Source organism: Petaurus breviceps, unplaced genomic scaffold (assembly GCF_028583685.1).
Source record: "Petaurus breviceps papuanus isolate PSGF00001 unplaced genomic scaffold, PetGlider_PUasm1.0 91041, whole genome shotgun sequence".
NCBI lineage: Eukaryota > Metazoa > Chordata > Mammalia > Diprotodontia > Petauridae > Petaurus > Petaurus breviceps.
This window is the reverse complement of record NW_027187400.1, coordinates 7,610,505-7,682,293: the sequence shown is the minus strand read 5'-3', so window position 1 is coordinate 7,682,293 and position 71,789 is coordinate 7,610,505. Positions and strand designations below refer to the sequence as shown.

Sequence of the window (71,789 nt, the reverse complement as noted above, 5' to 3'; positions counted from 1 at the left end):
GGTGTTACAAATGAGATAAAATTTATAAAGCACTTAATAACAGTGCCTGGCACATAGTAATAATAAATGTTTATCTCTTTATAGGATGCTGACTCTTCTCGTCCCTATTCCATCCCTTAAGACAGTGCTCTGGCCTCAAAGTCAGGCTACCTGACTTTGAATCCTGGCCATGGCTGTGACACTGTGGGAAAATCACTTACCTTCAGGGGCGGCCAGGTAGCACAGCGAGTAAGAGCACCGGCTCCAGTGTTGAGAAGACCTGGAGATCGAATCCCGGGCTCAGACACTTAGCACCCACCCAGAAACACCTGGCCGTGTAACCTTGAGCAAGTTACTTAACCAAATTGCTTAGGGCGGCCGGGTGGCTCAGCGAGTAAGAGCACCGGCTCCAGTGTCGGGATGACCTGGATCAAATCCGGGCTCAGATACTCAGCACCACACCCAGGAATAACTGGCCGTGTAACCTTGAGCAAGTTACTTAACCCCGATTGCTTTAAAAAAAAAATCATTTCTCTGGGACTCAGTTTCCCCTACTATAATATTAGGAGGTTGGTTTCGATAGTCTCATGGTACTTTTCACATCTAGACTTAGGATCCTAGGACTTCTAAAGTCCCTTCAAGCTTCAAATCTATGATTCTTCCCCATCCTCCATCCTAAGGAGTTGGGCCAACTTGGTTCCATCTCCACCACCAATCTTAGTCACCATGGTAGCTAGGGACTTGACCAGGGCTTAAATTGGGAGGAAATCTCAAAAGTTTTCTGATCTGGTGCCTTCATGGGTCTTTATTTTTGTCTTTTGTTGGGGGAGAGAGGCGGGTAGGGGAGTTGAGACCAGAAGGGTAGCCGATGAGCACTCCATTGGCATGGGAGAAGGAAAGATTTGGTACCTCTTGGCAGGCTGTGAATACCCTTTAATTAAGTCACACATCTGGAGCTCTGGTGAGACACAGAACTAAGGAAACACCCAGAATGGTTACCCACCCACCCATCCTGTTCTGACTATTGGACCAGCCAGGCCAACCATTGTAGCACCACTTTCAGACCCAGCGGCACCATCCACACCCTACAAATGTCCAAGTGCAGAGTCTAGTCTCCTTTCAGATCTCCCCTAGTCCGGAGAGATGGAGAGAGAGAGAGAGAGAGAGAGAGAGAGAGAGAGAGAGAGGCGGCCAGGGAGTAGCAAGCTATAATTCCGTCAAAGTGCTCTGGTGACACTTCAATTCCCGAGAACATGGCCAGAGTGGTTTGTCACCAGGGCCCCGGTGGAATTGACTCAGAGTACGCTACTGCCGCTTTCTAGAACACGAGGCAGCAAGGAGCCAGACTGGGAGGGTTTGGCATTGCTTCCTTTGTCTGTGCTCTGCAGCCTCAAGTCTCTCGGGACTGTTACACAGAGAACCCGCCTGACCAGATGGGTCATTACCTTCTCCCTCCGGTGGCTGGGAAGTCCATCATCTACTACCAGCTTGCTGGCCTGGGCAAATTCTATCAAATTCCTACAAGTCCTTTCAAGACTGATTCAAGTTGCCCCCTAATAATACTGATCATAATAACAGCTAGCGTTTATATGTCACCTACCTTGTGCCAGGCACTTTTCAGTTATCTCATTTGATCCTCACAATGATCCTGGGAGGAAGATGCTATCATTATCCCCACTTTACAGATGGGGAACCTCAGGCAGACAGTGGTTATGGTACTTGCCCAAGGTCACACAACTAATAATAGAATTTATGCCCAAATCTTCCAGCTTCCAAGCCCAGTTCCACTACAACAGGTTGCTTTTGTCTGCCCACACAAACACTGGAAGAGAGAACACATTTTTGGTAGGTGAGGCTTCAGATCCCAGGGGTTTCTTGGCTTCATTCTTCATGTGTTATGTGTTGAGTATAAAGACCAGTGGATTTGGTGGCAAGGACTTGGGTTCCTAACTTGGTTCTGGTACTCTGAGCCTCAGTTTCCCATCTGTCAAATGGCAGAGCAAGGGGAGTCGAACCACGTAATTTAATGCATGGAATAACAGGGTCATAGGTGCATAGTTTTAAAGCTGAGGTGAAGAAACAAAGGTCTAAGCAGGCTGATTGACTTGTCCATGACAACAATCATGTATAGTAGGGACCAGAGGTGAGATTTGAAACTACATCCCCTCTAAGATCCCTTTCCGTTCAAGATCCAATGATTTAGATCAATGTCCTTGAGGAAAGTAAGACCATGGACTGTTCCAGGTGCCGAGGGGTGTGAACAAAGGACATGACAAATTGGTCCATGAGTCTGGCAAGGAGCAACATGTCTCATCACTCACTTTATGATGGAAGTCATTGGGACAGTGTTTCAGGTCCCAGTGCTCTACAGGTCCTCAGTAACTTGTTTTCTCCAGGGACTTCATCATCCACGTGAGAAGATGTGTGTGTATGTATGTGTGCATTTATGGGGACGAGCCAAATGGTTCCTGCCCTGGCCCCCACATACCTAAGATCTGGTCTTATAAACAGCTCTCCCCAGACATCCCTGTGATGTGTCGGGAGTAAATGAATCAGAAACAGGCAAGCAAGGCTGCCCTCGAAATACACTTGACTTTAAAAATTATGGGAAAGTGAGCCTTTGGCAAAAGACATCTCAGATTTGGCCAAACCCGAGCCTTTTGAAAAATCACTGGAGACATTGCACCAAACCCGGAGAGCTGCCAGCCAGGCCCAGCCCTGATCATTACGGATTATTTGCAGCTTGTATCTTTCAGATGCAATTTTCTAACATCCACTCACTAAACACTTCTGATCCAACCTGACGCTGTCCAGATTTCTCCAGCTGTTCCCCTTACCCCACCCAGCCCTCTGAGCTTGACAACCTGACAAGCCCTTTCAGAGGAAACTATTCTGCACGATAGCACAGGCCAGGGCATTCCAACCAGTTCATGGGCCCCCGGCCCCTGACCCACCATCTGCCAGCCTTCTGAAATAGCCTTGGCAGTTTGGCACCAGCACCCTGAGTCAAGCCAGCCTCCACCAGGTCCATTTCAACTATGGTGATAAGCAGGAAGGGCCTTGCCAACGTGGTAAGCTCCTATAGGTCCAGAAGTTACAAGGGGAAGGCCCTAGGAAGCAGAAAACCTCTGAAAAAGGAGATTAAATGAGAAAATATTTGTTAAGCATTTAGTACAGTGTCTGACACACAGTAGGCATTTAATAAATGCTTATTCCCTCCCCCTCCCAAATCTCACTGTCATAAAGTGCTAAACTCTGGGGACGTGTCATATGTTCATGTAGTCTACTTGCCCCCCATTTTACAGTTAGAGAAACTGAGGTTTGGGGATGTTCAATGACTTTCCCCAAATCCCTCAATTAGTAAGCATACAAGGCAGGACTTGAACCTAGGTCATCTGGTTCCAGAGTCAGGAATTCTCTGTACTGTACTACATGGTCATGAACAGCATGGATTAAACAATATAGAAGGAATTTGATAAAGAAACTTTATTGGAAAATCAGTATATTATAATAACCCACCACTATGGTCTTCAGAAGAAAATGTAACTGGCTAGAAGTCAAAGTAGCCAAGAATAAGAATTCTCTTTTAGGTTACAAAAGAAGGTTTTATAAGGATTGCAAAAGAAAAATGCAAAAAGTTTACATATTGAGTAAAGTAATTGCTTTACTAAAAAAGAAGAACTGGGGTGGCTAGGTAGCACAGTAAATAGAGCACTGACTCTGGAGTCAGGAGGACCTGAATTCAAATCTGGCCTCAGACACTTAACAAAAACCAGCTGTGTGACCTTGGGCAAGTCACTTAACCCCAATTGCCCTACCTTCCCCCCTCCAAAAAAAAAAAATACCAAACTAATGGTTTAGTGTAAATTGACATGAATTTTTACAAATTTTTCTTTAAAAAAAAATCAAAACATTTTTACTGGTCCAAACACACCCAAAAATCTAAGCATTTTTACCTGATCCAGATGAACACATCCCACCACCTAAGTCATGTACCAAACTGTTCTATCCAGGAAGGTCTGTCTATGCAGTAATATACTCAGCTGCAGGAATTCTTTCCACCAGCAGGGATTTCTACCTGTCTGTTACTTAGTAGATAAATCCTGGAGACATGGAGAGACTGTAACTCTTGATCATACAAATAGTAAGTGTCTGAGACAGGATTTAAACCCAGATCTTCCTCATTCCAATCTCAACAATCAATCGAGTCAAGTCAACCAGCATTTAGTGTCTACAGTAGAAAAGCAAAAAATGGTCCCTGCTCCCAGAATTCACTCTGATGCCTCTTGGCCACTCTATTTTTTTTTCCTTTGGGCAGGGAGCCAGTGGTGGTCCAGTATGTCTTAGCAAGTTGCCTAGGTCTCTGAGAGGATGAATGACTTTCTAATAGTCACATATCTAACACGTATACCAAAGGCAGAAGTTGAACCCAGGTATTACTGACCCTGCCAAGACCAGCCCCCTTTCCACCATGATACACTTCCTCTCTTTATAAGGCAGCTAGGTGGTGCATTGGATAGAGCGCTGGGCCTGGAGTCAAGAAGACATAAGTTCAAATCTGGCCTCAGAACACCTATTTTCTGTGTGAACCTGGGCAAGTCACTTATCTCTTAATCTCTGTCTGCCTCTATTTCTTCAACTATGAAATGAGAATAATAATAGTACCTGCCCACCACAATGTTGTGAGGATAAAAATGAGACAGTTAATAGTAGTGAACATTTATATTTGTAAAGTGATTAGCACATAGCGGCACTTGATAAATGGTTGTTTCCTTCCTTCCTTCCATAAAACCCTAAAAAAGCTGAGCTGGAGCTGGGCATGGCAGCAAACCCCTATAAGCCCTACTACAAGGGAGGCTGAGGTCAGGAATTATAAACCTCAGTATAAGGCTAAAGTCGATCAGATGTCACCACAAAGTCTGGTACCAATATGGTGAAGCCCTGGAGGGAGATCTCCAAGCCTCTTAATGAGGAACAAACTGACCCAGCTCAGAGATGGATCAGGACAAAGTTCTTGTGCCAAACAGAAGTGGGATTGGGCCCATGAGTGACTGTTGTTATTCCGACCTCAGGGAGATAGGGAGACCTAGCTAGTCTCAAAAAAAAAAAAAAAAAGGTTAGGCCAGCCCCCAGAAAAGTTGCCTGGGATCTTAAGATTTAGAACAGGAGTGCAACAGGGTTCAGAGATCCTCCAAGCTAACACCCTCACTTTGCAGAGGAGAAAACTGGGGCCCAGAGATGGCAATCGGGGTATTTAAGATTACTCAAAAAGCAAAACCCTGAGCTAGAATTTGGAGCCAGGAATGTTGGTTTCTAATTCAGGTCTCTTCCCATGTCCCCAAGCTTCCAGGCAGGCCATAGATCCTATCGGATGTCTCAGCTCCTGTCACGAGCCCAGGGAGGCTGCTCCAGGTGCCAATGGGCAAGGGGAGCCAAGAGGCCAAATGTTCCCAACTCCAGAGCTGGCTAGAAGGCAATGGAACAGGCATCCCGATCCTGGCCAATTCAATGAAACAAATATGTATTAAATGGCTGCTGTGTGCAGAGCCCTCCCACCTCCTCTTGATGGCCCTGTATATCTTGAGGGTGTCTCACCCCTATCAGGTAACATTACAAACCCTGGTCAGTTCAGGGTTGTTTCAGGATGCTCACTTTTACAACATCCCTCTTACTCTATATTCCCAGGCATGCAGAACATCTTCCAGGATATGTCACATCCAGGCTCCCTAAGTCTTCCAAGGAGACAATGAACTTACCCAATAAGCAACATTCTGTGTTTTATCGGAAAAGGCTAGAACGAATCCCTGTTCCAGTCACTTCCATCCCAGGTAACATTCATTTTTTAATTATAAAGGGCTAAAAATCATGCCACCAGCTTTGTTGTTTAACCCAAAATACAGGAATTTCAGATCAGGTATGAAAAGGTGACTTACTGGTAGAAGCAATGGACACTGATATGGGAGAGATACTCCAAGAAATCTTCGGGGGCAGCAAGGGTTGTCCTATGCCCTTTAGACTGTATCTAAAAGGTTCATTCCTATTCTATTGCATGCCCAAAAGTTAAGAGGTGTCATGGCATATTGGAATGAGCCCCAGACTTGGAGTTGAAGACCTGGGCCTGTATCCTGGCTCTGTCATTTGTCAGCTGAGTTACTTAGTGGAAAATAATTTAATCTCTCTCGCCTCAGCTTCCTCTTCTGGTAATTGGAGGCATTATTTGTACCCTAGCATTGTTAGGAGGGCAGATGGTAAGGCATTGTGGAGGAGGTAGATGGTACGATGGAGAGAACACTGTAATCAGAGGACCTGACCCAAATCCTACCTCTAATATTTACTACTTGTGTGGCCTAGGGAAAGGTATTTCACCTCTGAGCCTCAGTTCCCTCATCTGTAAAAGGAAGGGGTTGGGCTAGATGGCCTCTGAGCTCCCTTCCAGCTCTAGACCTATGGTCCTAGGTCTGTTAGACTGTAAACTCCCCAAAGGGTCTGCCTTTTGACTCTTTTTGTATCCCCTGTCTTATTAAGCATATTGGAGACACTTAACAAAAGTTTGTTGATTGATAGGATCCTACCAATGGTTTGTAACTGTCAAGTGTTAGAAAAATGTGAATTATTATTATGGGCCCCTTTCCCATTCCTCTGGTAGACTATTAGCTCCCAGTGGAAAGGGACTTTCATTTTTGTCTTTCTACCCCCGTCCCCTAACCCAATAAACAGTAGATACTTCATAAATGCTTGTTGAATTGGGAAGGGAAAAAGAGGACCTCTCTTTGTAAATAAGGAAGTACTTCCCTGATTCCTGGTTTACCTCATCCCTCCACTCATTCCATGGCAAAGAACATAGACCAGAAGGAGTGAAGAAGCAGGCAGAAAACCTGATATCTTGCCAAGGAATTTCCTTGCCCACCAAAGAGACATTTTCCTTGGCTGCCCCCAATCTGTTCTGTGGCAATTGATTCTACTCTTTGTCCGAAACAGCTTTTTTCTCCCTCTCACCACCCTGAGACAAATGTTAAGTTCCCATTTCCAGATCCACAAAGCCCTTCCTTCATCAAAACCCTGTGATGAGTGAGCCATCCAGATACCATTGTCCCCATTCAGAGATTTAGAAAAGGGGAGTAATAAGGCTGGAACACCCACTCAAGATACTAAACCCCAACCTGACAGCCATCGCCACAGACCATGTTATCTCTTGCCCACAATGCAGTACTGTACCCTGGAAAAGGTTTGCAGGTCAAGTCTGACAGGTTTCTTCCTTCCCAGTCCAAAGGAAAGGATTTTAGCCTAGGATCCAGGCAAAACTGTAACTAGAGTGGGGCATTTGGAGCTTTGTCCCAGAGTAGGAGATTTAGAGAGTACTGATAGCCCTTTCCCCTCAGCCCAGTTCTACTTCCTGTAGCCACTGCATACCCCCTCCAGCAGGTATGCATAATATATAGGCCCAGTGTCCCAGGTATGCTTCCTTGACTTTTGCTCCTGTTCCTGCATCCCAAGCCCATGCTCCCATACCTATACCTCCTCCCCTCAGCTGCTGTCCTTTCAGAGGGGGCTGAAAAGTTCCCAACCTCCCTCCTTCTCCAGTGTAAACCAGTCCTCCATCCATACAGAAGCCTCTAGCAGGCCTGGAGCTTCCTGCCTGCTTAGGCTACACCAAACAGCTACTTGCCCTGGATGAAAATCTTGCTGGCTATATCCCTGGCCTGAGGGGGGGGGGGGGGGGGCAGTTCTTTTTATCTCATTTCCTTTGGTTGATAGCAAGTAGCAGGTACATCTGTTCTGAATCTCTCCCTCTCTACTTTGATCCTGCTAACACTGATGTCTCTCATATGGTTGAGATTCAATTGCCTGGAACGCCACCGATTTAGTCAAGTGGCCTGGCCAAAGCCTTGAATGCAGGTGGGGGGTCAATGGACTAGAGAAAAAAGCTACTGTAGCCAAAAACTCATACACGAATTAGGTTGCTATAGTAAAGGGGCTTCTGGGGAAGGGAGGCGGTAGAGTTATTATTAGCCCCATTTTACAGCTAAGGAAACTGAGGCCCAGAGAGGTGGAGTGGGGGGGGGGGGGGGGGGGGGGGGAGACAGCATGGTACTGTGGAATGGGTGCTGGGCTGGGGCATCAGGCAGACCTGGGTTCAAATTCTGCTTCTGATATTTACTTGCTACATGACCATAGGTAAGTCACTTAATTTTTCTGAGCCTCAGTTTCCTTAGCTGTAAAATGGGGCTAATAATAACTCTAGAGCCTGCCTGTCAAAGAACAGGTACTCCTTTAAGGTAAGCCTCAAATGAGGTATGTTTTAATAGCCTTAGTTATTTAGTTGTTTTCAGTCATGTCCCATTCTTCATGACTCCATTTGAGGTTTTCTTGGCAGAGATACTGGAGCAGTTTGCCATTTCCTTCTCCAGCTCATTTTACAGATGAGGAAACTGAGGCCCAGAGAGGTTCAGTAGCTTACCTGGGATCACAGCTAGCAAATATCTGAGGCAGCATTCAAACTTCCAACATTCTACACCACCTACCTCTTTATCTCTTAGACTCTCAGTTTCCTCATTTATAAAGTGGAGCTGATAATAGTCACTATTATCCCACAAAGTTGTTGTGGAGGGGAGGGAACATGTTTTATCAGTCTTAAAGAACTACAGAAACAGGAGTTATATAATTATATAATTATCCCTAGAAGTAAGATGCATACATTATCCTATGAGCTGGTCAATACCTTAACCCAAAGAGACAAATTAAAATAAAAATTACTATATTAGGAGAGAGAGGTTGAAACAGCTCAAAGGCAGCAAAAAGGGGCTGGAGGAAGATTGAAAGAGTGGCAGGTGTTGGTAGATGAGCAAAAGCCCAGAGGGAGAAGACACAGAATGGCAGATGCCAAGGGGCAAAAGCCTATACTTCTGGTCACGTCATTTTACTCTCCTAAAGCTTTGTTACCATCTACTACAATTTTTCCTTAGTAACTCTCCACGACTGGACATCAATGTACCATCCTGCCATGTGGTAAAGGAATTCTGGAATCAGAAAGACTCATCTTCCTGAGTGCAAATCCTGTCTCAGACACTTACTAGCTGTGTGACCCTGGGCAAGTCATTTAACCTTGTTTTCCTCAATTTCCTCACTTGTAAATTGAGTAGGAGAAGGAAACAGCAAATCACTCCAATATCTTTATCAAGAAAACCCAAAATGGGGTCATGAAGAGTCAGACAAGACTGAAAAACAACAAAAGCTTGGAGAAGAGAAAGCTTAAGAGGGACATGAAGTAGGAAGATGCCTAAACTTGATATGAAGAGATCTGTATAAAAAAGTCCTGACTCTGACTCTGAGTAAGCTGTGTGACTCTGGTCTAGTTTATCTCTCAGTCTGTTTCCTTGTATATAAAATAATGATGATGATGATGATGACAAAAGGAAGGAGGAGGAGGAGAAGGAAGAGGAGGAGGAGAAGAAGAGAGAAGGAAGAAAAAGAAGAAGGAAGAAGAAGAAAGTGGCATATGTCTGGAAGAAGACACCCTGAATTGTCCTGGTACATTAAAGCTATTTGACAGTATGTTCAGTTAAAGGACATGGGGATGCTTAGCCTAGAAGAGAGGACTTGGGGCATATATTTGAAAGGCTAATAATAGCTAGTGTTTGTATAGCAAAGCTTTACAATGATCTCATTTGATCCAAACAACCATAGGACATTGGTGCTATTATTATCATTGCCATTTTACAGATGAGGAAACTAAGGCAGATAGCAATTGAATTACTTGCCCAGGATCACACAGCTAGTAAGTTTCTGAGGCCATATTCGAGCACAGATCTTTCTGAAGACAGGACCAGCAGCTCTATCTACTTGGGCTAACAGGAATTAGTCTTTTCTGTTTGGTCCCAGGGGGCAGAAGTAGGAACAATGGACATTAAAAAGAAGCAAATTGTAGTCTTGGTGTCAGCAAAACGTTTCTGACAGTAAGAGCTGCCCCAGAGTGGAGTGGGCTCCCTCTCCTTGGAAATTCTCACCCAGAGGCTGGGGCCTTGTAGGGGATTCCTGGTTGGCTGGGCCTTGTGGCTCCTGATATGGACCGCCCCGCTTCAGCACTGTGTGGAAACTCTAGTGTTCTCTTAGAGTTAGAACTCCAGATCATAGGGGGAAGGCATAGGGGAGAAGAGGCCAGGGGAGCTCTTGTGGGCCAACCTCGTCTTCTTAAAGAGGAAAATGAAGGAAGAGACTTGCTCAGGTCTCACCCAGCTAGTAAGTGACTGAGTCTAGATTTGAATCCAGCTTTTTGGACTCTAAGGTCCATGCAGAAAGGATTGCTGGGGCTTCTCCTAGCAAGTCTTGTAAGGGAGCACCTGTCCTACCTAAGCCTAGGACCTGCATTGGGATTGGTACAGGGAAAAGAGAACTTGGGGTCACTACCCATGTGATCTCAGGGAAGTACCTTCGCCTCCCTGTGCCTCAGTTTCCTCATCTGTAAAATGAGGGCCTTAGACTAGATGGTGTCTGAGAACCCTTCCAACTTCTAGATCTAGGATTCTATGAGTCTGTGATTGCTACCCCTTTCAGACCCTAGGAACACCCCAGGAATGCAGTTTATCAGCAAAAGAAATCTTGAAGCCATACTGCCATCGTGTGGGTGTTGGAGAGGAAAGACAGCAATCCAATTGCCAGTCTAGGTAACAGGAGACTGCCATATTTCTAAGTCTGAGAAACCAGGGGTCACATTTCCAGTAATGACCAGACTGTGGCGATATTAAGCCTTCAACCAAAACCGGACTTTCCGTTGGGGAAAAAATTGTTTAAATATTTAAATCTAATAAAATGACTACTGGAGAGATGCCTGGGCTGTTGTTACGTGGTACTGCCCATCAGGACCTGGCCTGAAAAGCTGAGACCTCTAACCTACCCCCAGCAAGCAACTGGTCAAGGTTTGATGCAGATGTTTGATCGAGGCTGAGCTCAGACTGTGCTTTGGGAATGAGTGGGTGGGGCTCTAAGGGGTAAGGGAGTGATGCTCTGGGACAGAGGGCACTGTGAAGATGGGGAAAACCTAGCAGTTTCAGAGTTAGGAGGAAAGATCTAGGCCTGAGGCCCTGGCTGTGGTCACAAGTTCTCCCACCATGTTAACATTCAGTCTTAACTTACCATCAGCTTCCACCACCCCACCGGTCAATTAACAAACCTTGATTAAGCACGTACAATGTGCCAAGCACTGTGCTAAGCTCAAGGCATGATAATAAGTAATAATAACAACATTTATATAGCACATACTATGTGCCAGGCACTGTTATAAAAAAAAAAACAGTTCCTGCCCTCAAAGAGCTTCCAATCTAAGGGCTGCCAGGGAAGGAGGGCTATAGCTTATATTCTTTTTTTTTTTAATGTACTTATTTACTTTCAATTTACAGCATTCAGTTCCACAATCCCTTAAGTTTCAAATTTTCTCCCCCTCCCTTTCCTCCTTCCTCCCTCCCCCACCATGGCAGCATGTGATCCAATATAGGATCTACAAATAACTTCACTTTAAACATTAGTCAGGTGGTAAAGAATTATAAACAGCAGAGTGAACAATGAGAAAGAAGGGACAAAATCAAACAAAGATTTGTTTGAGAGAGAGAGAGAGTAGTTTGCTTCACTCTGCATTGAGACTCTGTAGTTCTTTCTCTGGATGTGGATAGGCCTTTCCTTCATAAGTCCTTTGAAGTTGTCTTATAACCTTGCATTGCTGAGGGGAGCCCAGTCTATCAAAGTCGGTCATCACAGATATGATGTATCTGTAATTGTGTACAAAGTTCTCTTGGTTCTGCTCTCCTCACTCAGCATCAGTTTATAAATCACTTCAGATTATTATGAAGTCCCCCTGCTCCTCATTTCTTATGGCACAATAGTATTCCATGTAGTTCATATTCTTGGAGTCAGAAGTTCAATTCACTATTTGATTCAATAAGCATTTGTTAAGTGCCTACTGTTAAGTGCCCAGCACTGGTCCTGACTGTAGATACAGAGTCAAAAAATAAATCATCTCTGACTTCAAGGAGCTTATATTCTACTGCATGAAGCACAAATCATTTCAGGGATTAGGAGAAGTGTTAACAAGGCAGAGGATGCCTTCAGAAGACCCTCCAGTCTGGGCCCTCATTTTGCAGATGGGAGGACCAAGCAGCACCTAAATGAAGCTAAGGACCCAAGATAAGGAGGCCAGGAGGGAGAGCATCTCTGGCATGAGGGGCAGCCTAGGCAAAAGCATGGAGGGAGGAGGCAGAAAACTGCAAAGCTTGAAGGTGAGGGGGGTAGGTGTGGAAAGACAGGTTGCAGGGCTTTTAGTGGCAAACAAAGGAGAGAGTACTTTAACCTAGAAGCTGTAGATAGAGCATGAGAAACAGTTATGAGAAGATAGCCTCTGGGTCCATACGTGCGGGTTCTATGATTTCCTGGGTGCAGCCCCCAAGCAGAAAGCGCCCCATCTATAAGCAGAAGAAGAGTGTTGGAAGATGGCCATAGGCTGACTTGCCTGTGGCCACTCACTGCTAAATATCATAGTCAAGATTTGAACCCAGGTTTTCTCAGCTACCTCTCTGCCACGTTGCTTCTCAAGGATTTTATTGAAGAGGAGGAAGGGTGCCTATCTGTGCAAAACCTTCATAGTGACTTTATTTGTAGTAGTGAAAAACTAGAGACCACCGCTATGCCCAATTATTAGAGAAAGGTTGAATGTACTATGGAATGATGGAATATTAATGTGCCCTAAGAAATGTCAAAGCATCTGATAGAAAGCCCTCAGAACACTGGGAGGGACCCCACTGAGGATTCATGGAAGGACAGAAACAAGAAGTGCACAGGATGAGAATTCACACATTGATTATTCTTTGTCCCCTGGAGAAAGGACCTGTCGATAATGTCCTGGGTCTTTGAAAACCTTGAAGGAAGAAACGACAAATATTTCTCTAGTTCTTAAAGTTTGCAAAGTACATCTTTCACAACAATCCTATGAGGCAAGTACTGCAAATCTGATATCCCCCCCCCTTTTACAGATGAGGACACTATTTTGGAGAGAGGATTTACCCGGGACCCACCACACAGCTGCTAAGTGTCAGGGATAAGATTTGAACCCCACTCTCCTGACTCGGAGTCCAATGCTCTATCCCCCATGCCAGGCCATTTCCCAGACACCTGATGTGGCACCGAACCCTAAGGAGGAAAGCAGCAGCTTCACCCCTGCCCTCCTCCTCCACCGTTGCTGGCAATTCAGGAGTTCTGTTTCATGGGCCCTCATGGGAATAGGATGCAGCATATGACTTAGTGCCATTAGAGGCAAATATGACAGCCAGGGTCATTAAGAGACCGGAACGGGTTTTCGGAGACCAGTCATTTATATTTGATCTCCAGATGTGAAGCAGCTGAAAGCTAATTAGCCTGACTTAGATCCTTGAAGGTCCCTTCTTTTCCCCAGATGCTTCAGGCCTGGCAAGTGTGAAAATGTGCTGGCCTGTTAAAGAGTGTGCTTTGATTGCGAACCCCTCCGGAATGAGGCCACACTCCAGAGGAGGAAAGAGCGCCAACACATGGCGCATCTGGAAAAAGTCTTCTCTAGCACTTGACCCCCCAGTGGGAAATTAAGTGGTATCCTTTAATGAGGGGGCCATTTCCACCCTCCCAAGGAAGCAGGGAACATTGTACAGTCTTTGTGAATCTGAGGACCGTGATTAACTTCAAACCTCAGTGGTCAGGAGCTACTGAATGTGGATTCTGTGGCTACTAATGAAAAAGCAATTACAATGCATTATGTTGCTGAACTGTTTATGAAGGCGAAGAAAGAAAGGAGTGAACAATCAGACAGCTGTGTGGAGAGGGCCAGTCCTTGGGTCAGGAAAGCTGGGTTCAAATCTTGACTCTCTGAGCCTCAGTTTCCTCATCTGGAAAGTGGAAATAATATTGTAACCTTGACCTCACAGGGCCATGGGGGTCACAGATATAAAGCTAGAAAGGAACCTAGATATCATTTAGTCCAACTCTTACATTTGATAGATGAATAAACAAAAGTCCAGAGAGGATAAAGTAACTAACATTGGGATAGGGAAGAAAGTCCGGGATTTGAAGTCAGAAACCAGGGGTCAATTCCAGGCACTGCTACTGATGACCTACGTGTCCCCCCCCCACAAGTCTCAGTTTCCCCCCCTGATAAAATGAGGAGTCTAGAAAAGTTTTATAAAGTGATATGGAGCAAAGAAAGCAGAACCAGGGACAAAATATACACAATAACTGTGATAATCTACATGATAACAATAAGAAGCAGTCTGTTAAACTGATGAATTGGAGTGAACAATATCCAAGCTGAAAATGAAACTAAGAGAAAGTTTTCTCAGTAGAGAGGTGGGGAACCATGGATACTGAATACAGGCTTGGGTGCTGTATTAGTTGGCTGTATATGGCTGCATTGGTCTTCTTTGTTATTTAAGAAAGGGTTTAAAATGAGTGGTATTAAGGAGAAAGTATTGTGGTGAAAAAACAAAATAACAAAAAATCTTTTAAATAAAATAAAAACAAGAATGTTGGGCTAGATGATTCTTCTAGCTCCAAGTCTATGGTCCTATGTCATTGTTGAGCCATCCTGGGGCCACTTTCCCAACATTGTCAGGAGGGCACCCAAATGGGGCTCTTTGGATAACTCTGATTGTTTGTAGGGTTTCTAGTGCTTTTGTTCATGAGCCCCCAGTAGCGGACTCCCCATGTCAATCAGTCAGTCGATGTCAATCAGAAAAGAATATTTACTAAGATAGAGGCAGCTAGGTGGTGTGGTGGAGAGAGCTCTGGGACTGGAGTCAGAAAGACTCTTCTTTCTTAGTTCAAATCTGGCCTCAGATATTTACCGGATTGTGAAACTGGGCAAGTCACTTACTCCTGTTTACCTCAGTTTCCTCATCTGTAAAATGAGCCAGAGAAGGAAATGGCAAGTCATTGCAGTATCTTTGCCAAGACCCCAAATGGGGTCATGAAGAGTCAGACATGACTGAAAACAGCTGAATAACAACATTTACTAAGGTAATATAGTAAAAAACATTGGGTACAAAGTATCCCTCCCCAAAGTCTGGAGCACAGTCTTCTAAAAGTACACACAGTTCGCCTGGGGAGTGAGTTCTCACTGTAGAGAACACATTGTGACCAAACATTCAGAACGCTTGTTTACTGAAAGTGCTTTCTTGAGTCCATAGCTAGCATTCTACTTTGGTACAAGGGATCTCTCACACTGAAGCTGCTTCCTCCCATAGGTGGCTATGTTTCTGTGCCTATCTGTGCCTGTGTTTGTCCTCAGCATATCTCCCTCTGCTGATGTGTGGTCTCCTACCCCCTCATCTTTCTGATAACATTGTGGGGAGAAAGGGGGGCAGGGAAGAAGAGAGAAATTCTTCTCCCTACCCATGAGCATTTCCCTCTGAGTCTAGAGTCCTTTACCACTAGACTCTTCATTGCTGGACTGAATCAACTGCTGAAATTCTTTCTATATTTAAAGCCCCCAAAGATGAAGTTACCTTATTTGGTTAGCCAATGAGCTATTCCCTTCTTGACCTAATTAAGGGGCTTCACACTGCATAAGAGAACACGAGGGGCAAAACATTTTGTTTATACATTTAAAATTTCATTATGTTTGAATACTCATACTTAACATCTTAAAATTATATTAATTGTGGGATAGAACCCCACATATACTATCACTGTGCCATCTCCTTTTCTTGAAAATTCAAGTGTTTTTTCCTCCAAATACTCAAAATTGTTCAAGGGGTCTGTGATCTCACCGATATGTAAGTAGCTTATATCTCACCCATGCATCATAAGGATACAGTGGCACACTCCAGCTTTCCCCTGCCCCCACACCTCCCAGCCTGCCAAATTACTAGCCCCTCTTATTTTCCTATCATACATCTTCCTGATGATATCTGCCTCCTGCTTTTTTTTCAAAGTCCCTTCCTGGTTACATGTTACAGTCTGCTCATCTCCACCACTTGACTCTCCATTGCCCTCTGTGTGATATTCATTTTCAATTCTTCAGAGACTATTGTGTTCTGTGTCTCATTGCCATACAACAACACTGGTAGAATATTGATCTCCCCTATAATAGGTATTAAATGAACTTAAGGACCTAACTCGTCTATATTATGAAACACAAATAGGTTCATTTTTTTCGTTAAGTAATGTCTACAGTACATTAAAACTTCAATATTAATTCAGTCTCCACTAACAGTGTATAATGATGTCTCAACAGAAGTATTGTATTCTGAACCAGGGAGGGTGATAATCCCACCATCCTCATCAGGCCATGCCTGGAGTATTGCTTCCATTTCTGGAAAACATATTTTTAAAAGGGACATTGACAAACTGGGACACATCTGGAATAGGATCATGGAATTCAGAACTGGCAAGGACCTCAGAGATCAGCTGGAACAAGCCCTTGGATCTTACAGATGAAGAAACTGAAGCCCAGAAGGGGGATGGAGTGGTGTTGGGGGGCAGGGAACTCAAGACTATGTCATATAGAGAAAATGGCTGAAAGAACCAAGATGTTGGGCCTGAAGGGAAGAGTTAGAGGGGGTCACAATCACTGTCACATGGAAGAGGGATGAGATTTATTCTTCCCGGTCCCCGATGACACAAGCAGAGCCAAATGGGTGAAAGGTACATGGAATTTAGCTAACTAGTGCAAAGAACATCCAAACAAGTAGAACTGTGGAAGAAGGAGGAGGAAGAGGAGGAGAAGGGGAAGAAGAAAAAGGAGGAGAAGGATGAGGAGGAGAAGGAGGGAAAGGGGAGGGGAAGGGGAGAGAGGGGGGAGGAGGAGGAGGAGGAAGAGGAAGAGGAGGACGAAGACAATGATGACGATGATGGGATATCTTGTGTGTGAGTGGACTCCCCAATGTTGTAGGTGTTACTGCAGAGATGGGAAGACCATCTGTTGTAGAGAGAATTCCTTTCAGGTAGCAGTATGACTACTTGGCCTCTAAAGTCCCTGAGACTTGATTCAAATTAACAGGCATTTATTAAGCACTTAGTGTGTGCGAGGTCCTAAGCTACACACTGGGGATACAAAATCAAAATTGAAACAAACCCTGTCCTCAAAGAACTTACATTCTACAGAGGGGAAGGGGGCAGGATACAATATGTATCCAAGCAAGTATAAAATACTGTGTATGCAAGCCTGATTCCTCAGGGGCAGCATGGGATAATAGACAAAGGGTGAGATAGCCTCTAAATCAGGAAGGCCTGGGTTCATCTTCCAGCTCAAATACATCCTGGCTATGTCCCCTGGACAAATCATTCAAACTCTGAGTGCCCTCTAAGTGTAAATTGCAGCATGGTTGCCAATATGCGTTAGTAGAGAGAATTTCCTCACTAGGAATTCCCTACATTAATGAAACCCCAAGTTGGTGGGGGGGAGTAATTTCAAGACAAAGAATGGTAATGAATCAGGAAAGGCTTCCTGGAGGAGAAGATACCTGAGCTATGTTTTGAAAGCTGCTAGAGATTCAACAAAGTAGAAGTGAGAAGGGGATGTATTCAATACATGATGAGCTCAGTTGGGCAAAGGCAGGGAGGAAGAAGAAGGGAATGTCAGTGTGAAAAGGGAAGTACTATTAAATGAGACTGGAAAAGCAGGTGGAGATCAGATTGCGGGAAGCTTTAAATGCCAGAAGGAGGACTTTGTATTTCATCCCAAAGGCAATGAGTAGGGAGATGATGTAACTAGATATATGATTTTGGAATACCAATTTAGCAGCCATATGGAGGAAGGATGGGATGGGAGAGGGGAGGGGCCTCCAGGCAAGAGGTGATGAAGGCCCAGAATAATGTATAGTTTGTATGAGTGGAGCGATGAGAATTGATTCAAGGGAATGTTGTGGAAGAATTGGCAAGACTTGAAAACTGCTTGGATATGGTGTTGAGGAAGGAAAAGGATCAAGGATGAGGCCAAGGTGGCAAAATTGAGTGACTGCAAAATATGGCAGTGCTGTCAGCAGAAATGGGGAAGCTTGAAGGAGGGCTGAGTTCTAGGGAAAGTAGAACAAGTTACATTTTGAACATGTTGAGTTTGAAATACTGCTAGGACATCAAAGTAGACCTATCCAGCAGGCACTGGACCCATAGCCCAGCACTAGACAGAGAACTGAGGTAGAGAGACTGCTGGAAGAGACAGCGGTGCCCCAGTCCTTATGAACACATGGTGTGTTCTGCCTAATTCAAATTCTCCCAAGGATTTTGGATATTCGCAGGTATACGTCTGGTTACCACATAGTACAGAAAAGGCCTTTTGGATGGTTACCGAGCCAAGAATAAGTGAGCATTCATAAAAAATGCTAACCAGTCAAAGGGTTCCTTTTTTCCCCCCTCTCCAGCTGTGTTCAAGTGAGGATGATGAATATATGGGTCTCTAGGTGGTGGAGGGGACTCAGACTCTTTTGACCTTGTTCTTTCTTGTTTTGATGGAATGAGTGCTTTCTATGGAAGAGACAAGTATCAAACCTTGTGGGAACTTGAAAGGTTAAGGAACTGGAATCCATACAAGAGTTTGTTGGCCACTGAGCCAGGTAAGGCATCAATACAGCCCTCAGGAATAACATATTAACTCACTCCAGCTGTGGATTGACTCTTGGAGACCATATTCTGCTGTATCCTGGAAGGATGTATACATCAGTTCATAGAACTCTTCTCAGGTTTTTTCCAAATCCCTCACCTTCATCATTTCTTATAGCACAATACAATCACACACTACAACTTATTCAGCCATTCCCCAATTGATGATCATACCCTCAATTTCCAATTCTTTGACACCACAAAAAGAGCTGCTATCAATACATTTATATATACGTCTTTCCCCCTTTTCTTTGATCTCTTTGGGAGATATACCTAGTAATGGTCTTGCTGGGTCAAAGTTTTAAGCACAGTTTTATAATATTTTGGACATAGTTCCAAATTGTTCTTTAAAATGATTAGGGAAGGGAGGGCAGAGCCAAGATGGCAGAGTAGAAGCACAAACTTGGCATGAGCTCCTGCTCCAATCACTTCCAATACATGTAAAAAAATGATTCTAAACAAACTTTAGAGCTACATAACCCACAAAGTGACAGAGAGAAACAAATCTCCCATTGAAGGCAGTCTGGCAGGCAGACAGGAAGGGACTATCACACCATGTTGGGATCCGAGCACAGGCCCATGGGAGCCATGGTTCCAGACCCAGGGCAGCCCTGAGCAGCAGCAGCCTGAGCAGACTTCAGGAGAGTTAATCACTAGCAGCTATGGCGGTTTCCAGACTTCTCAATCCATAAATGCCAAAGACAAAGTAAAAGGTCAATGTGGAACTCTGTTGGAACAGGGGTGGATGGAAGAGAGCAGTCTGGCCCTTGGCTCCTGGGAGAGAAGAGGTGGAGGTGTGGCAGCTGCCTCAGGAGCTCCTGGCCTGCAGATTGTAGGGGCACCAAGTTACCATTCAGAAGGTAATCCCTGTTGCTTCAACCTGCTTGGATCTGGATCATGGTCTTGGGTGGTGGTCCTGGGGTGTATGGCCAGTGAGCCAGAGCTTGTGGGTACTATAGAGAGGGAACCATCCTAATACCTCCAGCAACTATAAAAACCCCAGTGATTTGGGACAAAGCTCTCTCCATTCTGGAAGCAGAGTTCTACTGTGGCAAAGAAGTCAAAAGTCAAGTAATTGGCTGGCAATATGAGCAAGCAGAGGAAGCACAAACAGACCATAGAATCCTTTCTTGGGGACAAAAAGGATCAAGGCATGGAGTAGGAGGAAGATAGTGAAGTCAGAACTCCTGCATCAAAAGCATCCAAGAAAAATATGAACTGATTACAGGCCATGGAGGAGCTCAATAAGAATTTTGAAAATCAAATAAGAGAAGTGGAGGAAAAATTGGGAAGAGAAATGAGAATTATGCAAGAAAATCATGAAAAGTGAGTAAACAGCCTGCTAAAGGAGACCCAAAAGTACACTGAAGAAAATAACACCTTAAAAGTAGACTAACTTAAATGGCAAAAGAGGCCCAAAAAGCCAGTGAGAAGAATGCCTTAAAAAGCCAAATTTGCCAGATGGAAAAGGAATTTCAAAAACTCACTGAATAGAATAACTCCTTCAAAATTAGATTGGAGAAATTGGAAGCTAATGACTTTATGATAAATCAAGATACTATAAAAAAGATCCAAACAAATGAAAAAATAGAAGACAATGTGAAATGTCTCATTGGAAAAATCACTGACCTGGATAATAGATCCAGGAGAGATAATTTTAAAATTACTGGACTACAGGAAAGCCATAATCAAGAAAAAGAGCCTATACACCATCTTTCAAGAAATTATCAAGCAAAATTGTCCTGATATTCTAGAACCAAAGGGCAAAATAGAAATTGAAAGAATTCACTGATCACCTCTTGAAAAAAATCCCAAAAAGAAAACTCCTAGGAATATTATAGCCAAATTCCAGAGTTCCCAGGTCAAGGAGAAAATATTGCAAGCAGACAGGAATAAACAATTTGAGTACTGTGGAAACACAATTAGGACACCACAAGACCTAGCAGCTTCTACATTAAGGGATTGAAGGGCTTGGAATATGATTTCTGGAGGTCAAAAGATCTAGGACTAAAACCAATAATCACCTACCCAGCAAAATTGAGTATAATTCTACAGGGGGAAATATGATCATTCAGTGAAATAGAGGATTTTCAAGCATTCTTGATGAAAAAACCACAGCTGAACAGAAAATGGGACTTTCGAATACAAGAAGAAAAAGAAGCATGAGAACATAAACAGGAAAAAGAAATCATAAGGAACTTATTAAAGTGGAACTATTTACATTCTTACATGGAAAAATGATAATTGTAACTCATAAGACTTTTCTAAGTATGAGGATAATTGAAGGAAATATATATGTATATATACATATATGTGTATATATAGGAGGGTGTAGGTGTGTATAGATATATATGTATGTGTGTGTGTGAGTGTGGGCATATGTATGTTTATGTATACATAGACTGAGGGCATAGGATGAGTTGAATATGAAGGAATGATATCTAAAAAATAAAATTAAGAGGTGAGAGAGGAATTTATTGGGAGGAGAAAGGGATAGATATATTAGGGTAAATTATCTCATATAAAAGAGGCAAGAGAAAACTGTTACAATGGAGGGGAAGAGCAGGAAGGTGAAAGGGAGTGAGACAACCTTATTCTCATTGAATTTGGCTTAAGGAGGGAATAACATACACATTCAATTGGGTATCTTACCCTATAGGAAAATAGGGGGGTAGGGGATAAGAGGGGGGGATAGAAGGAAAAGCAGATTGGGGGAGAGGGTAGTTAGAAGCAAACATTTTTGAAAAGGGATAGGGTTAAAGGAGAAAAACAGAATAAGTGGGGGACAAGATAGGATGGAGGGAAATATAGCTAGTCTTTCACAATATAACTACTATGGAGATTATTTGGGTATCTACACATGTACAACTTATATTGAATTGATTATCTTCCCATTGGGGGCAGGTGAGGAGGGAAGAAGGGAAAAAATCTGGAACTCAAAGTTTTAAAAGCAAATGTTTAAAAAAAAAAGTGCTTTTTACATGCAACGGGGAAATAAGATATACATGCCCTGGGGTATAGAAATCCATCTTGCCCTACTAGAAAGCTAGAGGGGTGATGGGAGAAGATATAAGAGAGAACAGACTGCGGTGCAGCTAGGTGGTGCAGTGAATAGAGCACTGGCCCTGGAGTCAGGAGGACCTGGGTTCAAGTCTGGCCTCAGACACTTAACACACACACACACACACACAAAACTAGCCATGTGACCTTGGGCAAGTCGCTTAATCCCAATTGCCCTCCAAAAAGAAAAAAAAAAAAAAGAAGAAGAAGAAGAACAGATTGGGGGAACGGGTATTCAATAGGCTTACTATTTTGGGGTGAGGGGTAGGGGAAAGATGAGTAGAAAAAATGTAACTCAAAATTTTGTGGAAATGAATGCTGAAAACTAAAAATAAATAAATAAATTTATTTTTAAAAATGATTAGAGAAGTTCACAACTCCACTAACAGTGTGTTAGTGTTCCAATTTTTCCACATCCCCTCCAGCATTTGTCATTCTGCATCTCTATCATGTTAACCAACTTGATAGATTGAGGTAATACCTCAGAGTTGTTTTAATTTGCATTTTTCTAATTATTAGTAATTTAGGGCATTTTTCACATGATGATAGTTTTGATTTTTTTCTTCCAAAAACTACCTGTTTATATCTTTTGATAATTTATCAGGTGGGGAAAATGTCCCCTTTCTAAAGGCAAATTGGTATTAATTGGTTAAAAGAAACTGAGATTCTAATCAACAATATATGGGAAAGACTAACTGTAACTGGCAATTTATTTTGGAAAAAACACACAAGAATTGGATCTTAAACCAATGGCATTAGAAAGATCCTCCCAAATCCTCCAGAGTGCCCCTAGAACTCCAAGTGGGGAATATAACTATCCTGTGGCAACCCAACTTGCCAGTGGGAGTGGGAGTGAGGGTTAGCAAAAGGTTTGGGAATTACCACATAGGGATGATAGCTAAACCCCTAGGAGCCAATGAGATCACCAAGGAAGTGGATGAAGAAAGGGAAGAGAAGACCCTGAGAGAGTCAGAGAGGGCCCTCACAATTCTATTATTCCATAATTCAATGTAATGGAAGCAACCCAAAAATGAACTTGGTGCAGATTCCCTTTATATTAGAAGGTATGATCTAAAAATACTTGTACATATGAAATATCATAGCCAAGAATTCATCCCCAACTGGCTAACCTACTGGTAATAATACTCTCTGTAGAGGGAGGTGGAGTCAAGATGGCAGAGTAGAAACACGACTTTTGAGGGGCTCTGGCTTCCACCTTCCCCAATCCATGTAAAAAGGGGACTCTGAACAAACTTTGGAGCTGCAGAACCCACAAAATGACACAGAGAAGCTAACCTCCCTCTGAGGACAGCCCAGCAGCCCGGCAGCAAGCAGCCAGTGCAGCACTCTGGGAGCTGAGCCCGGGGCCTTGAGCCTGAGGTTTTAGCCCCAGGGAGGGCCTGACCAGCCTCAGGAGGGACTCCAGATCAGCTGCAGCTGTGGCCATTTCCAGAATTATCAACACGCAGATGCGGAAGGACAAAGTGAGAAGTCAGTGCAGTCTGGACTTTGGGACCCAGTAAGTGGAAGTGCATGGCTTTTGCCCCAGGGTGAGAAGCCCCTGAGATGCCAGCACAGCAAGCCAGCACCACGTGGCAGCTTCAGCTCCTGGCCTGCAGAGTATAAGGGGACCGAGCAACCAGTCTGAGTGGTAATCACTCTTGCTTTAACCTGCTTGGATCTGGATTGCAGTCTAGGGCGGAGGTCCTGGGGTGTGTGTCCAGCTTGCCAGAGTGTGTGAAGGTCTCAGAGAGGGCACCCAACTAATACCTCTGGCAGCTGAGAAAACCCCATCATTTGGGACAAAAGCTCCCCTGTCTGGAGGCAGATTCCTATTGTGGCAAAAAGCCTAGGGGTCAAGTGACTGAGGGGCGTCATGACCAAGCAAAGGAAACAAAGCAGACAGAAGATTCCAACATTAGACTCCTATTTTGGGGACAAAAGGGAGCAAGGCATGGAACAGGAGGAAGACAGTGAAGTCAGAACTCCTGCACCAAAAGCTTCAAAGGAAAATATGAGCTGGTCACAGGCCATAGAGGACCTTAAGAAGCAGATAAGAGAAGTGGAGGAAAAATTAGGAAGAGAAATGAGAACAATGCAAGAAAATTATGAAATGAGAGTCAACAGCCTGACTGAGGAAAATCACACCTTAAAAAAGACTAACTCAAGTGGCAAAGGAGGTTCAAAAAGGCAATGAGGATAAGAATGCCTTAAAAAGCCAAATTTGCCAGATGGAGAAAGAATCTCAAAAGCTCAATGAGGAGAATCATGGCTTCAGAATTAGATTAGAGCAAATGGAAGCTAATGACTTTATGAGAAAGCAAGATGCTGTTAAACAGACCCAAACAAATGAAAGAATAGAAGGCAATGTGAAATATCTCATGGGAAAAACCACTGACCTGGAAAATAGATCCAGGAGAGATAATTCAAAAATTATTGGACTGCCTGAGAGCCATGACCAAAGTAAGAACCTAGAAATCATCCTCCAGGAAGTTCTCAAAGAAAACTGCCCTGATGTTTTAGTACCAGAGAGCAAAATAGAGATTGAAAGAATCCACCGATCACCTCCTAAGAAAGATCCCAAAAAGAAACTCCTAGGAATATTATAGCCAGGTTCCAGAATTCCCAGATTAAGGAGAGAATATTACAAGCAGCCAGGAAGAAACAATTTGAATATTGTGGAAACACAATCAGGATAACCCAGGATCTGGGAGCTTCTACACTGAGGGATCGGAGGGCTTGGAATATGATATTCTGGAGGGCAAAGGAGCTGGGATTAAAACCAAGAATCACCTACCCAGCAAAACTGAGTATCATGTTTCAAGGGAAAATACGGTCATTCAGTGGAATAGAGTACTTTCAAGCATTCTTGATGAAAAAACCAGAGTTGAATAGAAAATTTGACATTCAGATTCAAGAAGCATGAGAAGCTAAACAGGGAAAAGAAATTATAAGGAACTTATCGAAGTTGAACTATTAACATTCCTACATGGAAAAACAATAATTATAATTGATGAAACTTTTGTCAGTATGAAAATAGTTGAATATATAGAATATATATAGAATAGTTGAATATATAGAAATATATGTCTATATATGAGGGTATATGGACATACGAATACATATGTGAATGTGTATATATGTTTACAGGTATACACAGAGGGCACAGGAACAATTTAACAGGAAGGGATGATATTTAAAAGGTGAAATTAAGAGGTGAGAGAGGAATATAATGAGAGGAGATGGGGAGAGACAGAATGGGGTAAACTATTTCATAAAGAAGAGGCAAGGGGAAATGGTTACAATAGAGGGGAAGGATAGGAAGGCAAAAGGGAATGGGTCAACCCTATTCTCATTGAATTTGGCTTGGGGAGGGAATGAAATACACACTAAATAGGGTATCTCACCCTACAGGAGAATAGGGGGGAAGAGGAAGAGAGGGGGGATGATGTAAGGTAGGGCAGGCTGGGGGGGAGGGAAGTTGGAAGCATCCACTTTTGAAAAGGGACGGGATCAAAGTAGAGAATAGAACAAGTGGGAGGTGGGATAGGAGGGAGGGAAATATAGTCAGTCATTTATAATCTACTATGTTAATGTTTTGCAATAGCTACACATGTACAATCTATACTGAAATGCTTATCTTCCCAGTAAGGGTGAGTGACAAGGGAGGAAGGGAATGAATCTGTAATTAAAAGTTTTAAAATCAAATGTTTAAATATATATATATGTGTGTGTGTGTGTGTGTGTGTGTGTGTATATATATATATATATATACTATTATTAATACTATTTTACATGTAATTGGGAAATAAGATATACAGGCACTGGGGCATAGAAATACACCATGCCCTTCTGGAAAAGTCAAAGGGGGTATGGGAGAAGATATGAGAGAGAGCAGACTGGAGGAGGGAATATCCTGTGGGACTGCTATTTTGGGGTGGTGCGTAGGGGGAAAACGAGGAGAAAATTTGTAACTCAAAATCTGGCAGAAATGAATGATTTAAATCAGAAGTTAATAAAGCATTTGAAAAAATGGAAAAAAAAATATGGTCAGTAGTCCAATGCTACCAAACCAGATTAAAATGTAATTGGAAATATTTAACAGAATAAATAAAAATATAATACAACATAAAAAAAGAAAAAAATAATACTCTGTATTCAGCAAGGCTTATCCTCAGTAAGCAGATGTAGTATGTGGCCAAGACCATGGTCCTCAAACTTACCAGTGCTTGTCCTGATGCAGGTAGCCTTCAAGAACCCAGTGTCACCAGAACTTGGAGGCCTCCAAGTGGGACTTACCAAAGGGTCTGTGTATATTACAAGAAGAAGGAAAAAAATTACTTTCAGGGTTTTTTATGACACTGGTGTCCCCACCATATTTTTTTAATGCATTAATTACGATGAAGGTCAATTTAAACTAATGAAAAATCACAGTAACAGAATTTTTAAAACTCACCTTCCCAGATGGATCTAATAGTACCCTCTGTCATACGTTCAATGTTCTAATACAATGGTGTAGCTAGCTCTTTCTTCTCCATGCTGTCCCACCCCAGTGTCTTACACAGACTGTCCTGAAGGCTTTTGTCTTTGATGAACAGCAGCTCCTTCAGAAAGAGGAGGGCTGTGAACTTCAAAGGAGTTCCACTGGAAGTGGCGATCCCAGCCTTGGTGTGTCTGTTGTAGGGGGTTATGGGAGGAGGATGGAGATTGGGGAGAACACTGCCCTAGGGGGCTGGGCCAAAGAAGAGAATTAAGCAGTATCATACCCACAAAACAACCGCCTATTGGTGTCTGGTAGCCGAGTCCTTGGAGAGGAGGGGCCTAGGAAGATAGAAGAAGAACCTGGTTCAGGTTGGAGCAAAAGACGGTACATGTGGGTAATGGAGATGGGGCAGGGGGAAGGGGAAGTGCCTCTCTTGGGCAGGGAAAAGAGGAGGTGGGAAGAGCTGAGAGTAGCTCTCTCTGGTCTCTCTATTGATTCCCTATCCCTAACAGCAGCATATTTCCTAGCAAACTGGGGGCAACTCCATTTTTTAAGAGCATGCCTGGAGTCTTCTCAAAGGTTTTTGAAACTCTTAATAAAGTATGCCTCCTGATTTCCTTTTTTCTCCCTCTGGTAGAAAAATAAATAAACAAACAAAAACTCTAAAGAGATGAGTCAACATGACCAGAGACCGCACCCACCTCTGAAAAGTTTACTTTAGAGCAACTATGTGCCGGTTCACCAGCATAGTAACTACAGGTTACCCTGGAATTCATTTGGTCTAAGAAGTCAGAAGCCATCTGCTGGGAGCCCCTTCATCTCTCCTTCTCCACATCTGAAGGCCTTACTATATATAGCCTCACTCATCCCCTTCTCCTGGATCTGTGTTTTAAAAGGATGAGATGGTGGTCCCTACTTCTTTGATAAAGCCAACCCTTGAATTATAGTATTGTAAGTCTAGGGATGGAAGGGAGCTCAGAGACTATCAGATACAACCCCCTATGTTTCCAACTGAGAAAGCTAAGGCACAAAAAAGTTAAGTGACTTGCCCAGGGTCTCCAAGCTACAAAGTGCCAGAGGCAGGATTTGAACTCAGAGCTCTATCTCCAAATCTAACAAGTTGATCCACTAAGCCCTGGATATGGAGTCAGAAAGACCCAGGTTCAAATTTTACTTCAAGTACTACCTGTGGGTATACGAGCAAGTCGTATAGCCTCTCTGAACCTCGTTTCTTCATGAATAAAAGTGCATAATAATAGAGTCCATCTCATAGGGTTGTTGGGAGATCAAACCAAACAAGGTCATGGACAGAAAGCTCTTTCCTTTAATCGCTGTGGCTATTATTTCCTGGGGACCTAGCTTCATCAGTCATTCCTTCTTTCTCCCTTATCCTCAAGCTTCCCCTCTCTACTGGCTTGGCTCTTCCATTCTAATGTAGCCCCAGTCCCAAAGCCATGGTTGTGATACTCTTTCCCAATTGGAGGAGATGCATGTCTAGGCCTGTGGGAGAGGAGGAACTGAGTTATTGAGAGGCTCCAGTTCTCAGCCAGGCCCTCTTTGGGACCCTCCAAGAAAGCATAGGTATTGAGGTAGTGAAGAGCATGGAGCATCAGGCCTAGAGTTAGGAAGAACCAAGTTCAAATCAGGCCTAACTAGCTGTGCAACCCTGGGCAAGTCACTTCACCCTGTTTGCCTCAGTTTCCTTATCTGTAAAATAAGTGGGAGAAGGAAATGGCAAACCACTTCAACATCTTTGCCAAGAAAACGCCAAGGCTTCCAGTTTTGAAAGAGAAGATGCCAACTTCTCTTAAGGTTCTGAAGAAAAAGATTCTGAGAAGATGTGAGAGAAGCCGGCAGTCTTCAACACACTGCTGTTCTCAAGCTTGTCCTTGGGTGAGATCCAGGATGCTCTCTCTTGGTTGAGCCGAGTGATCTTGCCCCCAAGGGGAGAGCTCCTTCATTCTGTGCTGTCTGATATGTATTCTCCTCAGTATGCCTTCTCTGATTTCTGTTTTGCTATTGACTTGGATAAATGGTTTCATTTGCTATTTCCTATGTATATTCATTGTGGAACTGGTATTGGTCAAGCTGTGGCCATAAAGCTTGGGGTGCTCCCTTCCTTCCAAAATGACGAAGTGATCACAAGTTAGCCCGAATCTGATCATAACCCCTAGACTAACAATACTGAAGAAAGAAGATAGATTGTAGCTCAATACTCTTTCTTTCTGGGGAGTGCAGAGTGGAGACTTCCATCCCCATCCTCCTGATTCCCCTCCTGGAAGGAATGAAAGTCTCCCTTGAAGAAGGGTGGGGAAGGAAAACACTAGAGATGTCTATTCTGCCTCCCTTAGAGCCATATAAAAGGACAACCCCTCAAAACACATAGAGCTTCACAATATACATGGGACCCCACTCCTCTTCCTTATGTGGAAAAAAAAAATCCTTGACCCTCGACCCCTAGGGCTAGCTCGGCTCCCTGGGACTACTACTGATCTTCCAGAAAGACTAGTCTCTACTTCCTCATCACCCATACTCATTCCTAAACTCCCTTTGATCTGGCTTCTGCCCCCCCCCACCACCACTTTAATTGCCAAAACACAAAATCATGGAAATTCAAAGTTACATGGGAGTTCAGTGGCCACTTAGTCCAACCACCTGAAAAACCAATCAACAAACAAATATTTTTAAGAGCCTACAATGGCCCAAGGACTGTACTCCCAGGCACTCTGAGAAAACAAAGGTAAAAGTGAGAACAGCCCCTGCCCCTCAAGTGTAGCAGATAGGAAGGAGCCAATTTAGATTAGACTTCAGGAAAAGCTTCCTAAATGGGAGAGTTGTCCAGAAGAGGGATGGGAGCCCTTAAGAGAGGGTGGGTTCCCCTTCCCCCCCCCCACACACACACACCTTGGAGATCTTCAAGTGAAGGATGGCTAGCCAACTTAGTGAGATGTCATAGAGAGGCTTCTTTGTACACATGAGTTGGGTTAGGTGACCACTTTCTATGACTCTGTAGTTCTATTCGGAGAAGTAATCTGAACACATGCAAAAGTGCTCCCTCCACCCACCTCCCTCCTTCCCACCCCTGCCCCAGATGTGGAGTCAGACACGCCACCTCTGGATGGAGCTTGCTCTCAGAGTTCAAAAGCAAATGGCATAAGAGGCAAGTCCATACCCTGGATCCCCACCTATTTCTCCTCCAATATCTTTGAAAAGCCTGACCCCTGGGGGTCAGGCTTCATGTCACTGTTTTAATCATGGATATGCTAAGTAGTAACTGTGTGACTTTGTGAAAAATCAACCTTTTTGAGCCTCATGTTCCTTACCTATAAAGGAGTTGTACTAGATCAGGGGTTCTTAATTATTTGGGGACCTTAGACTCCTTTGGCAGTCTGGTGAAGTCTATGGATTCATCAGAATAATGAGTTTTTTAATATATAGCTTAAAAAATTTATTTTAATATATTTATTATTATATAAATTATATTATATATCGGCATATATTTTATATTATACTATATATAATTATATATTAATACATAAATCCATTTTAAAATATATACTTATAATAATAAAATATATAATTGAATAAATAAATGAATAAAGCACCTATTAAATACTTACTATATACAAAGCCTTAGGGATACAAATTTTTAAAACCCATACACTCCATGTTCTCAAGAAGCTCATGTTCTAATCGGGGAGAAAGCATTTATGTAAAAATTCAGTTGGAAGTTAGAGGGAAAATTCCCATGATGCAAAGCAGATGGGAATGTCTCTTCTTTAATGTCACCACTGATAAAATCCTATCCGTTTCTGATGTTGAGCCATTTGACAATGCCAAAGACTTTGCTTCCTTTCTGGGTTTGCAGTAGTTGTGGTTGTATTTGAATTATAATTGTAGGAAATACTCAATTTTAATCAAAGGTTAGCTAAAATAAAGATGTAATTTTTTTTCTCATCCAACTTCATGAACCTCCTGAAATCTATCCAGAGGTTTGGGGACCTCAGATTAAGAACACCTAGACTGGATAGAGGACCTCACAAATCCCTCCCAGTTCTGCATCTGTAGCAGCAAGCACCCCAAGCGTCCTCAGGGTTTGCTGCCAACACAGGTTCTTGGATTTGCTTTGATAAAGGAAAGCAACTCAAAATGGGTTAACAAGCCACTTTAATCAGTCAAACATGTATCGTTTACCTAGTTCAGGGGAAAAAGGTCAGCATCCCGAACTTCAAAGTATACAGACAGAATTATCAAGACAGAAACAGATCAAGTAGACAGCTTTCCAAACTGTCCAACCATTACATCCATACCAAATCAACATCTGGGTTTTTCAAAGCCGGGGGGCTCTGGACAACGGCTTCCCAGAATCCAAATCAAATCACAAAACACTTCTCAAAGTGAGCCTCAAAACAAAGCCTCACATCAGGGCTTATATAGCCTTCTCCTGGCTCAGAGAATGTAACAACCTTATTGACTCACTGGCCAATCAAGAAGTATCTACTGTAAAACAAGCCTCCCACCCCAGGCTCCAGGTGCACTTTAGCCTAGGAGCAGGAAAGATCTTCAAATTTACATTCTCATTACAGCATCAGAGACCCGGTTCTAACTTGAATTTGATTGGCTGTTGGTTGTTGTCATTTTTTTTCCCCAGCCAAAGGAGAATGGAGCCAGAGCTGAAAGAAAGATCAGAGGTCAGCTGGTCCAAGCCTTTCATTTTATGGTTGAGGAAACTGAGGGCCAGGGAGCTGAAGAGTGGTTTGTTCAAGGTCACACAGGTCATGTCAGAGGCAGGATTTGAACCCAGGTTTTCCATCACATTCTTTTAGCAATATCTTTAAGTTGCCTTTCCTTTGGATTCCTGAAGTTATTGGGAACCTTCCTCAATTTGGGGGTAATTTAGGGCAATTAGAGACTTCCTCAGTCTCCCACACTCCCCCACCCTTAAAAAAATCCTCCCTACCACCCTTAGCTATTTCATAGAATCAGACTGTCAGAATTATAAGGAACTTTTTCTCTTTTTGGTTGAGATTTACATTTTCAACAGTTTAGAGAAGTCATGGTAGGGAGACTTTCACCAGTGTTATAGATTAACAATTCAGCTGTAACCTACAGGATTAGAAGGGTTGAGAGGGTTGGAGGGTTGAGAAATTCAAACAACCTGCAATTGTCACACAGTGAGCATCCCAGGTAGTTGTCTTCTTGGCTCTAAGGCCAGTCCACTCTCTGCTATTCCATAAACAATGTCATATCTGGAAGGGCCCTTCCCTTGTAGAACATTGGTGCTCCAAATGTCAGAGTTAGGCAGAATCAATGCTAGAACACAGATATCAGAACTGGAAAGGATCTTGGAACAAAGAATGCTACAGATAGATAGGGCCTTAGGACATAAAATGTTAGACCATAAAATGCCAGAGCTAGAGAGAATCTTAGAGGTTGTTAGGAGCACAGAATTTTAAAACTGGGTGGGAAATCAGGGAGCTGGTCCAAACCACTCACTCTGTAGACAAGGAGGCTGCGACTTACTGTAATTTTTACCTAATTACCTAAAAAAATTACCTAATTTTCAAATAGGTCTTAAACTCATGATGACTTGTGTATCTACATATTTTTTTTTAAACTGGACCTATAATTTCATTAGCACAGGGAAATCCCAGTGAGGAAAATGTCCATACCAGCATAGATGGGTACCTGCTATGCAACTTAGCTGCCTGGGGCACTGAGAGCATAAATGACCTGTATGGGATCAAACAGCCAGTGTGTGTACAAAGGAAGACTTGAACCCAGGTGTTCCTGAGCTGAGCTCCCAACACTGAACTTCATGCCAGTTAAGTAAACTTGACTCATCACATATTGTCTCCTCCATTAGACTGTAAGCTCCTGGGGCAGCTAGGTGACATAGTAAATAGAGCACCAGCCCTGGAGTCAGAAGGACCTGAGTTCACCACCTGACACACATTATTATTAAGTGACCTTGGCAAGTCACTTAACCCCAATTGCCCTGCCTTCCCCCTCCAAAAAGCAAAAAAAAAAAAAAAAAAGACTGTAAGCTCCTTGAGGGCAGGGACTGTCTTTTGCCTCTTCTTTTATCTCCAGTGCTTGGCAGAGTGCCCAGCACATAGTAGGTGCTCAATAATTGTTTATTAATTGGTTGATTTAGCTGTTACCATTAAACCATCACTTGCGAAACTGTCTGGGAGTTGTCTCCTTGTCTTTTCTGTTTCTACTCTATCCCTTCCTCCTTGATGGATGGGGGGAGTCTCAGTCTAAACGTCTGAAGGAGCCCCAGGAGGCTTTTAAAAGAAATACTCTATTTCCCTGAGCTATTTTGTTGGATGCTTGAGTTCTGAGCCTCTTCACTGTATGAGCTTTCTTGTCTCAACTCAGTTTGAAGCCAGGTTGACACATGGTAATAACAATAACAAATGTGAGTCTGACTCTTTAATGTTTTCAAAGAGCTTATCAATGTATTTGATCTCATTTGATCTTCACAGAAACCTCATGGGGAAGGCGCTGCTTTTGTGTCCCCATTTTACAGATGGAGAACTGAAGCCCAGAGACATTAGGTGACTGGCCTGGGGCCACACCGCTGTAAATGTTGACCCCATCCGCTATACCACCCAGCTGCTAAAATAAGAAATGTTCCAAGGGATGGGAACCTGGGACCTAGATTAAAATTCTGGTGTTCTACCATCAGATGCCACAAGGGGGCATGCAAATAGCTTCGATCCTACCACCTACCTAATTCAATTTTGCAGGTTGAGTCTTGGTCCCTGCGTTATTTTCTCCCTTTACACTTGGTTCTCTGACACTCTCCCGTCCTGTGGGCTCCGTCCCTGCTTCCTCCTCCTCTGAGGGCTTTTATCCCACGATGACCTGGCCCTAGCTTGACTCTTCTCTCAGTTGCTGGGATGCAAAAGGGTCCCGTGTTTCAGCCTGGACAGTCCCTTACCAGTGATGACTGTCAGATCCAATCCGTCTTTCTTCTTAATCATCCATCACAATGCAATACTGGGGATATTCTAGCCTAAAATCGAGCTATCTTATTCTTTGGTCTTTGAAAGTTGTTTGGGGAAGATATCCCATGCAAAGTATGTTGTTGGGGATGGGGGGATGAAGGAAAGCAGTGTAGAGCCTGGAGTGGTGGCCCAGGCATATAGCCACTGCAGCTGAAGGGGGCTGAGATTGGTGGATCTCCTGAGGTGGGGAGTTCTGAGCAGAAGTAGGGCTAACGCCAATTGGGTGTCCCCATTCAGTCTGTCTTCAATGTGGTGAGCCTCCAGGAGCACAGGCCACCAGGCTGCCTAAGGAGAGGGCCAATCTTTGATCTGCTCGGTTATTCCAACCATTCCCTGCTCTTTAGACAACGTGGTGGACCTCTGAACCAGGCCAGGCTGGAAGAACCGAGCAGTTCAAAGATTCCAAGATAACAAATATTGGCCTGTGAGTGACCACCACACTTCCAGTCTGGAGATGGGAAGAACCAGCAATAAATAAGATGGATGAATGGAAGGAAGGAAGGGACAGAGGAAGGGAGAAAAGGAAGGAGGGAGGGAAGAAGGACGAGGGAGAAGAGGGGAGGGGGAGAGAGAGAGAGAGAGAGAGAGAGAGAGAGAGAGAGAGAGAGAGAGAGAGGAAGGGAGAGAGGAAGGGAGAGAGGAAGGGAGAGAGGGAGAGAGAGGGGGAGAGAGAGAGGGGCGGGGGAGAGAGAGAGGAGACAAACTCTGCTGGAAGAGTTTTTCTTTTTCCTAGGTGACTGGCTGCCCCTGGGACAGTAGTTTTTATGTGGCCTTTTAAAGCAGAAGTATCAAATAGGGAGAGAACAGAGATCACACTCATAAGAGTGGCCCAAATCATATTTAAATACAGTTGGGAAATATAAATAAAATTCAATAAAATTTAGATGGTGTTAATGCATGGTTTTCTAAGTCAGTATGTAGCCCGCAGGGATCCTTATGTACAGTTAATAGCCCAGTGACCTCCATTTCTACTTGAATCTGACACTACTCTTTTAAAGCAATTGATTTTCTTAATAATCAGTGAAGTTCTAGGTACCACATTTTAGAAAGGACTTTGATGTCCTATTAGATTAGAAGCTCCTTGACCCTAGGGATTGTCTTTTTGTATCCTCTGTGTCTGAGGCCAGATTTGAACTCAGGTCTTCCTCACTCCAGGCCTGGTGCTCTATCCTCTGCCCCCCCAAGGTGCCTAGTTAGACTAGATGACCTCCAAGGTCCCTTTCAGCTCTCACTCTAAGATGCTATGCCATGAAAGCTAATCAATTTCACAAGTATTAGAAGGGGAATTGTAAGGGTTATGGGATTTAAAGATCTTCCATGCCCCATTGGACTTGCTGACGTAGCAGGAAGGGGCGGAGCAAGAGGAAGCGGAAGCCAAACTAGAGTTCCTGCGGTGGCTGGAGGTGGTGGTGACGGTGGCAGCAGCAGCAGCAAAGGCAGCGGCAGCGCGAAGCCCTTTTTGAGTTAGCCAGAATTTCTGCTAAGGACTCCTGCTGAGGACTGCCAGGGGCCGGAGCTGCTGGGAGCGCGCTTCCTGGACGCTGGGTGGTTGCTGTGAGTGGGGAGAGGAGGACCTTTGCCTGAGGTAGCCTGTTCTGTTTCAAAGGCTTGAAAATGTGGGTGCTTTCTACTTTATCTACCTGTGCCAATGTCATAACTACTCTGATGGCTTTCACTTTCTGGTTTTGGGACTCAGTCTTTTGGTATCTTAATAAATTTTCTAGTTTATTCCCCCATATGGCAAGCATGATGTATTTTGTGATGGATAATTATATCAGCATATCTGTAATCTCCATAGGCATTGTGAATATGGCATTGCTGATACAGGAATATAGACAACCATTGTTCTGAAAAAGATCTGGAAGTCTTAGTGGACTGGAAACTCAATAAGAATCAGCAGTGTGATGTGGCATCCAAAAATTTTAATGAGCTAAATCGAGAGGTACAGAGCTTCCAGGAATAGGGAGACAATAGCCACACCATATTCTGCCCTCCTCAGACCTTATCTGCAGTCTTATGTTTAGCTATCAGTGCTTCGGTTTAATAAGGACCTTAACAAGCTAAATGACAGTTCAGAGGAAAGCATCCAGGGTGGTGAAAGACCTTAAGTCCATGTCCTATGAGGACTGAATGAAGGAACTGGGCCTAGAGAGGAGAACACGAGGGGTGGAGGTGGGCTCGTACATCAGAGCTGGTTTCAAGTATGTTCAGGAAGCCTTTCGTCTGGCCAAGAAAGCAGAACCAGGAGCGAGTTGGGAAGAATCCAGCTGAGACTTAGATGGATGGAGTGCCTTGGAAGGGCATGGGCTCCCCATCAGGGAGGTCTTCAAGCATAGGTTGGATCACCCTTGCCCAGCATATGACCACGGGGTTTCTTTTCACATCTGGATTAGAATCTGTGACTGCTGAGGTCCTTCCAACACAGAAAGGGATTCCTATGAGCCTGTGATTCAGTTTAAATTAGTTCTGTTGAGCACCAGGGGTTAAACCAGGAGAAATGAGTGGAAGCCTCAGAGAGACAGATTGAGCCTTAAAGTCTCCTAACCAAAAATAAAATGGACTTTCTTGAGCTCTCCCTCATTAGAGGTCTTCAAACAAAGGCTTGGATGACTGTTAAAAGGAAAATTCTTTGTTCAGGCTTTTGCCCTCATTAATGAGGCAAAACTCAGGGAGGGGGTTGGGGGGGGGGATAATTCAAAGGACTTTAATTAAAAAACAGCAAGACAAAAACCAAAGCATTGGTGGACGGATCACTGAGGATCAGCCCTGGGAACTCAAACAGACAGTTTTAAAAGACAATCTTTCATAATTAAAGAAAGATGATTGTGCTAAGTATACATCCTAAAGGGGATGGGCCGCTTGTCTCTGCTCCACCCCCACTGCCCCACCTAGCAGGCAACACCCAGGACAAGTGGAGGGGCACAGATCACAATCCAGGTGCACACAGATTTCTAAGCTGATTTCTAAAAGGGGGTCAAGGGCACCTGCAGCTGCTCTCTTCTCCATGGGGCTTGAAACATCCTGCAATCCCACTGAGGGGCTCTCACTACATCTGTAAAAGGGGGATGGGAAATCATGGGTTCATTCGAATTCACTGGCAGTGGGGGCTAAATTCTACACAATAATTCGATATGATCATGTGATCATGTATTGCAAGTCAAGTCAACTATCATTTCTTAAATAAATGTCAGAGGCAAGACTTGAACCCAGGGCTCCCCTAGCTGAATTCAAGCCCAGTACTTGACCCACCACGCCACCCCTGACTCCCAAACTAAGGGCCAGCCACCTCCCCCCTGCCTTCCATCAGTTCTGGGAAGCTCCCGAGAAACTGTTGGGATCAGAATGACAGGTTCCGGGTGGAGGCGTAGAGAGAACATGTCTTAGTTGGGGGCTACAACCTTCATAAACATTGAGCTCGTACAAAAAAAATTGGGTTCTTTCATAGAGAATCACCAATTGAGTGAGAGGCCAAGGTCCATTTTTACTTTTCTTATCAATGTTTCTCTATTGACTCCTCTGCTGTCTGTTTGAGTCATTTCTCAGAAACCAGATTTTGAATCTAACTCTTTCTGAATGGAGAATTCCAGGGAGGGCCTTGAATTAATCCTGCCCTAACTGATAAGTGCCATCTATACCCAGTGGGACAAGACCATCTACTGTAATGCATCATGTAGCTGCTGAGCTTGATCGACTACTATCCAGGGGCAACTTAGGTCTTGAAATCTCTAATAAGCTTAAAAGCTATAGAACTTAGTTCTCTTCAGAGGATCAGGTTGACAGGTATAAAGACTACTTACCAAAAGAAAGCTGGCAAAGACTTTTAATAGCACAGGCTGCGATGAAATATTACTTTACAGTGGCAAGCTGAAAATCTAGGGCCAAAGTGGAAAGGGAAACCTTGCCTTTGGGAGTGGGATTGGGGGAAGAATACTCCTGACTGCAAGGAAAGACTGTTTGGAAAGGACTCAAACAAAGAGGAAACAGTATAGGCACGAACAAAATCAATGCAATTAAAATTAGAAGAGAGACAGTTAACTGGGAAAAAAATCTTTGAGGCAAATTTCTCTGATAAAGATCTGATAGCGAAAATACATTGAAATGAATGCAAATATATAAGGACAAGGGTCATTTCCAATTAGAAAAATACACAACAGTCCATTTTCAAAAGAAGAAAAGCAAAGTATTGATGACCGTTTTAAAGACACACCATGCCTAAATTCATCATTGAAATGAAAATTAAAGCAATTCTCGGGTTCCACCTCACACCTATCAGGTTGATCAAGACGACAAAAAGGAGAAAATGGAGATTGTTGTGGGGGGAGGCCTATGGGAGGATACGTACGGCCAGTGAAGCACTAATTTGGTCCAGCCATTATGGAAAGTAATTTGGAACTATTCCCCAAACGGTTATTAAACTGTGTATGTTCTTTGACCCATGATACCACCATTAAGCATATTCCCCAAAGAGGTCAAAGGCAGGGAAAGGACCCATGTATAAAAAAATTTATAGCAGAACTATGTAGCAAGAACCAGAAATAAAGTAGGTGTTCACTAATTGGGGAACAGCTGAACAAATTACAGAAGTTCTGCCACCATAAATGTGGTTTCCAATAAAAATTAGATGTTAGTAATAATAGCTGGATGCCAGGTAGTGCAATGAATGGAGTGCTGGTCCCAGAGTCAGGAAGATCTGAGTTTGAATCTGGCCTCAGCTTACTGTCTATGTGACCTTGGGCAAATCTCTTAACCCTGTTTGCCTCAGTTTCCTCATCTGTAAAATGAAATGGAGAAGGAAATGGCAAACAATTCCAGTATCTTTGCCAAGAAAACCCTAAATGAGGTCATGAAGTCAGACATGACTGAAATGATTAACAACAAAAATAGTGTTTCAAAAGCACTTTAAAATGTATTTTAAAATTTTACATATGTAATCTTATTTGATCCTCCCAACAACCCTGTGAGATAGGTGCTGTTATTATCTCTGTCTTTTGCAGTAGAGGAAACTGAGTCTGAGAAGTTAAAAGACTTGTCCAGGGTCATACAACTAATAAGTATCAGAGCCAAGATTCCAACTCAGGCCTTCTTGATTCCAGACAACTAGAAAATCCATCCAACTAAGACAAGATGAGAGTATTCCCTGGAAAGTTTCAAGCTGACCAGAAGTGACTAAATATACCCATTCCCAAAGAAAAGTAGAGGCAGGGCCAATTGAATTCACTGTACATTTTTCTTCAAAATCAGATAGAAAATGTAAGAGCATGTACAGGCCCCTTTTCCTCTGTCAGCTAGTTTTCTTGGATAAGAAGTAACAAGCCTGGAGGAATCAGGCTTCATCCAATCTGTCTAATTCAACAAGTATTTATTATTGGTGCAAGGAAACAATCCAGTGAACATGGGGGAGTGGTGGATTTAGAGTCATAAAATATAAATTCAAACCCCAGCCCTGCTCCCTACTGCCTGTGTAACCATGGTCACTTGACCTCTCTGGGCCTCAGTTTCCTCATCTGTAAAATGAGGGGGTTGGGCTAGATGACCTCTTCCAGCTCCAAATTTATGGTGCTACGAGCAGCTTCCCATATTCAGAGCTATCCAAAAGGGAAGTCTTGTGGAGCAGCAGGGGCCCCTTGACTCATGGTCTACTGGCGGTGAATGGTCCATTTGTCCCAGCTAGTGAAGACTCTGAACTAAGGGACTTCCCAGGTTCCTTCCACCTCAGAGATTCTGTGATCCCACAAGAGCTTCTTTGAATTCTGTCCATTGCAAGGCATCTGGCCACGGAGGATGCGGTCGCTGGGCAGGGAAACACGAGGTCTTCACCAGGGCTTTTCACTGGTGCGGGCACAAGCTCTTCAAATGAAGACAGCTTTCCAGGATGTGAAAGCCCTACTGTACCCGGTGCTTCCAATGTTAGAAGGCAAAAAGGGGACCACACAGTCCAAAGCATGATACATGGCTTAGAAACACACCATGACTGGGCAAAAAGAGAGCTGGGTCTGTAGTGAGGAGAGAGCTGCATCGAGACCCCGCCCCTGACATTTAATAGCCGTGTGTGCTCATATATGGGCAAGGCACAAATGCCCCTTTGAGCCTCTGCTTAGGGTCAGGAAGACCTGAGTTCAAATCCACCTTCAGATGGTTACTAGCTCTGTGACCCTGGGCAAGTCACTTAACCTCTGTTGCTTAAGTTTCCTCATCTTCAAATGTGGATAATAACAGCACCACCCTCCCAGGGTTGCTGTCTCATCAAATGAGACAGTAATTATAAAAGGCTTAGCACAGCGCCTGGCACATAGTAAGCACTATGGAAGTGTTAGCTTTTATTATTACTATGATCATTATCATTACTGAAACAGATGTCAAAGGAAAGACCTCAGTCTTCTTGAATATTCTACCTTCGTAACTTTCCCAAAGCTGCTGAGTCTAGCAAAGTAAGATTTGGATCATAAGAGCATATATTTAGAGATGGAAGGGACCTTGGAGGCCAATGAGTTCAACTCCACCATTTTGTAGATGAGGAAATGGAGGCACAGGAAGGTTAAGTGACTTGCCCAGGGTCACACAGCTAGTGAGTATATAAAACAGCATTTGAATTCAGGTTTTTCTGATTTCAGGTTCAGTCAGATACTCTACCCACTGGGCCAAAGAAGGGTTATAAGCAAAAGTCTCAAATCATCTGTAAAATAAATAATAATGGCTAACATTTAGATAGTGATGTAAGGTTTGCAAAGCACTGACTGTACGTAGATTATCTCTTTTAATCCTCACAATAACCCTTTGAGGTAGGTGGCATTATTATACCCATTTTATGGAGGAAGAAATCAAGACTGAGAGGTTTAGTGACTTACCCAGGGTCATAGAGCTAGGAAGTGACTGAAGCAGGAATTGAACTCAGGTCTTCCTGACTCCAAGTTGAGGATTCTAACCAATTTGCCAAGATGATGATGATGATGATGATAAAGGAGGAGGAGAGAAAGAGAAGGAGAAGAAGGAGGATGAGAAGAAAAACAAGCACTTTTATCTGGAAAGATCTGATTAAACTAATTTAGGGTAAGGTGTGAATTACTAATAACTTAATGTGTTAACTCTGCAAGATGTTTGCATTATTTTTTCCCTTCTTGTGTTAATCAATCTGAGTTTGTGTTTAGAAGGATTCTCTTGAGGATTAAATGTATATAAAACATTTTGCATGTTTATACTGAGGAGAAAACTAGGAATACTGGAAAAACAGCTCTTAAATACCAGGTCCTTGGGGGCATCTAGGTGGCACAGTGAATAGGGCATCAGCCCTGGAGTCAGAAGGACCTAAATTCAAATCTGACCTCAGACACTTGACACACTTACCAGCTGTGTGACCTTGGGCAAGTCACCTTAACCCAATTGCCTTGCCAAGAAAAAAACTATGCTGTCAACACCTCGGGTCAAGTCAACTAGCATTTACTAAGCTTCTATTGTGCACCAGGCACTGTGCTAGCTCTAGGGACACAAAGAAAGGCAAAGACTGAAGCTGGAAGGCAGGGAAGCCACAAGGTCAAGGTCAGAATTCCAGGCACGGCAGGCAGCCGTGAAAATGCGTGGAGTTAGGGGCAGCTAGGTGGTGCAGTGGATAGAGCACCAGCCCTGGAGTCAGGAGGACCTGAGTTTAAATCCAAACTCAGACACTTAACACTTACTAGCCGTGTGACCTTGAGCAAGTCACTTAACCCCAATTGCTTTCCAAAAAGAAAAAAAAAGCATGGAGTTTAGTGATGTGTATGTAAGGAAGAGCAAGGAGAACAGATAGAGAGGACTGAGCTGTAGAATAAAAAGACAGGAAGTATCCAGGTTATGAAGGTCTTGAAAAGCCAAACAGAAGCTTTTATATTTGATCCTGGAGGTAATGGGGAGCCACTGGAATCTACTGAATGGGGGTGAGGGAGAGAAGGTCAATCTGACATCTGAGTGAAAGATGGATTGGAATGGGGAGACCCTTGAGAACTACAAGGACTGTAGGGAAGAAGCTAAGTGTGACCCCTGCCTGCCCAGAGCTCATCAGCATGGGATTCCCTCCTTATTAGTGAAAATGAGCACCTTGTCCTGTGTGAGGGGCCGGATGGAGCCGGCAAGAACAGGGGGGTGTCAACTGTCTTCAGTCTTCTTGGGGACTCTCCAAGCATAGAGCTGCTTCGGGCATTTCTGGCTTCTAGTTTCAAGGAGGAAGATGGAAGAGGACAACCCCACTTCAAGTTACTGACTCTGGGAAAACAAGAAAAGAGTCAACAGTTTCCATCATGTCCCCAACCCCAGCCTTATATACTAGCTCTGAGGAGTTCTCCCTTGGGTGAAATTCAATATTCTTTCTCTTGGTTGAGTTGAGTTATCTCACTCCCAAGGAGAGAGCACCTTCATTCTGTATTGCCCAGCGTCTCCTATGGACACCTTCTCTGACTTCTATTTTGCTTTTGATTTGGATTAATGGTTTTCTTTGCTATTCTCTATGTGTGTTCACTGTAAAACTGGTATTTGGTGGGGAAAGGGTCAAGCTTTGAATAGATACCTTAGGGTCTCCTTACCCCCAATAATAGAAATCAGAAGCTACTACAAACCTGATCATATTCCCTAGACTAATAATATTTAAGGGAGTGGACAAATATACTTCTAACTTGGTATCCCCAAATCTGGCCGCCAGTCCCAACTCCCTCCTTCCCTTCCAGGCAGGTATGAAAGTCTCCCCTGGAAAAGCGAAGGGGAAGAAAAACCTAGTGCTGTCTACTCTACCTCTCTTAGAGCTACAAAGACACCCCACTCTAGGGAACAAATTCTCACATCACCTGAGGCCTTGAAACACAAAAAGTGAGTCTCACTCCATTAGCACATTGTAAAGGCACTATGAGTCTGAACACTTGTTAGGGCTGAAGACAACATATTTCCCCCTGGATCTCTGCACTAGCCTCTTAAGCGGTATTACTCCTTCCTTCTCATATGTGTACACACCTATGGGGACCATCTCCAGTCGTCCCAATCTGTATCTGGCCTCTGGACCCAGATGGCCAGAGGATAAAGTGAGGCTGGTGACTGCACAGGCCTGTCTCACTTAAATCCAGTTCACTGGCAAGTCTTGGGATCACCTCCCTGATGTCATAGTACTCTTCAAGAACAAAGGACAAACAACATAACCATGGCAAATAAAGCTTCATATTACTTTCCTGCATAAAAATACACAATTTTATTAGCCGCAAATCCCAACATTTCTGCTAAGAAATCCAAGGCCTCCTTTCCCTTTTCACCCTTTAAATCCCTACCAATCTTGTTTACTTTATCATCTGGTAAGTGTAGGTGGTTTAGTAGAAAGAATGCCAGGTCTGGAGTCAGGAAAACTTATTTTCCTGAGTTCAAATCCAGCCTCAAATACTAGTTGTGTGACCCTGGGCAAATCCTGTTTGCCTCAATTAAAATCCTGTTTAATCCTGTTTGCCTCAATTTCCTCATCTGTAAAATGAGCTGGAGAAGGAAATGGCAAACCACTCCAATATCTCTGCCAAGAAAACCCCAAATGGGGTCACCAAGAGTCAGATATCACTGAAAAATAACTGAATAAAACATATTATTGGTTAGAAAACTCTACTTATAACAGAAAAAAAAACCTCTAGACTTTGTCATTTTATGCAGCACCCTAGTTATACAGAAGTCAAAGTGATCTATGCAGTTGAAAATTGTGTTAAAGTGAGATTGAGGTTTCAAGAGAGATACTCAGTTAAGAGTGAAGTCAGGGAAGCTCCAGTAAGAAGCTGACACATTCGATTTTCTGAACCACTTTGCAGCATGAGTCTCAGAATCCAGCCCTCAGTAGAAAAGGCTTCAGTGCCTTTCAGTTGCTCTCTGAGAATTTCAGATTACTTCAGCATTCAAGATTCTTCACAATCTGCCATCCCCCTTCCTCACCAGCCTGCCCTTAAATTTGTCCCTTCCAGACACCCTACATTTCTGCCAACCCATTTACACTACCTCCAAGCTAAACCATTCCTGATCCTAATCTCAGCTCCTAGAATGAACTCTCTCCCCAGAGGGATCATGAAGGGTCCTTAGGAATCATCCTGTCCAACACACTCATTTTACAAATGCAGAAACTGGGATTTTTATTTATTATGTGTCTGTTATGTGCTGAGCATTATACAAATGCTAAAACATATACCAATGCAAAGATTCGAATTCAATACCCCCTCCAGGAGCAGAGAGGCAGGGTTGGCATAGGGCTAGGCATACACGCTAGCACAGGATGGGGAACTTGTGACCTGAGACCACATGTGGTAGAACACACATCTTGCCAGAAGCATGACCAGAAATGTTTAACCCGACTCCTTGCTACACATTCTATAGGAGAGACAACTCTGTACATAGAAACAAAATAAATGTAAGGTCATTTTGGGACAGAGGCAGGGGTATTCCAGTAAACGTTGAACAACCTGCTCTCTGGTGGAGGAAGAGGGGGGAATGTACACTGGGCACACTTTTGAGTTTAATCTTCATTATTAACAGATTCTACCTGGCCAGAGATGGTAAAGTATGAAACTCGTGCCATATATATTACCCATCCTTGTTCCATATTTGGAGAATAGAAGTACCAACATGCCTGGGGAACTTGGATGCACTGATTTCTTATTTCTGGGGAAAGATTTTGTAAAAATATTTTACATACTGTTCAACAAGAGGGGCAGCCTGAGACAAGAATAAAAAGCTCAGCAGAATTAACAAGTGTCATTTCTAACATAAGCATACAATTCCAGCAGGAATGGTGCTGATGTTACTGATCATGTTTGGGCAAGAATCACAACTGCTATTGACTTGCATTTTGGAGCTTTGGATGAAGGAAGTAATTATACTTACACTCATACTCAATGCATCTCACTTGAGAAAAGCTGAAAGAAACCTTTTGTTTGTGCTCTGAGGTGGAAAGCACATGCTTGGCAGCAGCCTCACTAAACTTCCACATGGGTCCCCTGTGTATGCTCCCAGGAATGGGCTTTCATTGCAATGCTGTGCTTTATATTTTCATGTGCTTCAGTTATTTCCCATGACTAAACTGACAACTCTTTGAAGGCCAACCTTCAATTTAATTTCTATCTTCTCACTACTCTAGTACAGAGCACACTGCTCACACCTTCTTAATAAATTTTAGTTGAACAAAATTAATTTTAAAATAACTTCAGCGATCAATGAGGCTAGACCAAAAGCATGAAATTATGAAATTGTGGAAAGAGCCTTAGATTTGAGCTCAGGAAAACCTAGATTCAAATCTTCCTTCTGTGTTCACTAGGAAACCATATGCAAATCACTTCTCCTTTTAGAGCCTGTTTCCTCAACTATAAAATAAGAAAGTTCCTCTAGATAAACTTTAAGGACCTTTCCAACTCTTCTATGTTCTATATCCCTTCCAGTTCTGACATTTTGATTCTGGAGTCTCTTCCAGCTCTAACATTCGATGTTGCAATGTTCTGTCCAAGTTGGTGAGGGCTTTGGCGGCCCCCTATGGTCTAAGATGATTCTATATCGCTTCACACACTCCACCCAGAGAGATGTTTTCTCCAGCTACTCTCTGCACATCCCAGTCTTCCCAATTATACAACTATAATCAGTTTGATGCTGCCTTTGATGCTGGAAAAGATGTGTTAGTCTGCTCAGTGACGGATCCACTCATCTTCCCTGTAACATTTTGGACCAAAATACTGCCTCCCTGGTTCGTTCTCCTATAATTTGTTATCTCCCCTATGAGAATGTAAGCTCCTTTGAGGGCAGGGACTCTCCTTTTGCACCACACTTGACAGTCAATAAACTGATTAGTAAACTGATTAAGTGCCTACTATGTGCCAGGGATACAAAAAAAGCGAAAGACAGTCTCTACCCTCAAGAAACTTACAATCGAAATGGGTAGACAACTTGCAAACAACTCCGCACAAACACGATGTACAATGATTGCTTAATGAATGTTTTTCATTCACCTTATGTTCTGAGACCCAGTTCTTTTTTGTTGTTGTTAGCTGGTTCTAGGACGTTTTTCTAATATGCTTTATTTTTCAGGGACCTTTCCTGCCCACTCACGCTCGGGCTTCGTCAATTACCTTTGCGTCTGCGCAGAGTCCTCTACTCTTCCCCTCCCCACCCCTGTCCGCTTTCTCTTCTCCGCCTAGGTTTGCGTTTGGGGCGGAGTCTTGAGCAGGGACGGGCACCCGTTTTAGGAAATACGTCACTGACGGAAGAGCGTTAGACCGGATGTTGTAGAAGTCATTTCCTTGTTTTTTCCGGAAGTCGGCGGAAGAGGGGAGAGATTCTTGGCGATGTCGTCTGAAGTGGAGGCTGAGGTAGCGGGGGTGCTGTCTGGAGGGGTTGGGGAGCCCAGGGTGGCGGGGAGGCGGTGGGCGCGGGACTGTCCGCAGGGAGGGAAGCTGGGTCTGACTGACCGTCCCTTCCGCGGTGCAGGCCCGCACGGAGACCCAGGAGGACGAGGAGGAGGAAGAAGAGGAGCGGCCCCTGACCGCAGCCGAGGCGCGGGCTGCCCAGAAGCGAGAGGAGAGACTGAGGAAGTTCCGGGAGCTGCACCTGAAAAGGGTGAGTTAGGCCCCGCAGTGGGGGCGGGGCCTGCCTCGGAGCTCCTGCTGTGGCCGAATGTTGAGGCTGCCACGGCCCTTTATCAGCTGAGCGGCGGGAGGGGTAGAGCTGTGCACTTAGGGGAGGCTCGGGTACTTAGCAGCTGTAGCACCACCCTCGGCCTCAGTTTTCTCCTCTCTAAAACGGGGGTGATCATGGCTCCCACATTGCCGGGTTGTTAGGAGGCTGACACGAGACAGTTACGTGTAAAGCGCTTGGAGAACCTTAAAGCGAAGACGCACGCTCGCTTTTATTAAAATATTGACAAGGATAATCGGCAGTTTTTAAGTAATTGATTGGAAAGGCAGTCCGGCGTGATTATTAGAGTTCAGAAGACTCCCTCCCCGAGATTTGCTGTGCCACACAGTCACACGATTTAACCTCTCTGAGCCTCTGCTCATCTGTCAGATGAAGGAGGGTGGGCCAGACGGTGTTTGGGGCCGTGCAGACTCCAAGCGCATAGTAGTAATGACTTGAATTCATACAGCCCTTTAAGGTTTGCAAAGCACCGTAAGTATTACCCCCTTTGATGTTCTAACCACCCTGTGACATAGGCTGCCCATTTTCCTCAATTCACAGATGAAGAAACAGGCTGACATAGGTTAAGTGACTTAAGAGGGTTTTTTTAAGAGCTAAAGGTGGTCTACTAAGAGTAACCTTAGCTACACTTGGTCCTTTGTATTCCCCATTTCTTTCTGCTATGTGAAGTCTAAATCTTGTACTGCAGGGACACCTCAAAAGCAAAATTATAGCTCCTTTCCCAGCTGATTTTGACTACAAAAGAAAAATCAGAGGAATATGGTAATTCAAGAAAGTAGTCACCTTCTCTTTATCCTTTCTGATAAAATCATTAGTGGGTGATTAACAAATGCCTGTTGATTGACAGGTAAAGAAAGTGCCATTTCCTTTGGACTAGTATAAATGGCTGTGCTAATAAGGAATATCTGCTTTCCTTTGTAATAAGTGGTAGGGTATCTTCTTGTTGTAGTAAGTACCTGGAATAAATACCACATATAAATAAGTTACAAATATATAAAATATAAATTTTGTGTAAGACGGGGAGGCATTAGGTCCTGGGAAATTAGAAAGGTGTCTTAGTGTCTGGTATGTGGTAGCTATTTAATAAATGTTTGATTGGCAGCTGAGTTGTGCTTTGAAGAATTTAGAATGTCAGGGAACACCTATACTGTCTTCTTCATTTGATGCTCATTTACAAATGACTGATTCTGGGGCAAAAAAAAAAAAAGTAAATTAACAGGAACTCTCTGCAGCTTAGATTCCCAGAGAGCTGCTTAAGGCCCCCAAAAGTTGTGACTACTTCTGGATCACAAATCCAGTGTATGTTAGAAGTAGGATTTGAACCCAGGTCTTCCTGATTCTACTTAATCTCCTCTGCTTTGGAAACTAAGGTGACACTCCCTGCTCTCAAAGAGCTTGAAACCTAGATGTAAACAAACCATTATTTTACAAGCTAGGTTATTAAGTGGAGGTTTCAGTCAGAGAGGTCAGCAAGATTCAGAGATCCCATAGGGCAGTCACTGAAAGCTTCCTAGAGATCCTGGCACCTGAGCTGGGCCTCAGAGGAAAGTAATAATTTGCCAGGCAGAGATATGAGTATCTTTTAGGCCTAGTGAATGAAATGCACAGTATCAGAAGATCTGGACATGATCCCAGAAATAGCCTCCTTATTGGGCTTTCTCTTTCTAGGCTCCTTCCAGTCCTCCAGGCAGCTGCCAGAGCAATTTTTCTAAGCCATATAGGTCTCACCATGTCATGTCCTATTTTTTTTTTTAATCTATTACCCCTGGGATAAAATAGAAACTTTTCACCCTGATGTTCAAGGCCTTTTTGCAGACTGATTCCAACCTGCTTGTCCATTCTTTTACATCATTCAGTTAACACTAGATGTTCTAGTGAATCTGGCCTACTATTTATTTCCTGAACCTCTCATTTTATCTGCTGCCTCTGTCGATTTAAATTGTACAAATGGATCCCTGTGCTTCATCTTAGCCTCTCAGAATGACTCTTTATCTTCCTTTAAGACTCAGTTCATGTATGACCTCTTCCGTAAACAACTTCCTCATCCTCATGTTGGTTAATGCACTCTCTTCTCCTCAGATGATCTGGTATTTACTTACTTTTGCATATGTTTTGTCCACAGAGTAGAACATAAGTTTATTGAGGGCAGAGTATTTGTATTTGTCTATTTCTAACATCTAGCACTTTAGGTGCATAGTTGGGCTTTCTGAGACTAGTTTGACTGAAGGGAAGAGCATATGGAAGGACTTAGCATGAATAGGTTCTTGTAGGGGATTGCGTAGCAGAGATACTTGTTCAGGAATGGGTCAGTCTGGATGCCTCTTGGGTCTCTTCCAGCTCTAAGCTTTTGTAAAAATAAGATGTGGAAGGTGGCTTAGAGCCACATCATAGAAACATAATTAGTAGCTTATATTTTACTCTGTGAACAGAAGGGATCCATGGAGGGGTGTTGAGGTGCTGCACTTTGTGATTAGATCATCCCATTAGGGAGATGATTTTTGTATGGGAATGGAGTTCAGGATGAAGGAGGAGAGACTGAAAGCCAGGACACCTGTTAAGTAATTGCAGTTGGCCAAGCCAGAGGGCAAAAGGAACTGAACCAAAGTAATATCAGCAATGAATAAAAGAGGACAAAAGGCAAAAGTCTTATGGAAGAAGAATCCATAGCCCTTGACAGCTGATTGGAATTGGATGATAAAATCCACACAAATCATCAGCATTTCTCTACATTACTAACAAAATCCAACAGCAAGAGATAGAGAAATTCCATTTACAGATTCTGTAGACATTATAAAATATCTGGGAGTCTACCTGCCAAGACAAATCCAGGAACTATATGAACACAATTACGAGATACTTTTCACACAAATAAGGTCAGATCTAAATATTGGAAAAACATCATTTGCTCATGGGTAGGCCAAGCTAATAAAATAAAAATGACAATTATACCTAAATTTACTTATGCGGTGCCATATCAATTAAACTACCAAAAATATTTTATAGAGCTAGAAAAAATAATGATGAAATTTATCTGGAAGAACAAAAGGTCCAGAATATCAAGGGAATTAATGAAAAGAGATGAAAGGAAGGTGGCCTAGCTGTACCAGATCTTAAATTGTATTGTAAAGCAGCAATCATCAGAACTGCTTGGTACTGGCTAAGAAATAGAGTGGTAGATCAGTGGAATAGGTTATGTACACAAGACACAGTGGTCAGTGACTATGATAATGTGCTGTTTGAAAAACCTAAAGACGCCATCTTCTGGCATAAGAACTCACTATTTGACAAAAACTTTTGAGAAAACTGGAAAATAATATGGCCAAAACTAGAGACCAACATCTCACACCCTAAATGAAGTCAGAATGGATACATGATTTAGATATGAAGGCTGATACTATAAGCAAACTGGGTGAGCAAGGAATAGTCTACTTGTCAGATTTATGGAGAATGGAAGAATTTATGACTAAACAAGAGATGGAGAATATTATGAAATGCAAAATGGATAATTTTGATTACATTAAATTGAAAAGTTTTTGCACAAACAAAGCCAATACAACCAGGATTAGAAGGGAAGCAAAAAATTGGGAAAGAATTTTTACAGCTGGTATCTCTGATAAGGGCCTCAATTTCTCAAATATATATAGAGAACTGAGTCAAATTTATAAGAATACAAGTCATTCCCCAATTGATAAATGGTCCAAGGATTTGAACAGGGAGTTTTCACATGAAGAAATTATAGTCATATGAAAAAATGCTCTAAATCACTATTGATTAGATAAATGCAAAACAAAACATCTCTGAGGTACCACATCACACCTGTCAGATTGGCTGACATGACAAAACAGGAAAATGATATGTTGGAGAAGATGTGAGAAAATTGGAACACTGATGCATTGTTGGTGGAGTTGTGAACGGAGCCAACCATTCTGGAGCGCAATTTGGAACTATGCCCAAAGGGCTATAAAAATGTGCATAGCGTTTGACCTGGCAATACCACTTCTAGGGCTGTATTCCGTAAGAGATCATAAAAACAGGAAAAGGACCCACTTGTACAAAAACAGTTACAACAGCTCTCTTTGTGATGGCCAAGAATTGGAAATTGAGGGGATGCCCATCAACTGGGGAATGGCTGAACAAGTTATGGTATATGAATGTAATGGAGTACTATTGTTCCATAAAAAACGATGGGCAGGTGAACTTCAGAAAAAACTTGTAAAGAGTTACATGAACTGATGCTGAGTGAAGTGAGCAGAGCCTGGAGAACATTGTACACAGTAACAGCAACATGGTGTGATGGCTGACTTTGATAGACTTAGCTCTACTTAGCAATACCAGGATCCAAGACAGCTCCAGAAGGCGCATGATGGAAAATGCTATCCACATCCAGAAAAAGAACTACAGTCTGGATGCAGATGGAAGCAGACTATTTGCTCCCCTTTTTTTTTTTTGGTTTCTCCTTTCTTGTGGTTTGTCCCATTGGTTGTAATTCTTCTGTACAACATGACTGAGGTGAAAGTAGGTTTAATATGAATGTATTATACGTCGAGCCCATATCTCATTGCATTCCATCTCAGTGTGGGGGAGGGGAGGGATGGGGAGAAAATTTGGAACTCAAAATTTTATGGAAGTGAATGGTGAAAACTAAAAATAAAGAAATTAATTTTGAAAAAAATAGGAAATAAGGCTGGGCATGCAGGGTGCAGCCAGATTGAACTGGGCTTTGAATAACAAAGGCTGAAAAAGAGGCTTCCATGAGGAGCGGCTGAAAGTTTCTGAGCTGGGCAACGGTGTAGTGTCGCAAAGAATCTTAGCTCGTTGTGCTTCTCTCCTTATTTTCCATTCTGTCAGTGCATTGTATTAAGCTGCATATTTGGTGATCATTCCGCCCTTGCTGGATTGCAAGCTCCAGTCTTACTTCTGTGTATTTACTCAGGTGTTTCTCATTCAACGTGAGCATTTAGTAAATGATAGTTGAAATGAATAATAAAAATTGAATTTTCACTTAGTGGGGTAAAAAAAGAAAGTGGGTGATACAGGAAAGGAAGGAGCCAAAAAAGAGTTCACATTGATGTGACAGCTAAAACGTTTACAAAACATTTTCCTCAATAATAACTCCTAGGCTAGGTAGAGCAAGTATTTCATCATTTTCAAATAAAGCTCCTGAGGGGCCAGCAAGATTCAGTGACTTTGCTCAGGTCACACAGTGCTACTTACTAACTTCTTTCTAGCTTCCCTATAGCAATGATCCCACTATTCTTTCAATCATCTGAAACTGAAACCTTGACGTCACTACTAGAGACAAGTAGAGTGCACTGAGAAAAAAACAAAAACAATGCACTTAGAGCCAGAAGGCCTTGGACTGAGATTCCCATCCTTGCTAACTGGAAGGATGGCAGGTGATTGGAAGGGTGGTGGGGATTGGATGTGCACTTGTGAATAACAAGAAAGTTTGCTGAGTTTGGATGTTCATTTCTCTTACTATTTTTAGTGATCTGAAGCTTTCCTAATGTGGTTGTTAATTGTGTGTAGTTCATTTGAGAACTGTTTGTTCATATGCTTTGACCACTTATCTTATTGACTCATTTTTCTAGATTTGCAAAGCATTTTCCTCTCAAGCACCCTGAAAGATAAATAGTGCAAACATTATCCCCATTTTTCACATGAAGAAACTGAGACAGACATTACATAAATTGCCTAGGGACACATACCTATTGCAAAGCAGAATTCAAACACAGGTCACCTGATTCCATATCCAGTTTTTAATTCCTAGATCAGCTTCTCAGTGCTTGTGTCACCTTCAGCAAGTCACTGAAAACCTTTTTGAGCCTCAGTTCCTTCATCTGAAATGTAAAATGAAGGTGTTGAACTGGGTGACCTCTTAAATCCTCTTCCAGCTCTCTATCTATTCTTTCCACTAGACTAATACTGTGTCTATTTCTCTTTTTTTCCAGTTTATCTGTGTCTGGCTTTTGGTAACCATTTGGTAAATTCATTTGAAAAGATAACTTGCATCTAAAACTTGCCCACATCAGTCATGTTTTTATATTGAATAAGAGACTCTGGGAGAATTTTCAGAGGTGTTCTTGGTCCTGAGACTCCAGACCCACATTGTTGTGTTTAAGTCCTGATTTTTCGACTTCTGGGCATTTATCCATGCTAGTCTTTTGTGGTGATGGCACATTCTTCTTGTGTTTTTAGAATGAGGCCCGAAAGCTAAATCATCAGGAGGTTGTGGAGGAAGATAAAAGACTCAAGCTGCCAGCAAACTGGGAGGCTAAGAAGGCACGTTTGGAATGGGAACTTCAGGTGGAAGAAAAGAAGAAGGTAAGTACGACCACCCTGTACTTCAAGGTGTGGCACCACAGGGAGGGGGCTGAAGTCAGAGTCAGGTGGCCGGGGTTGAGCAGGTATGGTCACAACCTCTTTGAACCTCACTTTCTTCAGCTGTAAAGTGAGATGGCTAGACTGAATGATCTTCACAGTTGATGCCAACTCTAAACCTGTGATTCTGTGTAGACAGGCTTTTTTCTAAAGCCAATCCTCAAATCTTAAAACATTGCCTAATGTAAAAAAGCACTGTGGAAATGTATTGGGGATGCGATTTATTTTTTAAATCAGGTAGGATTTAGAGCTGGAGAGAAACTTAGAGGTGATCTCATCTAACTCTGGTTTTACAGAGAGAACACATTAGACCTAGGGAAGGAAGTGACTAATGCCCAAAGACAGAAAAACTGGTCATGGGGTCATGGTCATAAGATCTTCGACTGGGAGGGACTTGAAATGGAAGGAGGCAGTAACATGTTTAGACCCACACTTTAGGAAAGTCACTTGGCATCTGTGCAGGATATGTTGGGATGGGGACAGGCTTGAAGTTGGGAGATTACAGGAGACAGTTGTGGTTATTGGAGTAGTAAACTGGGAATGGATGTGAGAAATGCTAAGACAACAAGATCTGGCAGCTGCGTATATATGTGGTCTAAAGAAGAGGAAGGGATGGCCCAGATGTTATAAAACTGGGTGGAGGAATGGTGGTCCTCTAAACATTGAAAGTGAAGTTTGGAAGTAGAGTGGGCTTGGAGGTGGGGAGAGAATGAGCTGTGGTATGGACAGGTTAGATGTTTAGGTCCTAAAGAATAGCTGCTTTAGGGGCAGCTAGGTGGCACTGGCCCTGGAATCAGGAGGACCTGAGTTCAAATCCAGCTTCACACACTTAACACAAAAAAAATTAGTCGTGTGACCTTGGGCAAGTCACTTAACCCCAACTGTCCTACCTTCCCCCTCCAAAAAAAAAAAATAGCCACTTTAAAATGTCCAGTGGGTAGTTGGTGATGTGAGATTCCAGCTCAGGAGATACATGGAAAGATAGTGATTGAATCCCTGGAAAACCTAGGTCTGAGTCCCATCACCATCCATCAGTAACACTGCAATGTTGGCTCAGCTCTATGGCCTTCAAATGCCTCATGTGCATAATGGGGTGATGATATTTGCCCTTTGGAGAAGCAGTATGAGGTTAGAGCATTGGGTCTGGAGTCAGGAAAGTCACTTTTTTTTAGTCATCTCCATCTTTTCACGACCCCATCTGACAAAGACAGTGAAGTGTTCTGCCATTTCCTTCTCCAGCTCATTTTATAGATGGAGAAACTGAGGCAAACAGGGTGAAGTGATTTGCCCAGGGTCACATGACTAGTATATGTCCGAGGCCAGATTTGAACTTGGGAAGATGAGTCTCCCTGTCTCTAGGCCCAGCACTTGATCCACTGCACCACCTAACTGCCCTGGAGTCAGGAAAACCTGAGATCAAATTCTGCCTGAGATACTTCTACCTGTGTTACCCCAGGGAGGTCACTGTATCTCTTGATCTTAGGTCCTCATCTATCAAATAAGGGAGTTGGACTTCATAGTCTTTGAGGTCCCTCCCGGCTCTGTCTCTGATCCTTTCATTTGATAGCATATGTGAAACCTTTCATAGCTGAAAATATCATACAAAAATATAAATTCAGCTACTATTTTTTAAAAAGAACTTTGATCTTTTAGGAATGTGCTGCAAGGGGGGAAGACTATGAACGAGTGAAGTTACTAGAGATCAGTGCTGAAGATGCAGAAAGATGGGAGAGAAAGAAGAAGAGGAAGAACCCAGATCTGGGCTTTTCAGGTAAATCCTTCTTATCAAATAGAAAGCCATCGGGTGATTCAGGGTGCCCTCCTCCTGGGCTAGACCTTCAGAGAGTACACCAACAAGAGCTCGCGGTGTCCGGAGAGTACTTGGACTCTCAAGCTAAGCCCATTCGTCCCCGTGAAGCTTACAGCCCCTTCACGCCTGCTCATGTTCTCCTACAGATCCTCTGTGAAGGATCTGACCAGCTCGTCCAAACATCCACCAAAGCGCTGCTCATTTTAGGATTGCCACTGCAGCGTGGAGCTTACCCTTTGCTCTCCCCACATGGCCTGCCCACTTCTCTTGTTAGGCAGACCTTGCTTTTCTCAGTAATGCCTTCACTACCTCTCATGTGGCAACATGCCACAGCCTGTTTACTCTGTGTGTGTGCACGTGTGTGTGTGTACGTACTTGTGTGTAAGTGTAAGAACAGCTTGGGGGTATTGAAAAGTCTTGTGTGATAACTAAAATGTAATTCTACCCACTGTCAAAGCTGCCAGCACCCAAGAGCCATCATCTCTTGGTTTATATGTGGAGGACAGACTGTTAATAGATGGATATTTTTCACAATTTGTGGCCAAAACATTGTCAAAACTTTTATCGTCAGTTTTCTGATGATATCTCTTACAGGAAAACTTTAGGTTTTGACTTATTAGTGATTATGATGTCTACTCTCACCCCCCAAATAAAGTCATTTTCATGGCATGGAGGTGAACCTGGTTTGATGCTAGCAGAGTTCAAGTTGTTTGACTTCTGCCAGTGAAGGAGTCAGATATCCATCTGTGCTTGAGGACCAGCCTAGGGTAGTGGAGGGGCATTCATTGGCCAGGCCAGGTCCTTTGGGCCTTCCTCTAGCTCTTCAGTCGAGTAAACAGGGCCGGTGAGAGAGAGCTCTCCATCCATAGAAGTGACTGGTATGCCTTGCCACTCCACAGTACTAGTCAGACCAGAATTTGCAGGGTAATAATAACCAAAACCAAGGGGTCAAGTGAGAGTCAGCAGGATTTTGTAGGCATGGTCTCCAGAGTCCAGAGCTCCACAGAGTGGGTCAGGGACACACACTGTGGCCTGAACAGAAGAAGGGTTTAGCTCACCTACCTTCTCTGCTGTTTGCTGTATTTTTGAAAACCAAACTAGTGTTAGCAGCAAGCACCCCAGCGTCCCCAGGGTGTCTGCCAACACAGGTTCTTGGATCTGCTTTGATAAAGGAAAGCAACTCAAAATGGGTTAACAAGCTTATTTTAATCAGTCAAATATGTATCATTCACCTAGCTCAGCGGAAAAAGGTCAGCACCCTGAACTTCAGAATATACAGACAGAATAATCAAGACAGAGAAACAGGGGCGGAGCCAAGATGGCGGAGTAGAAGCACGACCCTCCCGCGGCTCCGGCTTCCACCCTCCCCAATCCATGTAGAAAGGGGACTCTAAACAAACTTTGTAGCTGCAGAACCCACAAAATGACACAGAGAAGCTAACCTCCCACTGAGAACAGCCCAGCAGACCAGCAGGAATCGGCCAGCCCAACGCTCTGGGAGCCGAGCCCAGCACCACGCCGAGGCGTTAGCCCCAGGGCAGGCCTGACCAGCCGCCAGCCAGAGGGACTCCAGATCAGCAGCAGCTGTGGCCGTTTCCAGATTTATCAATACATAGATGCAAAGGACAAGGTGAGAGGCCAGTGCAGTCTGGACTTTGGGACCCAGTAAGTGGGAGTGTGTGGCTTTTACCCCCGGGGCGAGAAACCGCTAAGAAGAGGCACAGCCTGCCAGTGCCATGTGGCGGCTTCAGCTCCTGGCCTGCAGAGTGTAGGGGGACCAAGCACTAGTCTGAGGGGTAATCGCTCTTGCTTTAACCTGCTTGGATCTGGATTGCAGTCTAGGGTGGAGGTCCTGGGGTGTGTGTCCAGCTTGCCAGAGCGTGTGGAGACCTCAGAGAGGGCACCCATCTAATACCTCCGGCAGCTGAGAAAACCCCAGCGTTTGGGACGAAAACTCCTCTGTCTGGTGGCAGAGTCCTACTGTGGCAAAAAGCCCAAAAGTCAAATAATTGAGTGGCAAAATGAGCAGGCAAAGGAAACAAAGCAGACAGAAGATTCCAACATTACACTCCTATTTTGGGGACAAGAAGGAGCAAGGCATGGAACAGGAGGAAATCAGTGAAGTCAGAACTCCTGCATCAAAAGCTTCAAAGGAAAATACAGGCTGGTTTCAGGCCATAGAGGACCTTAAGAAGCAGATAAGAGAAGTGGAGGAAAAATTGGGAAGAGAAATGAGAACGATGCAAGAAAATTATGAAATGAGAGTCAACAGCCTGACTGAAGAAAATAATACCTTAAAAAACAGACTGACTCAAATGGCAAAGGAAGCTCAAAAAGGCAATGAGGAGAAGAATGCCTTAAAAAGCCGAATTTGCCAGATGGAAAAAGAATCTCAAAAGCTCACTGAGGAGAATCATTGCTTCAGAATTAGATTGGAGCAAATGGAAGCTAATGACTTTATGAGAAATCAAGATGCTGTTAAACAGATCCAAACAAATGAAAGAATAGAAGGCAGTGTGAAATATCTCATGGGAAAAACCACTGACCTGGAAAATAGATCCAGGAGAGATAATTTAAAAATTATTGGACTGCCTGAGAGCCATGACCAAAGTAAGAGCCTGGAAAGCATCCTCCAGGAAGTTCTCAAAGAAAACTGCCCTGATGTTTTAGAATGAGAGGGCAAAATAGAGGTTGAAAGATTCCACCGATCACCTCCTGAAAAAGATCCCAAAAAGAAAACTCCTAGGAATATTATAGCCAGGTTCTGGAATTCCCAGATTAAGGAGAGAATATTACAAGCAGCCAGGAAGAAACAATTTGAATACTGTGGAAAACATCAGGATAACCCAGGATCTGGCAGCTTCTACACTGAGGGATCGAAGGGCCTGGAATGTGATATTCCGGAGGTCAAGGGAGCTGGGATTAAAACCAAGAGTCACCTACCCAGCAAAACTGAGTATCATGTTTCCGGGGAAAATATGGTTATTCAGTGGAATACAGGACTTTCAAGCATTCTTGCTGAAAAAACCAGAGTTGAATAGAAAATTTGACATTCAGATACAAGAAGCAAGAGAAGCATGAGAAGGTAAACAGGGAAAAGAAATCATAAGGAACTTATCAAATTTGAACTATTTTTGTTTTTAAAGCAATCGGGGTTGAGTGGCTTGCTCGGGGTTGCACGGCCAGTTGTTGTTTCTGGGTATGGTGCTGAGTGTCTGCGCCCGGATTTGATCTGGGTCGTCCCGGCACTGGGGCCGGTGCTCTTGCTCGCTGAGCCACCTGGTCAAAGTTGAACTATTAACATTCCTACATGGAAAAACAATAATTGTAACTTATGAAACTTTTCTCAGTAGTTGAAGGGATTAGAAATATATATATGTATGTGTGTGTGTGTGTGTGTATGTCTTTATATGAGGGTATGCAGGCATATGAATACATATGTGAATGTGTATATACGTTTACAGATATACATAGATAGAGGGCACGGGACCAATTTAACAGGAAGGGATGATACTTAAAAGGTGAAATTAAGAGGTGAGAGGAATATAATGAGAGGAGATGGGGAGAGACAGAGTGGGGCAACTATCTCATACAGAAGAGGCAAGGGAAAATGGTTACAATGGAGGGGAAGAATAGGAAGGCAAAAGGGAATGGGTCAACCTTATTCCTATTGAATCTGGCTTGAGGAGGGAGGGAAATACACACTAAATAGGGGATCTCACCCTCCAGGAGAATAGGGGGGGAAGGGTGAGGGGGGATGATGGAAGGGAGGGCAGGCTGGGGGGGAGGGAAGTTGGAAGCACCCACTTTTGAAAAGAGACAGGATCAAAGTAGAGAATAGAACAAGTGGGAGGTGGGATAGGAGGGATGGAAATATAGTCAGTCTTTTACAATATATCTACTATGTTACTGTTTTGCATTAGCCACACATGTACAACCTATACTGAACTGCTTGTCTCCCCAGTGGGGGTGGGTGGCAGGGGGGGAAGGGAATGAATCTGGAATTGAAAGTTTTAAAATCAAATATTCAAATATATGTATATATACATATATGTGTGTGTGTGTGTGTGTGTGTGTATACTATTATTAATACCATCTTACATGTTATTAAGAAAAAAAAAGATATACAGGCACTGAGGCATAGAGATCCACTGGAAAAGTTGAAACGGGTATGGGAGAAAATATGGGAGAGAGCAGATCGGAGGTGGGGATATCCTGTGGGACTGCTGTTTTGGGGGGATGGGTGGGGGAAAACGGGGAGAAAATTTGTAACTCAAAATCTGGCAGAAACGAATGATGTAAAGCAGAAGTTAATAAGGCATTAAAAAAAAAAGAAAAGTCATGTAAAAAAAATAAAATAAACTTGCCATCTGTGGGGGAGCAGGGGCACACCTATTTAGGGATTGCATTTCAGAAAGTAAATTATTTTATTTATGTAACTTAATGAAAGAAAATAAATTTGGCTGGTAGAACAACAAAAAAAAAAAAGACAGAGAAACAGATCAAGTAAACAGATTCCAAATTGTCCAACCATTACATCCATACCAAACAACATCTGGGTTTTTCAAAGCCGGGGGGGGGCTCTCAACAACCAAAGGCTTCCCAGAGTTTCATATGATCAAATTACAGAACACTTCTCAAAGTGAGCCCCAAAACAAAGCTACACACCAGGCCTTATATAGCCTTCTCCTGGCTCAGAGAATGTAACAACCTTATTGACTCACTGGCCAATCAAAAAGTATCTACTGAAAAACAAGCCTCCTACCCCAGGCTTCAGGTGTACTTTAGCCTAGGGGCAGGGAAGATCTTTAAATTTACATTCCCATCACAACTAGCCCTTCTTCCCAGCTACCAGCTTTCTCCTGGGCCTACAAATTCTTCCACAGTCTCAGATTTGGAAGGGATTTCAGTCCATCTAGTGCAGCTTATACCTGAACAAAAAACCTCTACAATATGCCCCACACAACCCGAGGAGTCATCTAATCATTTAGTAAATCAAAATACTTATTGTGCATATACCATGTAGCAGGCCTGTTCTTGAAGACTTCTAGACTCCCCGGACAGCCCATTCCATTTTGGGGTAGCTCAGGTCCTTAGAAGCTTTTTCTTACATCCAACCAAAATGTACCTCTGCACCTTCTATCTGCTGCTCCTGCTCTTGCCCTCAGAGCCGTGTTGGCCACTGAGTCATGGGATTTTTTGGTCAAAGCAACTGACGGCTAATTTCCTAGGGCATGGAGGGGTCACCATCTGTAGTGGTGAATGGAGCCCTCATCCCATTGATCTGCATGCTGTTGTTGCATCAGGATTCCAACTAAGAAGTGACTAATTACTGTCTTCATAACCAAACCATTTCCCATTTTATTTTAAAGACTATGCAGCTGCTCAGTTACGCCAGTATCATCGGTTGACCAAGCAGATCAAACCTGATATGGAAACATATGAAAAACTGAGAGAAAAACAGTAAGTACCAGGACCCAGGATGGACCCGCCTTGGTTTCCTATCCTAACTAAACACCATTGACTCCACTGCTGAGGTCTGTGCTGTCCCTAGTGCTGCACACTCCCAAAGGATGTCCTTAGGTTCCCAGTGAGGAGGCTTCGGTCTTCTCCACCACCACCTGGAACAGTCATTTAAGTACCATCTATCTCAGAAGCACATGGTGGAGTGTTTCCACTTTACACATAGACTGACTTAACCACACGTATGATCTTTGGGAAGCAATGGGGAGGACGGGGATTTCATACCAGAGGAATAGTGTGGACCAAGGTGCCGGCTTAGGAAGGCGTTGGAAGCAAAGGATAAGGTCTAAGAATAGCATCAGACATTTCTTCTGCTGGGATTAGAAGCCATTCTGCTTGGCCCCAGAGCCAAAAACTAAGACCTGTAAGTGGAAATTAGATGGGCAAAGTTAAGGGAAAACTTCCTACTAATCAGAACTGTGCAGAAAAAAGGGCATCTGTTGCTTCATAAGGTGGTGAGCTTTGTAAGGTAATCTGGTTCAGATAACACTGCCATTGGCACCTGTGCTCTAGGCCAGCTTGTCAGCCTGAACAGGAATCCCCTCTACAATGTTCTGGCAAGTGGTCATCCAGCCCGTGCTAGAAAACCTTTGGAGATGATTCTGGCACACTCTGTGCACCCTGGGACATGCCCTTTCTCTCAGTGGGTCTTGCTGCACCTGAGTGACACAGGGCATGGGGTCAGAAGGATCTGAGTTCACATCCAATCTCAGACCCCAGCTGTGTGACCCTGGGCAAGTCACTCCACCTCTGCTTCATTTTCTCTGCAAAATGAGGATAATAATAATGCTTACCTCCTGGGGTTCTGAGGCTCAAATGAGATGATATTTTTATAGTGCTTATGTAGTACCTGGCACATAGTAGCCACATACTAAGTGTTGGGTCCCTTCCACCTCCTCTCACCCTGTCTGCTTTGGGTGCAGTGCCAAAAAGCATCAGGTCATCTATTTGATCCAGTGTTCAGGTGGAGATTGATGACTACTAACCTGAGGAGTTGTAGAAGGCATTCATGCTTTACACAGGAGTTAGACTGGCTGATCTCGGAGAGGCACTGTCTGACTCTGGGAGTTTGGAGTTTTGTGATCTGGCTTCTAGTCCCCTTTTGTCACATGTTAAATTTTCTCATAACTAAAATGCAGTGGCGGGTGGGGGTGGGGTTGGACTAGATCAGGATGTGACCTTCTAGGTCTTTGGGTGCAGCCTTTTGATTGAGTCCAAGTTTTACAGAACAAATCTTTTTTTTTTGTCTTTAGATAATTTTTATTAATTTGTTCACTTTTAGTTAACAAGATTCAATTCCACAATTCCTTGAGTTTCACATTTTGTCCCCCTCCTTCCCCTTGCCCCCATGGTGGCATACGGTCAAGTATAGGATCTGTAAATACTTGCACATTAGACATTAGTCAGGTTATAAAGACGGATTGTATCAGATGGAATGAAAAATGGTAAAGAGGACATAAAACCAAACAAGAAAAGGAAAAAGATCAGGTATTTTGCTTCAATCTGGATATAAACTTAGTTCTTTCTAGTTCTCTGGATGTACACATTTCTCTCCATTATGAGTCTTTTGGGATTGACTTCATTCAAATATCACTGCATTGCTGAGAAGAGTCCAGTCTGTCAAAGTTGGTCATCACACATATGTTGTGTCTGTAATTGTGTACAAATTTCTCTTGGTTCTACTCGTCTTGCTCGGCATCAGTTCTTATAAGCCTCTCCAGGTAAATATGAAGTCCATCTGCTCCTCATTTCTTATAGCACAATAGTATTCCATAACATACATATACCACAGCTTGTTCAGCCATTCCCCAATTGATGGGCACCCCCTTAATTTCCAATTCTTTGCTACCACAAAAAGAGCTGCTATAAATATTTGTGTACATGTGGGTCTATCTCCCACTTCTATGATTTCTTTGGGATATAACCTTAGAAGTGGTATTGCTGGGTCAAAGGGTGTGAAATTGTAGAACAAATCCTTTTATGAAGGGGATTTGTTCTGTGAAGTTTGGATTCAGCCAAAGGGTTGCACTTGAGGACCTAGAGGGCCATGTGTGACCTCCAGGTTCCCCACCCCTGGGCTAGATGATCTCTACAATCCATTCTAAGGGATTCTATTTAATACTAAATTTAGTACTTCAGAGTAAATCTTTTTATTCCTATTGCTCAACATTTGTGACAAAATATGTGTTCACGCTGTTATAATTTTGATTTCTTGCAGTGGAGAAGAATTCTACCCAACATCCAATAGTCTTCTTCATGGAACACATGTACCTTCTACAGAGGAAATTGATAGGATGGTTATAGATCTAGAAAAACAGTAAGTACTTAGAACAAGCCTTGGACTGTAGCCAGTTTTCATGCAGACAGCCAGAAGTTATCCTAAATACTTACAGTGTCTTGTTTATTACAGCAATGCATTTCTTTTTTGTTTTGGAGAGTGAAGGCAAGGCAATTGGGGTTAAGTGACCTGCCCAAAGTCACATGGCTAGGATTGTCTCAAGTGTCTGAGGCTGGATTTGAACTCAGGTCCTCCTGACTCTAGGACCAGTGCTCTATTCACTGCGCCACCTAGCTGCCCCTCATCAATGCATTTCTGATCTCATGGAGGCAGTTTGTTCTCCCAGTGGTGCAGACTGCAATCCCCTGTGCCTTTTCTTCCCATGAAACTATAGTCCCAGTCCTCCTTTAAATGCTACAGTCTACCTAAAATGCTGAAAGTCTATATTTCTTGACTTTGCATGTCACAGATTTCCATATAACACTTAATTTTGAACTTGTCATTTCTGTGAAGTGTTATGAACACTTCAATTATTCTTCAATAATGAAGAATTATATATTTACTTATATATTATATAATTATATATAATATATAATTATGTTATTATGTATTATTTATATATCTCTCCAAGTCAGGAGAGAAAGGAACGCCAAGGAGGCCAGAGACTAATAGAGTGGGATAAGGTGTAAGAAAACAAAAAGATGAGAGTACCAGGTTTTGAAGGACTTTAAAAGACAAACAGGATTTTACATTTAATCCTGGAGTTAATAGGGAGCCACTGGAGCTTTTGAATTGGTGATAACTTGAGGAAGATAAATGACAGCTGAGTGGAAGGATTGTAGAGGGGAGAGACTTGAGGCAGCCCCAGCCACCAGCAGCTGCTGCAGAAGTCCAGGTGTGAGGTGATGAAGGCCTATCCCAGAGTAGGGGCAGTGTCAGAGGAGAGAAGAGATTGAATGTGGGGCAAAGAAGATTGGAGGGTCAGGCGTTGAAGTGAACACTTAGGTTTTGAACATGAGGTACTGGGAGGATGGTGATACCCTGAACAGTACCGTGTTTCCCCGATAATAAGACACTGTCTTATTAATTTTTTTGGACAGAAAAACACCAGAGGGCTTATTTACAGGGGAGGGCTTATTTTAATGAACATTGACAGCAATTTTAATAAACAGGTAAATGTGAACAAAAAAATGTACCTTTATTCAATAAGCAAATCACTGGGGAAGAACAGGATGATGCACTCACTGCTGCAGCTCTGATTGGATGCAGCTCGGAGCGCAGCGCGCGTTTTACGGGGCGGGGGGGACGGTGCATACAGAGGGTACTGTAATGTAGCGTGTAGCACAGGGGATCACCTTCACTACAGTAGCAATCTCAATAGGGCTTATTTTAGAGGAATCTTACACAGTAAGGGGAGGGCTTATTTTCAGGACAGGTCTTATTATCGGGGAAACACTGTAATACAGAAGTTAGGAGGAAGTGAGGGGAAGGTTTTGGAGGAGATAACAAGTTCAGCCTTAGACATATTGAGTTTAAGATGTCTATGGGACATCTAGTTCAAAATGTCCAACAGGCATTTGAAGATAGGGCGAGATCAGGGTTAGACAAATGGCTGAGAATCATCTGCAAAGAGATTATAATTGAATGGGAGCAGATGAGATTATCAAGCAAAACAGTACTGAGGAAGAAAAGAGGGCCCAGGACAGAGCCTTGGGGAACACTGTAGTAAATGCTAACTCTGGGCCTTTGTGAGCATCCTGCAAAGGAGTCTGAGAAGGGGGGGTGGGCAGATGGGTAAGAAGAGAATCAGCAAAAAGTCCTGGAAACAGAGTATCAAGGAGGAGAGGGTGATTTGACAGTTTCAGAGGCTGCAGAGAGATCAAGAAGAATGAGGATTAAGAAAGACCATTAGATTTGGTGATTGTGAAATCACTTTCAGTGTAATGAAGTTGAAAGCTAGAATGCAAAGGAAAAAAAATGGAGGCATTGCTCATAGATAGCCTTCTCAAGGGAGAGCCTTGAAAGGGAGGATATGGAAAGAAAGAGATGGACAAATCAAGTAAGGGATTGGGGGAGGGGACACACAAGCATGTTCACAGACAGGGAAGCAGGCAGTGCACAGGGAGAAATTGAAGATTTGGGATAATAAAGGAGGCAGTTTGTTTGGAATGAGATAGAGTAGCATTACTTGGGCACTCATAGGGACTGTCCTTGGCAAGAAGGGCTAGACATCATTGTGTGAGACAGGGGTGATGGGAGATAGTGTGTGAGATGAGGAGGGGAAAAGGAGCTCTCTCAGTAAAAGGCCTCACTTTTTTTTTTTTTTGGGTGAAATACCAAGGCAAGGTTCTCAATCTGGGGTGAGATGAGATGTTTGAGGATGGATGAAAAGGTTTAGAAAAGCCGCTGTAGGTGGGATAGTGAATTGATGAGGCCCAATTGAAATGATGTTTAAGAAAAATATGTGTTTACCCATTTGACACAATTTCATGATTTTCTCCAGCTTCATTAAGCAGCACATGAGTAGAAGGAAAGACAGTAGCTAACAGGAGTGATCCAAAGCCAAGGCTTGGGAAGGCAAAATAAGTGGGGGACAGTATCTGAGAGGAATGTCAAGTTAGATTGGTTTGTGGTCAAGATGTGGGAGAAGAGTGTGGCCAGTTCTAAGTTTATCCTTCACTTTCATCATTAGTCATTCTCATTTCCAGATGACCAAAAGGTTTCTTTTTTAAAACTGTTTTTCAGAATTGAGAAACGAGAAAAATACAGTCGGAGACGTCCTTATAATGATGACTCTGATATTGACTACATTAATGAAAGAAATGCCAAATTCAACAAGAAAGCAGAGAGATTCTATGGAAAATATACAGCTGAAATCAAACAGAATTTGGAGAGAGGAACAGCTGTCTAAACATCAATCAGTGAACTGCACAAATAAAGGATTTATATACTCTTGTATTTAACACTCAGATGCATTTATAAGTTTGTATATTTTCATACTTCAAAGTAATGCTATTTTAGGAAAGCTGTAACTTGTAAAGATTTGACCAATCTTGGTAAGGAAACTTTCCCCACCTGTGATATTTACCAGGCTGGGATACCATGGACAAAATCATTTAAGCCTGTATTAACAATTGTAAAACGGAGATAATGTTCCTACCTCATAGGGCTGCGGGGCTAAAATGAGAATGTACGTAGCTTTGTAAACTTATAAAGTGTTACATCAGGCATTTTCACAATTGCGTTGAGTTATTAAGGGTGGGGGATGTCAACTGCCTCTTCCCTGGACTTAACTGAATCATAGAATTTGAAATAGAAGAGATCTTGAGGGTATCTCCTTCCTCCATCCTGTACCTGAACCAGTGCTCAGTAGTCATCCAGCTTTTGTTGCATGACACCTAGAAAGGTTATTTTGGCAGTACATTTGTATTGTATTCCTTACTGTCTCCAAAGATATGTCTAGGTGATCCTTTTACCAGGTAAGGCTGTACACCTTGTCTGAGTTTTGTTCATACTGAGATAATAGTTAAGAATTGTTTTCACATCTGTGAATGTATCAAGCATAGGCATTTAAAGGTTGCTAAGTAAAATTCGCTTCTCGGTGGGAAGGCATTGGAAAGGATTCATTAGGTAAAAGTTGCGTTCCAGATGTCAGCAAAGGTATGAAGCACATCAAGCAAAGCTAAAATTTTTATCTTCAGTTGTGACTTTACATGACCCTATTTGGGGTTTTCTTGGCAAAGATGCTAGAGTGGTTTGCTATTTTCTTCTCCAGCTCAATTTAGAGATAAGGAAATTGAGGCAAACAGGGTTAAGTGACTTGTACAAGGTCACACAGCTAAGTGAGTATCTGAGGCCACATTTGAACCCACATCTTCCTGACTCCAGGCCCAGTGCTCTATCCACTGTGCCATTCAGCTGACCAGAGAAGCTAAATGTTGGCTTTCTTGAACATAAGTGCTCATAGATTAATATTTCCCCCATGTACTGCTGGTATGTACTACATAATAAAAATACTACTTGATGTGAGGCAAACAGTTAAACCATACCAATCTATGGAAAGAGTAATGACACTGCCTTCTGCCCCTCTCCCCAATTTTTTTTTTTAATGCATCTTTACCTTTGCAGACATGAGGGACTGGGTATAATGTATTAGACACTATACATTTTCATATTTAAATTTTGTTGGTATCAGATTCAGTGTTGCCCTACTGTAGATTATAACTCCTGTAACTTCTTTGCCCAAGGGTTGTGGCAACTGACCAAGGCGAGGGTCCCTGCTTCCCATTTTGGGGGCATATAGCTAAATTTTTACATACTAGGATACTGACAGCTTTTAAAATGCTTTTGTTAATTGGAGGCAGAGGTTAGCGAAGAGTTGGGACTAAGTGGGGATAAACTCTGGCTATGAAAACAATTTATGGGGATACTTTTGCCATGTAAGAGCAAGGCAACTCAAACTTCAAGTTAGGTCCAGGCCACAAATTGAAAAATTATCTTAAAAGCACTCTGACAGTATCTGCCCTTCAAGGCTCATTACTCCTTGGGGATAAAATTACATTAAGAACTTAAATTTTAGGTTCAAGAAACCTAAAGTAAATGTGAGGAAATGTTTCAGCAGGCTCTTCTCACTCACATTATACATTATTACTTCAATGGTAAAGAGGCAACAAAAAGGCAGGGAACTGAAAAAAGAAATTAGACTTTTATTAACAAATATATACAATTTCCAACATGCAGTCATTCAGATATTTGGTTTTTAAAAGTTTAGCACTGGTTATATTTAACCCACTGCAATGCCACACAAATATCTACATACACGAATAAAAATCCCACCTGTGATTTCTGGTCCATTTGTGTTCATTTATCTGGAAAAGAAATCTAAGATATGATACATTAAAGTACTTCATCTTTTCATGCCAGGATTTCAAACTTTTATAGCTAAATAACAGTTTCTGCTTCTCATGGCTCATGAGAAAGGGATGACAACTAGACATACTAGAATTTGAAAGACGGTGCTGTTTTAGGAGAACGTAAAAGTAAACTATTTTCCTCTTTCTTGATAGGAATCCACTGTCCATATGAACTCTGGCTTTTCTCATCTTCTTTAAGGGATCCTGCAGTCCCCTTAGCCGTATTTGCTACAGAGTTCTGCAAAAATAAATTAAAGACTGAGTCAATCTTTAAAACCCCAATATGGTTAAGGAAACATTAGTAAATCCTGAAAACTTTTTTCTGCAAAACTTTGAATTCTTATGATCTACAAATTAATGTCCAATTCTACAGTTGACATCTGTATATAACTTCAGTTTACAAGTTTTTTCATGTTACATTTGAAAAGTAATTGTTAATGATTACTTTGGCAAATGATTTGGAAATAAGACCACAAAAAATCCTGTTATAGGTCATTTAGTCCAACCCTTCAGTTTTTTTGAGAAAAGGAAACCAATTCAGAGTGGAGTACTGACATTCCCAAGGTCACACTAAGCAGAACAGGAAACTGGATCCTAGTTGACAGTGCAGAAAGGTAAATATAAGTTTTCCAGCTCTTAGTTCATTGTTCTTTCCACCATTTGTGCTGCACCAAGGAAACAAAATGAAAATCACACACTATACTTACACCAGAGCTGAAAGGTAGGGTTCTCTGCTGGGAAGAACTTTCATTTGAGGTTTTAATTACACCCTCATTTAATCTTCCTGACAGCTAGAAAAATGGGTAAGAAAAAAAATATTTTTTAAAAGACTGAGTCATCCAATTGATGACTATTCTACAAAAAGGTTCATTAGTATACAAACTTAGTTGGAAATACTTATAAACAAGTTGGAGCTACTCAAAGAGTTAGTAAGATCAGGCCCAACAACAGAATGGTCTGCTGAGGACTCACCCCCAAAAATTAACTCAACGTCAGATTCAAATATGGCAATATTCAGAAGTTAATAATGGGCTCTTTTTACTTACACCTCCCTAAGGCATAGGGATTCACAATAAATCCAGCCAAATCTAGATTATAAATTCAGATTCATACGCATATATAAAATGCCATACCAGGCTGAGTGAAAACCTCAAGTTTAATTTCACTGTTTACCATCATTCTTCACCAAATATTAAGAAGCATGAATGACTTAAGTTTCATCAGCATTAAATCTGCATTAAAAAGTCAAACTAGGATTGTTAAGTCACCAAGTAGTTAACACTTATACCTAAAATAGGTTTTAAGAAAATGGGTTCACCTGGATGGCATTTCTCACCATACTATATAAATCTCTTTATTTAGATAATAAAATCTTGAGGCAGAATCTTTACTTTTTAAATCAGACATGAGTTAAAGGATTTAAGTATTAGGAACATATAAATTTTTATTCACTTACATAAAATAACTAGACAATGACCAAGATTTGTATTAAACAGATCCCAAAGTCTAAGTCAAAGCCACCCCTATTTTCTTAAACATGAAAGCTAAGGAATGTAAAGTTTTTATTTTTATGTTTTGGGAAATTAAAGCACACTGCATTTGACTGATTCAAGTGCAAATAACCTGCACAGCTTTGGAGAATGACAATAAACTTATCTGCGAGTGGTGCAAGCCTCTTCTTCTGTTATCTCTCAAACATCTGGAACATATTGCATACATTATGAAAGGGACATCTATAACACAGATGCCTCCCCAAAACACAAAGTGTACTTTTAAGGTTATTTCTGAAATGTAATTTTAGGTATATCTGAAGAGTAGCTAAGTTTGCAACTGTCCAAATTCTAGCATGCAGATATTCTACTATCACAAAATTAAAATTTCCAATTTGTGAAAGTTAACTTTCAAGTTATTTAAACCTCTCTCACAGCAGCTTTAGCCCATGTATCAATTACCAAGAGATTTTCTTCATCAATGTCTGGAGACCACATTCATGATTTCTATAAGACAGAAATAAAGCAAGTGAACTGTACTGAATGGTGGGAGTACAGAATTTGTGGGAATATTATTTGTTGCAAATGAAAGTAAATGAATAGTGTGTACAGTATTTATTAATCTAAATCAAGTGTTCAAAAAAAAAAAACACCTTTAAAGTTACATGGAAGTGCTTGAGGTACCGCTAAAACATGTTTAAGAGTTTAGAACTGTTAAGACCAATCAGCATTCCACAGTCTATACAGCACTTCCCCCAAAACAAGACCATTACTTTCCCACCTTCAACTGTATGCATAAATTTGACTTCAGATTTTCACAGAAATGTAAACTAAAGCATTCTGAAAATAAGTCACTACATACTGCAAGTTCATCTTGGAAGCAGTTTGTTTCTGAAGTGTTCTTTGTTCAAATGAAGACATTACAAACACCTGAGAATACTTACCTCAACAAGTTTTGTAGCATCACCCTGTGTTTGTTTTCCATAGTTTTTGTCTTTAGACTGTGGACCAGTTCTGAGACTAGCTGGCAAGTCAATATTGGCTGTTCCTAAAGCTTTGGCTGCATTTGCTTTTGCTATTTCTAAAAGTTCCATCCTATCTGGAAAAGAGAAAAAAACAAAGAAATTATTAATACCTAAAAGCTAATTTTCTATCAAGGAAATCATGCACCACCACGCAGGAATCATACTTCTTTTCTCCTCACCTTCAGGTTTACTCCTTTAATAACGAGATGACATTTATGTAGAGCTTTTAAATTGTAAAAGAGCCTTGTAAAATAGCTATTATAGTCATTATTTGTTGTTGTTGAACAGTTATGTCCAACTCTTTTGTGACATATTAAATTTGGGGTTTTCTTGGCAAAGATACAGGAGTGGCTGAGGCAAACAGGGTAAACTGATTTGCCCAGGGTCACACAGTCAGCTAGAAGTGTGGATTTGTCCTCAAGATGAGTCTTCCTGAGTCCAGACCCAGGACTCTTCCACTTCCACACCTCCCTGCCCAACAGCCATTACAGAGATGGCAAAAGTATTAAGTGACCTGCCCTTTAAATTTCAAGGGTCAAAGTTTGAGCCCAGGTCTCTCCTAATTTAAAATCTAGCACTTTCTTGCTATCTTGAGAAAACAAAAGGGTCATATGGTGTAACAGAAAATGCTGGTTTCTGTCAGGCTGTCAATAAATAGGTCAGAATCACAGTATCTTTAACTTCTTTAATTCTTTTTTTTTTTTTGCTTTGTGGAGGGCAATTGGGGTTAAGTAACTTGCCCAAAGTTCCATGGCTAGTTTTTTTGAGTGGATGTTAAGTGTCTGAGGCCAGAACCAAACTCAGGTCCTCCTGACTCCGGGTCCGGTGCTTTACTCACTGCACCACCTAGCCGCCCCTACCTTCTTTAGTTCTTTACAGACCATTAATAATATTACATTTCACAACTGGAGCCTCATTACATGACTGTACACTGCTAACTTTGCTGCCCCTAAAGAATGTAATTGTGTATTCAATAAACAGAAAATGGAAACTGGTTTTTAAAAGCTCCTAAGCCACTCTGCAACTTCAAAAGAGCTACTGTTGACAGTGGAGTATGGGGTGTGGTCAAATGGGAAGTCACATGAGAAGTCATTTTGAGCAGCAATGCTACAAATGGAATTTAGACAAACATATAATAAATAAATAAACAATTACAGACATATTTAGGTAAATTCTGTTCTATAGCCAATTTGGTTTATTTATACAGCTGAGGCTTAATAATGCCCAAGTGAGAAATCTTTAGCTCACACATACAAATTATATAACTTTCACCACCGCCACAATATTCATTATTTAAACACTCCTACTCCAAAGATTCCAAAGTCTAGAAAATCTGAGTTCAAATGCAGCCTCAGACACTTATTAGCAGTATGACCTTTATTTGCTTGTTCCTCATCTATAAAATGTGGACACACTGGAGTACAAAATGGCCCACCACTCTTTGCCAAGAAAACCCCACGGACTTTTGTCAAAACCAAAGCTTATGGGGTCATGTAAAGTCAGGCATGACCAAGCAATAATTCCAAAGATGAATTATGAACATAGACTTCCCTACTGCTATACATGAAGTGTTTTGTTTTGTTTTTTCCCTTGCAGAAGATCAAAGATGACTGGTGGGGGGTAAAAAACTCAAACCCCCCCCCCACCCTTGCTTTTTAAAGTTGTTAAAGAGATAACCTTTCTAAAACTTTATTCAACAAATACAACTCAAGTTAAAACATACTTGCTGATTTAAATTTAGTTTGATAATACTAGCCAATTAAAAGAAGAGAGGAATAAAGGAAAAGTGAAAAACAACTGGGGGGAGAAACAAAGGGAACCATTAAAAGAGGAAGAAGCCATAACAAGCAGGAACTGAAGACTTGAAAATTTGTTACCACACCCAATTAACTTGTTACTCCAAAGTCCAAGGGATCACTAGTCACCACTGACTTTCAAAGTGTTTTTAGGTGATAAAGCAATTCAGGTAGCTTTTAAAGGCTCCACACTGCACTGGACAGTCATAAAGGAAAAAATTATTTTCTGAATAACCTACAGCATGAGTTACAGAGGCCCTGAGGCATATCATTGTCCCCCAACTCTCTACTGGGCCAACTTTTAACTTATGATTCTAAAGGGATTGGTATGCAAAGTCCACTTAAAATGGGTTACATTTAATATAGCTAAATAGATCCCTAGAACCACATTGGGATTGCTGCAAACTTTCATCAAATCTAAGGCAAACAAAAGTACTTCCCTAGGTTAAATATAATCAATCACTATATCAAACAGATCTTAGTACTAACTTTGCAGAATTCAACTTTAATGTAACTGTTTTCCATTCAATTTTTTTTTTAATCTCCATAAGTAAAGTTCACTTCCTCTATTAGAAACCATTTCTAAAGAGGTAGCTAGGTGGCATAACGGATAGAGCACCAGCTCAGGAGGACTTGAGATTAAATCTGACCTCAGATATTTGACACTTATTAGATGTGACCCCAGGCAAGTCACTTAATCCCTGATTGTCTCACTCCCCCCCCCCCCCCCAAAAAAGAAAAAAGAAACCATTTCTAACAATTAAGAGATTCC

General features: G+C 42.5%; 2 protein-coding genes and 1 long non-coding RNA gene across 4 annotated transcripts in view; 1 reads left to right on the top strand and 2 right to left on the bottom strand.

The window, feature by feature from the left end:
- Positions 1 to 26,291, bottom strand: part of LOC138154204 (uncharacterized) — a 68,343-nt gene extending 42,052 nt beyond the window's left edge. The window contains exons 1-2 of the long non-coding RNA XR_011166572.1: positions 26,102 to 26,291; positions 25,869 to 25,952 (exon numbers count right to left, since the gene is read on the bottom strand). This is a non-coding gene — a long non-coding RNA (uncharacterized lncRNA). The remainder of the gene's footprint in view (positions 1 to 25,868; positions 25,953 to 26,101) is intronic.
- Positions 26,292 to 45,410: 19,119 nt separating this feature from the next.
- SYF2 (SYF2 pre-mRNA splicing factor) lies at positions 45,411 to 64,762 on the top strand. Its single transcript, XM_069079056.1, has 7 exons — positions 45,411 to 45,476; positions 45,595 to 45,723; positions 52,000 to 52,125; positions 53,836 to 53,953; positions 59,365 to 59,455; positions 61,734 to 61,832; positions 64,539 to 64,762. The coding sequence occupies exons 1-7, from the start codon at positions 45,453 to 45,455 to the stop codon at positions 64,702 to 64,704; spliced, it is 753 nt and encodes a 250-aa protein (XP_068935157.1). The 5' UTR covers positions 45,411 to 45,452; the 3' UTR covers positions 64,705 to 64,762.
- A 1,717-nt stretch (positions 64,763 to 66,479) lies between these two features.
- The window catches only part of RSRP1 (arginine and serine rich protein 1), a 10,157-nt gene continuing 4,847 nt past the window's right edge, over positions 66,480 to 71,789 (bottom strand). For both annotated transcript variants that reach the window (XM_069079054.1, XM_069079055.1), the window contains exons 3-5: positions 69,141 to 69,295; positions 67,414 to 67,497; positions 66,480 to 66,944 (exon numbers count right to left, since the gene is read on the bottom strand). In XM_069079054.1, coding sequence (XP_068935155.1) covers positions 66,792 to 66,944; positions 67,414 to 67,497; positions 69,141 to 69,295 — 392 coding nt within the window. In that variant the 3' untranslated portion in view covers positions 66,480 to 66,791. The remainder of the gene's footprint in view (positions 66,945 to 67,413; positions 67,498 to 69,140; positions 69,296 to 71,789) is intronic.

Coding starts and splice junctions, on each gene's coding strand:
- SYF2 (XM_069079056.1), top strand. CDS start 45,453: ATGTCGTCTGAAGTGGAGGCTGAG. Junction 45,477..45,594: donor CGTCTGAAGTGGAGGCTGAG/GTAGCGGGGGTG, acceptor TCCGCGGTGCAG/GCCCGCACGGAGACCCAGGA. Junction 59,456..61,733: donor GAAAAACTGAGAGAAAAACA/GTAAGTACCAGG, acceptor GATTTCTTGCAG/TGGAGAAGAATTCTACCCAA.